Below are 72,089 nucleotides of genomic sequence, written 5' to 3' on the forward strand. Positions count from 1 at the left end.
CCCCCAGTAATGGCTGCAGTGGAAGAAATTATTCTTTCCTGCTTTGTAAATTTTATGTAAGTTGTAATTACTGTATTAAATTGTTTATAAATTCAATGAAATATTTTGTAAAAATTTTAAATCTTATGATTTTTAAGAATAATAATTTTCTAAATCCAGTCCAGAGGTGATCCTTGTCAAAAGTGATAGAAAGCTGTTGCTCTTTGGTGGCTGATGTGAAACAGTTTGATGATTTCACTCTTAGTTCCTGGTGGACTAGCATCAAAACCACCCTCATATTTGATGTAATGGTGGATGCCTCAACAGAGAAGCCAGTGATTAAGTGGCCATTATTAATATTTAGTCTTCAGAACTATAATTCCCTTGGATATTATGGGCGATGAAGGGGAAGAGATGGGATGCAGAGGATAGAAACTGTCTTATTACAGAGGGTATTGTTATTACAGAAAGTAAAGGAACTGATTGTGTTCTCACTTATCTTGGTGTAATTCAGAAGTGACTCCACTGACTTACACACTGGTGTAAGTGAAATTAGCACCATTCCCATTTCAGAGATTCAGAGATTTTTAAGGCTGGAAGGGACAATTATGATCATCTAGTCTGATCTCCTGTATATCACAGTCCATAGAACTTCCCCAAAATGATTCTTAGTGCATAGCTTTTAGAAAAACATCCTATTTTGATTTTTAAAATGTCAGTGAGTAACCATTGTTAATTATTCTCACCATTAAAAACTTACTCCTTATTTCCAGTCTGAATTGGTCCACCTTCAACTTCCAGCTATTGGATTCTATTATACCTTTCTCTGCTAGATTGATGAGCCCATTATTAAATATTTGTTCCCCATGTAGGTACTTATAGACTGTAATCAAGTCACCCATTAATCGTCTCTTTGTTAAGTGAAATAGAGTGAGCTCCTTGAGTCTATCACTACAGTAATTGCAATCCTTCAGTCATTCTTGTGACTCTTTTCTGAACCCTTTCCAATTTATCAACATCATTCTTAAATTGTGGACACCAGAACTGGACACAGTAGTCTAGCACTGGTTGGACCAGTGCCACATACAGAGGCGAAATAATCTCTCTACTCCTACTTGAAATTCCCCTGTTTATGCATCCCAGGATCGCATTAGCTCTTTTGGCCATACTATCACACAGAGCTGATGTTCAACTGATTATGCACCACGATCCCCAAATCTTTTTCAGAGTCACTGCTTCTCAGAATAGAGTCCCCATCCTGTACCCATGGGCTACATTCTTTGTTCCTAGATGTATCCATTTATATTAGCTGTATTGAAATGCATGTTGTTTGCTTGCAATCCAGTTTACCAAGCGATCCAAATTGCTCTGTATCAGTCATCTGTCCTCTCCATTATTTCACCACTCCCCCAATTTTTGTGTCATCTGCAAACTTTATCACTGATGATTTTTATGTTTTTGTCCGAAAATGTTAAATGGCACAGGACCAAGAACCAATCCCTGTGGTATCTCACCGAAACATATCTGCTCAATGACGATTCCTTGTTTACAGTTATAGTTTGAGACATAATAGATAGCCAGTTTTTAATCCATGTAAAATGTGGCATGTTAATTTTATATCATTTTAGTTTTTTAATCAAAATGCGGTTTGGTACCAAGTCAAATGCCTTAGAGAAGTCTAAATATAGTATGTCAACACTGTAACCTTTATCAACCAATCTTATAATCTCGTCAAAAAATATATCAAGTTAGTTTGGCAGGATCTGTTTTCCATAAACAATGTAAATTAACATTGAATTACATTACCCTCATTTAGTTCTTTATTAATTGAGTCTCATATCAGTCACTCCATTATCTTGCTCAGGATGAATGTCAGGCTGAGAGGCCTATAATTACCCAGGTCAGCTCGTTTACCCTTTTAGCTTTCTTCCACTCTTCTGGAACTTCCCATTGCTCCAGTTCTTATTAAAAAGCAACATTAATGGTCAAGTGAGCTCCTCAGCCATCTCTTTTAAGACTCCTGAATGCAAGTTATCTGGACCTGGTGATTTAAAAATGTCTAACTTCAGTAACTTCTGTTTAAGATCCTCCAGAGATACTAGTGGAATGGAAAGAGTATTATCACCATATGATGAGACTATATCATCTGTTTTTTCCCCAAATGCAGAGCAGAAATTTATTGAACACTTCTGCCGTTCCTGCATTATTATTGATAATTCTACTATTTCCATTTAGTAAGGGATGAATACCATTGTCAGGATTCTTTTTGATCCTAATATATTAAAAAACCTCCTTATTTTCCTTAACACTTCTGGCCATTGAGTTCGCCTGGTGTTCCTTGGCTTCCCTTATCAATTTACTATAATTAATAACTTCTGATTTAATTACTATCAGCTTCTCCTTTCTTCCATTTGTTATATATATGCTTTTTGTTTTTTACACCTGCCTTCTCTTTCCTTCTAAACCAGGTCAGTTTTTTAACCAGCACAACCTTCTTCCTTGATTCTGGAATTGTGGATTTTTGGGCTTCTAGTAAAGTGTTCTTAAACATTTCCCAATTATCATTCAAATTTTTCTGATTAAATTCTTCTTCCCAGCTGATTTAGCTCATAATTGTTTTCAGCTTTGTTCAGTTGGCCCTATTAAAGCCAATTAGATATATATATATAAATATATCTATTACTGGTCTGGATTTTATTCTGCTTGCACATTATAAATGTGATCGAGTCATGATCTCTTGTATGTAAGTGTGACATCCCCGAGGGTACAATCTGCACTGTTGAACTGCTGTGTCCCTTTAACACTCCAGCCCAGGGTGCCTTTTACATTGCTTCGCTAGTGAAAAGCAGACCTCTTTCCAGGCTCTGATCACTCACAGCCATCATGTAAAGTCAGTCCCAGCTAAGTTACATGAATGCTGTCCCAGCCACTCATGAACTACATATAGAGTGACCCCAGCAAATTCTTATGCCCAGCCATTCAGCCCAAAAATGTACATCTTGTACTGTCCAGCACACCACTGAACAATGCAAGCTCATTAATAGTCCATCATTTCATCAAAGGAAATGATTATGCACCAGCCTTTTAACCTGAGTAGTGATTCCTCAAACACTTCAATCAAACACACTAGTTTAGATAAAACAATAGAACAAGTTTATTAATTAGAGAGAGAAATTAAGTGATTAAAGTGTTAAGGCATAAAAGTTAGAGTTGGTTACAAAGGAAATAAAACGATAAAACCGTAATTTAATTCCTAAACTTTACCAAGCTAAATAAGATTTGAACTCAAAAAGGTTTCTCTCACCCAAAAATCTTCAGCTGTCCATACTAACTGGAAAGCCTTTCAGCTAAGACCACTCCCCCTGGTTCAAAGATGCCCCTATTGTCTTTCAAGCGATCTTGCTGCCATGAGTAGAGATGGGGGAGGAGAGGTGGCCAGAGGCCTTTTTTTCTCCCTTTTTCTATTCTGACCCTTTGTACTGGAAAAGTCTTTGCTGGGTCATGGAGTCAGTAGTTCCATTGCGTATGTGCACTACCAGCCGCCCTTCAGGTGAATTGTAAATACTTCGTTTATAACACCCTGATTAAATTGTTAATGGCCTTTTATCACCCAGCTGATGTGCCAGTGTGCCTTTGTCTTTGAGAAAATGGTCTGAGGGCATTACCCAGAACTACAGCATATTTCAGTAACAATCATAAGTAAAACCTCATAGCTCCACATGGTGTTAATAGACGCTTTTTAACAGGACAATGATGTTCAGTGGATTATGCATTTTACATGATACCTCACAAGGCATAGTTTTGCACAAAATATATCAAAATCATATAACGGGGTAAACATGGGGTGCAGGGTGTCACAGTAAGCTACCATGATTTTAGTAGAAATTTTGTGTCCAGAAGAATCTTTTGACTAGATATAATGCAAATGAAAACTTTGAGAAACTGCTAAAATCAAATCGTTTCTAGTCAGACTTCCCAGTAATAACCAAATAAACAAATACCCCAAATAACTGGTAAGGTGAAAGGTAGATGTTTGCACCTTTTATAGCAGGGATCGGCAGCCTTTGGCACGCGTCCCATCAGGGAAAGCCGTTGGCAGGCCAGGACAGTTTGTTTACCTGCAGCGTCCAAAGGTTTGGCCGATCGCAGCTCCCACTGGCCACGGTTCACCGTTCCAGGCTAATGGGAGTTGCGGGAAGTGGCATGGACCGAGGGATGTGCTGGCCACTGCTTCCTGCAGCCCCATTGGCCTGGAACGGTGAACCGCAGCCAGTGGGAGCTGCGATCGGCCAAACCCACGGATGCTGCAGGTAAACAAACTGGCCCGCCAGCAGATTTCCCTGACGGACTGCGTGCCAAAGGTTGCCGATCCCTGCTTTATAGTTTTATGCTTCATCCAATAACTGTGAAGAAAGCAGGAATATAATATTCTTGCACACATTGTATGCTACCTTTTAAATTATCTGGAACAGGCTATTACTTAATTGTATCTTTGTTATAATCTTGGTAGAACTGTGAGGGACCCAAGTGAATAATATGTTTGACATTTGAATATAAGCAGGCAAATTGTTTATAGGATAATATGCTTTATGCTTTCCTTTTTTTCCTTTGACAGTTGTTGAATGAATATGTTTGTGGCTGCTACTAATTGTTGACTTGCTGGAGTGACACATATGTGCCAACTCCCTTCCTCCTTGATTGTAGACAATAATTAAGAGGTTTGACTTGGTGCCAACTATTACAGTATTTTTCCCTTGTCTTCAGCCTTTTTACCCTAGTTATACATTTGTGGGAATTATAACAACGTGCCTCTTTTGGTAATTATATTTGTTCTAGCACAAGAATGTTAGTTGTTTGGGACAGTAACTTTAACCTTTTGTGTGTCCAGCATTTTAATCCAAATGGATCAAAAACTTTTACCTAATAAATGTACTTGTTATAGAATGACTGTTTCCAACACCATAGTTAGTGTTGAGACATCCTTTCCATGTTAAGGATAATTTTGGCAGTCTTTGTACCCCAATAAAAGTCCTTTCGGCTTCAAATTTTGCATGTTTGTTCTATGACCATCTGACAATATTTTGACTAAATTTGACATTCTTCAGAAAAGTCATTTTTGAGAGATAGGACATAGAAAAAATAAGTGATAATCATGTTCATGTTTGAAATTCTAATACTTTTTTGCCAACTCCTAGCTACAAAACAATTTGTCTGAGAGTCTTCAAATAAAATGTATTTGAAAGATCTTGGCAAGATGTAGAACAATGCCTGGGATGTAGAAAAGCAAATTTAATAAGTCATTCATTTTCAGTTTGGGAGCATAAGAATAGTCTATTTAATTTGAGAAATTATTAAGAGGGCTCCAATCAGCGTTAGGAAATTTGCCTGATTCCTTATAATATTTGCCAATCCTTTGTCTTAGATATAGTGTCCCTCCTAAAATCCATATGAGAGCTAGGTTGGGGCAGGTGAGCATGGGATACTGGATAGCCCTAAGGAGTCAGATAATACAGAAATTTCGGTCATGCTGGAGGAAGGAATCATCCTGGAGCTCCTAACTCCAAAGGAGCAAGTGCTCTGAGACTTAGTGACTATTCTTCCATTGAGGTTCAGTCACATGTATTCTCCTTCTGTGAGCCATTTAAGGTCTGCAGGTGTGGGTCTAACCTCCAGGAGTCCCCTGCTCCATGGAAGAAAGACTTCGCTTCTGCAAACCTCCTAAAGTTCTCAGAAATGGGATGGCCTCCAGTGGACTTTCTGTTGTCTGCAGGAGTGTAGCAATCCTACTATAGACTTACAAAAGTTTTCAGGACGCAGGGCTTTGGAGCTGTGCTCTGGCTCTGCTCCAGCTCCGGGCAAAAACCTGCAGCTCCACTGCTCCGGAGCTGCTCCGCGCTCCAGCTCCGGGCTCCGCTCCAAAGCCCTGCAGGAATGGGGATCCCTCTGAAGGCTTTCTGCTCACTTTAGGAGCTCCACAGTATGCTGGAACTGGGGAATAGCCTTTGGCCCCTGTCCTCACTTTGATCAGTTTCCTGACTTCAATGACTGCTGCTCCAGCCTCTTCTTGGCTCTCCTCCTCCTCCTCCTCCTCTTTCCCCTTTGATCCAATACCATAGCAGTGAGCATGTGTAGGCTTACTGGAGCCCTAGGCATAACTAACAGTGTGAAGCAAAGGCTGTGAACCAGAGTAGGCCTGTTTTTGGCAAAATAACAAGACACTAGGTATTGGCTAACCAAATAAGCACATTCCTGACCAGAGAGGACGGTACAAGAACACCCAGAGTTCCCAAGTAACTAAGTAAACACATTCTTAAGACATGGTACAGGAGCACAGCGACCTCTTGTAAGATAAGGATGGGATGACAGGATAATGGATAAGGATGTTTTATTTGAACTAGCAGAGATGCAAGGTGTAGGATTGGTAACTAATCAGATAAGGAGTGTAACTTGTTTGTATCGATGTATAAAAGGAGACGTCTTACAAAGGACACTGTTGGCCAGCATAGGGGACAGCATCCTGGTGTGTTGACTGAGCTGGTACTGTTGTCGCAGGCAAACATGTGTTAGTTAGGGTTACCATATTTCAACAATCAAAAAAGAGGACGGGAGGAGCCCCGCCCTAACCCGGCCCCCGTCCTGCCCTAGCCCCGCCCCTGCCCCTTCCACTCCCTCCCACTTCCCGCCCCTTCAGAACTCCCAACCCTCCCCCCCACTCCTTGTCCCCTGACTGCCCCCTCCTGGGACCCCTGCCCCTAACTGCCCCCCAGGACTTCTCCCCCCCCACCTAAGCCTCCCTGCTCCTTGTCCCCTGACTGCCCCGTCCTGAGACCTTCCCCACATCCTAACTGGCCTCCTAGGACCCTACCCCCTACCTGTCCCCTGACTGCCCCAACCCTTATCCACACCCCCACCCCCAGACAGCCCCCCCCGAACTCCTGACCCATCTAAACCCCTCTGCTCCCTGTCTCCTGACTGCTCCGATCCCTCTCCCCACCCCAGCCCCCTGCCCCCTGACAGCCCCCCCCAGAACTCCCAAACACCCCCCCCCTTGTCCCCTGACTGCCCCCTCCTGGGACCCCTGCTCCTAACTGCCCTCCAGAACCCCACCCCCCTACCTAAGCCTCCCTGTGCCTTGTCCCCTAACTGCCCCCTCCTGAGACCCCCCACCTGTACTCTGACTGCCCAAAACCTTACACCCCCAACCCCCAGACAGCCCCCTCCTGAACTCCTGACCCATCCAACCCTCCCCCTGCTCCCTGTCTCTTGACTACCCCCCCCCGAACCTCCCTGCCGCTTCTCTGGCCCCCATACCGTGCTGCAGAGCGGCGCGCTCGACAGCGGGGGAGGAGAACAGGGTCAGAGCTCCAGACTGCCCGAGGCGAACGGCCGGCCAGCGATCTGCGAATGCAGGGAGGGAGGGGGAGGGAGAGAGAGGAGGGGAGTGGTGTCAAGTTGCAGAGGAGAGGAGGGGGAAGTGGAGGAAGGGCTCAGGCTGCCGGAGCCCCGTGCGAGTGGCTCAATCCAGCCGGCTGCCCTGTAAGCCGCGCACGCTCTGCATGGGGGGAAATCCGGACATTGACAAATTCCCCCCGGACGCTATTTTTAACTCAAAAAAGCCGGACATGTCCGGGGGAATCCGGACGAATGGTAACCCTATGTTAGTGTACCTGTAGCTCGTATAGGGCACGAATACTGTGCTTTGTCGACAATAAACCTGGCCGAGTGCCTTTGCCATTGAACTGATCCCGTGGCCTTTCTTCTGAATAACATTGAGGTCTGCTGAATTACCATGCTGCACTGTCTGCTAGTGCAGCTGACATCAGTGCTCCAAGAACAGTAACAGTGCTGCAGCAGCAACAATATTCCTTAGCACTTAACAACAGCATGAAGCTCCTAAGGTATGCTGAAGGAATTTAGGAATTTGACAGTATTGGAGAAGGTATGGAAAGACTCTGACCCTCTTTCAACCACTACTTCCCAAGTCCCTGGATGGCCATCACATTTGTGCCAACCTCCACTGTTCAGCCCCCCACTCTTGCGGTTTCTCCTGCTACCCATCACATTTGATCAAATCCTAAAGCATTTTGGGACTACAGTTTCCCCGAGTGCTCATTGCTTATAGAGGGGAATGCTGAGTCAATAGATCTGTTAGTGCAGGGATCGGCAACCTTTGGCATGCGGCCCACTAGGGTAAGCACCCTCGTGGGCCGGGCCGGTTTGTTTACCTGCTGCGTCCGCAGGTTTGGCCGATTGCGTCTCCCACTGGCCGCAGTTCGCCACTCCAGGCCAATGGGGGCTGCAGGAAGCAGTGGCCAGCACATCCCTTGTCCCGTGCCGCTTCCCGCAGCCCCCATTGGCCTGGAGCGGCAAACTGCAGCCAATGGGAGCTGCGATTGGCTGAACCTGCAGATGCAGCAGGTAAACAAACCGGCCCGGCCCGCCAGGGTCCTTACCCTAGTGGGTCATGTGCCAAAGGTTGCCGATCCCTGTGTTAGTGCAAGAGCCTTTGGTTTTGCTGGGTCAGAGAAGACTGTAGGATTACATTAAAATCAGGCTGACTGCTGATTTATTGGGATGGATAGTCACCCTGATTTTCTGACCAGCCTTCTGAGAATGAGGTCTATGGTGATTGCCCCTAGGACATTTCTAACTGAGCCTCACTGCTTTTGAGACAGTCACCTCTGATATTATAAGAATTCTGTTGATTCACCTATGTTTATATTTAAATAAGGGGAGAAACTGCAGAAAATAACATGAGCTGATTTGGTTACTTAGCAACTGGACTAAATCCAGACCCCAAGGGATTGATGAAGACATCACAAAGACGTGTGATGCTTATAGTTGGTGAGAAACAAGGAAGTGATGGAGCAGCAAGAAAACAGGAAACAGCAGCAGAGAGTCCATGGCAGTTATAAAGACAGATATCTTAGGGTTTCCTAGAAAAGTTGGAAAAGGATTGCTAATTCAGGAAGTTTTCACTATTCCAAGGAATTGAAGATTTGCTGGCACAGGTGTTTATTTTTTTCAGGAAAAATCTCAAACTAGTACAAGAACAAAGCTTGGACAAAAGCCTTATTTGTCCTGAAGATTATTTATTGTATTTTTTCCAACCTATCACACCAGCTCCTCAGAACTTTTCTTCACTGCTGGCATCAACTTTTCCAAACACTTCCCATCAGCATCATCTACCCAGGGTCATCTTGCCACTGTTTCGTCATTGTCAGAACATGCTATATTACCATTCTGCCAAAATTACGATAGCATAATATTTCTGGGTCACACAGATTAAGAAAACAATAAGGGTGACAACGGCCCTTTAAGAGAAGAGGCTAGTGTACCTGTGACTGGTCAGCTGACTGCCAACTGGGCTTCAAAGGGACATATGGGCCTTAGAGGGGAGAGATTGGAACTGCCAGAGATCAGGAGTCATAGAGTTTAAGACCAAAAGGGATCACTAGATCATCCAGTCTGACCTCCTCTCACAGGCCACCAACACCACCCAGCACCCGCACACTAAATCTGACACCAAAATGAGACCAAAATATTACAACCCACAGGAGACTAAACTGTTACATGCCACAGGCAGAGAATAGGAGGTGCCTGCATCCTTGATAATGGCAAGGAAATGATTAAGTGAGATGTATACAGATAATCCTGGTAAGTAACATGCACTCACACATTTCAGAGGAAGGTGAAAAGCTCACAAGGTCACTGCCAATCTGACCTTTGGGGAAAATCCTTCCCAATCTCACATACAGTAATCAGCTAAACCCTGAGCATGTGAGCAAGTACCAGCCAGCCAAGCACCTGAGAGAAGAAATGCTCAGTGCCACCTCAGAGCCCTGGCCCACCTTGCCCAGTGTCCCATTTCCAGCCATGGCCATCCTGATGCTTCAGAGAAAGGAGATAAAAAAACCTGCCCAGAATATATGGGGTGAGGGGAGAGAATCCCTTCCTGATCCCAGTAGTTGGCTGGCTGAAACCCTGAAGCATGAGCTTTAGGAACATAAGGTGAGCTAATTCTCCTTGACTTTTAGCAATTCTCACTTTATTCCTATATTTCCTAATCTCCACAATGCAGCTTTCTTTGCTGACTGACCCCTTTTTCCCATTCCAAACAGGCTCTCTGCCTACTCCTAATAACCTCTTGGGGGTGCTTATTCATCCAGCTGGGTCTGGAGCCTTTCCCTACAAATTTTTTTCCCATGCTTGAGAAGCAAATTTCATATAGTTTTTGTATAGCTGATTTGAAGAAATTCAAAACTTCCTGCACATTTAAGTCCTTGAGGTCTTCAGTCCAGCTGGCTTCTTTATCTAAGTCCTTTAATATCCCAAACTCTGCCCTTTTGAAATGAAAAGGAGTCTGTAGGAGGGCTCTGAAGGAAGCTGTAGGTGGTTCTGGGGAGAGGTTGAAGACCAAAGAGCAGCAAAGGGAGTTACCTGCTGATTTCTAAGATGGAGAGGGCTGAAGGAAGGGGATCAGCAGAGGGGATTACCTGCTGATGCTCCATTCTGGTGCCAGAGGGGTAGAGAGGTCTGAGGACCAGCGGGAGTGAGAGATGCTCCCCTGGTGAAGATGAACTCACAGATGAGAGACTGTGGAGAGTACCTATTGGAAAGAGCGAGTTTGCAGTCCAGCTGGAAGGGCTGGAGTGGCTGTTCTTTAAAAAGGACAGGAGAGGACTGAAGAAGAGTCTAGGTGTGGTGGAAGATGCAGGAGTGTGGTTATGCTATGTTCATGGACTAGAGCACTGGTGGGCAACCTGTGGCCCATGGGCTGCATGCGGCCCATCAGAGTAATCTGCTGGCGGGCCGCCAGACAGTTTGTTTACATTTGCACGGCCGCCAGCAGCTCCCAGTGGCCGCAGTTCGCTGTTTCCGGCCAACGGGAGCTGCGAGAAGTGGCAGCCAGCAAATCCCTGCAGCCTTTGCTGCTTCCTACAGTTCCCATTGACCGGGAACAGTGAACCGCGGCCATTGGGAGCTGCGGGCGGCCGTGCAAATGTAAACAAACTGTCTAGCAGCCCGCGTGCCTCAGGTTGCCCACCACTGGACCAGAGGATGTGGAGTTTTAAGGACGATATACTCTGGGTGTGAGAAATGGACTATGTTTGGAACTTTTATTATGGATTATTTGAACTATATTTTGGTAATAAACTGGCTCCAAAGAGGGGTATTATTAAGACAAGAAAGCCTGTGTGTAGGTCCTGAGGAAACTGAGGCAGACATGCACCTGTTCTGTCTCTGAAGGGTGCTCAGGGCAGAGCTGCCCCATGATACTCTGCCAGGATTGTCAGCAATGTCCTCTATCCCTTCTTGGGTAAGACCCTTGATGCACCTTTTCTCTATATAATTCAGAGGAAAAGTCATATGTTAACATTTCAAAATGAAATAATGAGCAAAGAAACAATATACAACTATGTTGATTATCCTAGTCAGTTTCAACTTTCCTCTTTCTAAATGTTTATGGTCAAGTTTTTCTTTGCTAATTGAAATATTCTGCGGATTCACACACACATAACTAAAACTTTGCCTAGCCTAAAGTTTGTCCCCATATCTAATATGTCCCAAGAAATCCAAGTTTACCCATAATGCATTGGTCAAATATTGTCACCACTCTGTCCATAGATTTTCTGTTGAATTCAGTTAGAGTTCTATGAAAGAAGCAGCAACAAAACAGGGCACTTAAATGGTGAAAAAAGGAGTTTTCCATAAATTTCTAATCTCTGAAAATATCTGTGCTGCAATTCTAAGAGTTGTAAACGGAGAGGGAAATGGGGTATCCAGGGAATTCTAAACTTTATATAAAATTTTTGCAAAAAAATTTTCTAGGATAAAAGAATTACTTAAAGAAAAGAGAAACTGCTGTCTAAGAGGAAAATAAGTAACAGCAAACATACCAAAGAAAGCAACATCTCAGAAAATTAGAGCTTTGTAGGCTTTTTTGTTTGTTTTTGGTTTTAAATCCTAATAAACATTTTGTCCTGAGGGACACTAAGAGTTATCAAAAGATGCAAGTATTTTTGGTAATGATGCATAAACAAAAGTATTGTAGGTAGGATTTAGTATAAAAGGAGGTTTATTAGAAATAACTTATGGCTGGATGTTGACTTGTCCTGGTGGGAAAAATTAGAGGTAAGTATTGGGCAAAGATTTTTGAGAACTGATGATTGTTCTGAGAGTAAATTGGCAACAATTTGCAAGGGAAATAGTAGTAAAGGTGAAGCAGAGTGAGTCCAGTAATGCATTAGAAACCCTGGTTCTTCCCTGAGAGGCAGGGCTTAAATTCAGCCAGAGCTGTCCGGAGTGGAGCTCTGATAAATATTTTCAACCCCACTGGAAAATAATCTATGAGAATTTAAGCCATGCTGAGAGGAATATTGATAGTAAAACACTGGAGAAAATGTTAAGTACAGTGAGTATTTATCTGGAGAGACATATTAAAATGAAAGTACTGGGAAATTAACAGAAATTGCACTGGTTGACAAAAGGCAGGATGCATGGTAACACTGGTTAATACAAAGTAGAAAAAAATGGGATGTGAGAAAAGATTTAGAGCAGAAATTTTAAACTTTTCAAATTAATGTCTGTACTGATGCTGTAATGAAATAACTGTGTTTTAAGAGCAGTAATACATTCTTCTAGAAAATTGCTATGCTGGGTGGATTGTGGCTGGATTCAGTGGAGAAATCAATGGGAGTCAAGTTACTAAGAGAACCAGATTCATGGTTTTGGCGCTTATGAAGCATAGCGGGAGCTTCCCTGGTGACCTACATAAAGTACAATATTGTCTTCTCTCAAGATACCAATAAAGAGTCTTAGAGCTACAGTATCTGATTGGATTTGACTACTTCCTCCAGATTTTTACACATTTGATTCTAAAAATTCATCCTGTGAACCAATAAATCTATTTTATGGTCAAAGACTTAAAATGTGTTTCTAAAGCATTAACAGCTGGTAAAATTGTGTCAAATGTTGCTTTAGATTACAAGATGGAGGGGTGGAATGATAAGAGGCCAATTTATCAGCAGTGGGAACACCATTTAAAGCTGCTTGGCAAGAGGGGAATGTGATTGTGATGGGAGAATGAGGGCAGTGTTCAATTTTATCCCATTACTTTTGGGCATTGCAGGGTCTGAAACTACAGATTTTCTCTTTGGGACGCTGGGAAATTGTTTCTTCCTTTTTGGAGGTGATGTTAATGAGGAAGCAGGGTTAAAAGCTTTCCCTTTCTGTAATTTGTCTGTTTAAATATTATGATTTCCTGAGGGGTCTTTACTGAAATAAATTATATCAGTTTTGGCAGCAGCAGGGCCTACATTGGACAATAGATTTTAGTGGTGTGGTGAGTGTTCCTATATTGTGTCAGGCTGTGCTTAAAATATAATATTTTATCTTCTCTCTCTCCCGCTCCTTTCCTATCTGACATCTCTCTGTCTTTAAAGAGACAATTAAAAACAAAAAAGTAGTATGTAACAAAGACAGTGCACTATAATTAAGATTTCCTTGAATCACTTCAACTTCCTACAGTCATACACTTTTAATTCCTGTGTTCCAGCCCCTGCAAGAGGTACTATTTTAATTTATTTCCATTCATACTGTATTATTTTCTATATCTAGCCATAATTAAAGTATCTAACCATATCACGTTTATCTCCTATCTAGCAATCTCTCTTCTAAAATAATCATTGCTTAATGGAATACTGTAAAACCAAACTGGATAAGTATTGTTATGAGTGATGCTATCAAGGTCTCAAAGGTTGTAACCATATCTGTTACAATAGAATCATTCTCTGGATAAACAGGATCAGACAGGAAGCAAATTGACCCCTATGGAAAAATACATTTGTAACTGTAATCAGGGGCTGAATGAGCTCTTCCCTGACATCTGTTGGTAAACTGTGGGAAAAGACCACAGGAGCAGACCATATTTACCTAGGCGATCAACTGATAGACCTGCTTTGTTAAAGTGATCAATTTTGGCTGATTTGGGTTAAAATTCAATTTAGTTGTGGATGTAGGGGTAATGAAATGTTATCCTTATTGTATGACTAAGGGCAATAGAGCTTCATGCTTAATATGCTCTAACTTGAGGAGGTAATTTTAAATGTAACCTCACTCACTAAGCGTGTGGTAGTCATGCAAATCCAATTGAAAGTCAGAGAGAGAGATGTTCCCAGTGCTTAATTTGTAATGAAAGAGGTGCTGGGACTCAAGCACTTAGGTACCAGAGCTCAACCAATTTTTTTTTACATTCATAACTGATGCAGCAAGCCCAGAGGTGCTGGGGCTATGAACTGCCAAGCCTAGAGGTGCTGGGGGTCAGCTCTGGCATAAATTAAGCACTGGGTGTTCCTACCTGGCAGTGTAAACTCAGTTTGAGTACCATCCTTGCCCCATTTGTCTACACTCCCCTTCCAGTCTTTAAAGAAAGAGCTGATCAGAGTCAATTTAGACTTCTGGCTTCTGCTCAGGTATAACTGGAGGTGAAATCACTGATGAACAAGTCTAGGGGGCTGAACCTTAGGGCTTGTCTACACTTACATTTTATAGTGCTCTAACTTGCTGGCTCAGAGCTAATCCCCTTGTGGAGATGGAATACCAGGAGTGCTGGGAGAGCTCTCTCCCACCCCTCACGCGCTACCACATGCACACTTCAAAGCGCTGCCGCAGGAGCGCTCCTGCGGCAGCGCTTTGAAGTTTCCAGTGTAGACATACCCTTAGACTTGGTGTTGGGAGTGTTGCAGTGAAAGACATCGCAGAGGCTGCAGTAGCAGTGAGGTTACCCACTACCTGCTGAAATCACCTAAGAGCTAGGCTAAGTGGTGGAACCTCAGAATATGGCATTGTAATAGGCAGCATGAGCAGTAGAGGCATTGCTTGACACTCCCCCACCCTGTAAATGTGCTCTTGAATTCTGGGATTTTGCTGACCTTAGACAACAAAGCATGAGTGGGATGCTGCAGAGGGAAAAGGGAAGTGGTGTGTTAAGGGGACATTCACACACAAGATGGGAAACTGAGGCAAAGGATACTGCCCCAGATAATGTGGGGCAGGTGTTTTACTTATTGTTACTTTATTATTGTTTACTTACTTTTGAGTTATTGTTTAGTGTTTTCCCAAATTAACACAGTGTTTCCTTCTGTAACAGGGTTCAGAACCCACCCCTCTTCCTGGGGCTCGCTTGCTGCCCCAATAAGGCTCAGAGAGGCTTCAGGGTTGTGCAACACCCATGTCTTTATTTACCTACAGTTATCCCACCACTAGTGTCTTAACTATTTACAAGCTTTACAGGATTATTCACCCTCTTTTACAGGCAGAGTCAGCCTTCAACTAGGAGGCAGTTAGTTAGTTCATTCCCTCACTTCTTTCTGGTGCCCTCCCTCCCAGCCTTTATAGCCCTTGGCTTGTCAGGCCAGCAGGTGTTGCCAACCCTCAGGCCGGCATCAGGCCTTTTCCAGTCCCAATCTGCTTCCCTTGATTGGAGCTGACTGGGAAGGGGCTAATTAGGTGCTTTTGCACCAGCACCCCCGCTACATCTTCTATTTTTAGTAAGTGCTTGCAAGTGCGGAATTATTGCCTCTTAGAGGCACTCTGGGGTGGTGTTTAGTTTTCCAAGATTTCTGGGTGGGGGTTTGAGGCAGTTTTGTTTTGGATTGTTAAGAGGCCTGAATTTGGCCCTTGTTGCTGCCAATGCTACATAGCAGGAGGGATACATGATTATGAGCCTTTTACTGTTTTCACTTCCACTGATGTAGCTCCACTGACTTCAGTGGAGTTATTCCTGACTTACATCAGATCTGTGGGAATAGAATCAGGTACTATGGCTTATCCCTAAGGTTTATGACAACAAATTCACAGATTTTCGATGATGACTTGTTCTAGTTAGGGTTGGGTGGAAAGTCCTGTTTGTAATCTGTTAATTAAAATATGTTTACTAACCCATGTCAAAACATCATCCGTTTTCCCAGTCTAGACATGGGGTCAATTACAGCAATACAGCCCCACTGATGTTAATGAAATGTAGCCCTAGTTCTCTAAGTGTTCCCCTTCAAATGTCCTTTAATGTAAGTAAACAATGGGCATGGAGCAAGAAAGAGGAAGGGAAGGGAGAGAAACTGTATAATAAAAGCCTGATCCAATGCCCATTTAAGTCAATTAGAGTCTTTCCATTGACTTCAGGGGATTTTGGATTAGATCCTAAATGAATTAATCTATTTTCTTATTATTTCATCTCCCTCTTCAATCTTACACCCAAATGATTGATCAGAATTGGTAAATTTTCTACCATTCTTTATAAATGAGAAATTTTGGATGTGCAATTTAATGGATACAGGTGGTATGTGGAGACATGCATTTTACCTCTCCTCTTTCTTGGCTATAATTTCTTTAGTTCTTGGTAGTTTCTTTTGTTCTTTTTGCAGTTCTGTCACTATAAATGTGGGTAATACCTTTGATGGAAATTAGTGGTAGAGTTAGGTTTTTGATGTTCAGACCTTTGGAGTACTCTAATGCATTTTATATTATGCTGCTGAATGTATGTACTACATGGGCTCCAGACTTATGCTGCTGATCATTTTTATTTTATTGGAAAGGTAACAAATCATTTGTTTGGCAGAGCAGTTTGTAGCCTGAGGGGATCTGGGCCTAATTCAAGAGGAAAGACTAAACTTCTTCTTTTGCAAAGAGGCCCCTGCTAGACAGGGTTCTAGGTGAGATCACGACTCCCCTTCATATCTCTGTCACTAAGAGCTCCTCATACAAAGTTTTAAAATCTCTTGCTGTCCGAACCTCTTCATCAAGCCTTTTTTTATACTCTTGATGCCAGGGGTGACTTTACAGCTGGTCTTGTGAACCCTTTGGTAGTTGGACTCTCTTCAGCTGAGTTAGTGACCTACACTCAGAGTGTCTTAAGTTTCTGAACTTGTTGCAGATAACAGAAGTCTCTGCCCCATTATCTATTGAGGACTGGTCTTACTTAGTTGGGGATTGGTCCTGTTTTGAGCAGGGGGTTGGACTAGATGACCTCCTGAGGTCCCTTCCAACCCTGATATTCTATGAGTAAATACCCTTAGTTATATTTATTACCTTAAAATTTAAAAAAATCAGATTGAGTGACTTTGTGACAACCCCTTATGCAATTGACATTTCAATGGAAAGGGAGCAGTGAGTGCTGGTGCTGTCTTGTAGATATCTCAGTATCTTTCAGATTCGTTTTCATTGCTGCTCTTCAGGATGCATTATTGCTGTTGTATGCAATGACAGACATAGTTTGTCTTCAACCCTCACCATCCAGGAGTCCACTGAACCACTTTGAAGCCTCTTTCCCTCCCATTTTTACTCTCTTTTCTCAGAAGGTGCGGAGTTATGATGGCCTTCCCTCCAATGATGAGATGCAGATTAGCTCATTCCTGAGCTCTTCAACACCGTTAGGGGCACTGGCCAGAGGATTCACTTGCAAATATAAAGAGGTTCTCATTCCCTCTTGAGGCTGAGTGCACTGTCCCTGCAGTCCCTGACAGCTATGGGAGACTAAGTATATCTGATCTTTCCACTCCTATAAACCCAACTATTAGTCTTTAAAATAAATAAAATGTGTTATAATTAACATTGTCAAGTTGTTTTTTAAGGAGTAACTTGTAGTGCTGCAGAAAGAGAGCTGCACTAGTGGAATATCAATCTCACCAGAGATGAGAAAGCACAGAGAGAACAGGCAAGCTGATAGATGCAGTTCCTACAAGCCCTGTGGCTGATAAGCTTTGAAGGTATTAAAGTGAAGAAGCTCAGAATAATTTTAGTCTCTCTTTGAAAGACATGAAGATAAGTGATTCTAATTAGAATGAAATTAAAACCTGAAGGTCAAATAAGATATGAGTTACTGTATGTGAAGCTAATTAGACTGCTCCAAAACCCACTGCAGAAATACAGTAATAACTTATGGTTACTAACCCTATAAACTCTTGCAACTGGAATAGAGTCCCCCTTTGGAAGTGCTGGATCGAGAAAGCATTTCAAGTAATATACATTTAAAAATTGGAATAAAATATACATTTATTATCTTTATTCCCAGCCTCATTCACCATTTAATTACAGTCTCTAAATTCCCATTGCCTATTGAAGAGTGTAGAAAGCTAGCTTTTTTATTATTATTGTGAATCCAATAAAAAAAGTCACCTATAACTCCCTGGGTTTTAGTTGCTTATTCTCTGCTTACTGTGTTAATATGATTGCCACTTTGCATCCAGTACTCTCATAAGAACTACCCCACGCCCACTGAGGCCAGTAGGAGTTTTGCCCTTGATTTCAGTGGAACAAGATCAGGCTCATGGTGTAATAAACTTAATTACACACAGATGGGTTATTTTTGCAGTTCATTGCTGAGTGCCTGGCCCTAAGATACATCTGGGTTGCATCTACACTAGTAAACTTTGTATCTGTAATTCAACACTAGCCCAACAATGGTGGAAGCTGTATAGGGTGACCAGATAGAAAGTGTGAAAAATCAGTTCAGGGGGTCGGGGGTAATAGGAGCCTATATAAGAAAAAATCCCAAATATCAGGACTGTCCCTATAAAATCGGGGCATCAGGTTACCCTAAATCTGTAGGGTTGACAAGACTCAGGTGGTGTTAAAAAGCTTGTTTCACCCTAGGAGCAATGCAGAAACAAGGACAAAATTGTGACTCTGAGTCACAAATAGGTCCTTGGTCTGCCCCTGGGGCCACACACATACATGCTGCACCTAGCTCAGGGCACACTCATCCCTCATGAGTGCAGGGGACTGGACTAGATGACCTCTCGAGGTCTCTCCAGTTCTATGATTCCCATGCTGTAGCCCTAAACAAGGGTCGATAGCAGTTGATCTTGAATATACCTTCTCTCTCCCTCTCAATGGGTAATATTTATAATTTGATTTTTACATGTAGCTTTTAAATATTCAATCACTATCTTATTAAATGGAAATGAAGGCTTAGGAACCTTTAGGGAGACAATCCAGTTGCCTTGGCCCTATACAGTATAATCCCTTTCCCTGGCACACCTTGGTAGAAAGGAAAATGTGCCAGTTAAGTATATCTCATTGTCAAAGGCTCCTAGTGTTAGGAGATAATCACTCTTACTTCATTAATTCCTTTAAATACGGCAATGTGCAAAACATTAAATTATTTTTTAAAACTATTAAAATAAAACTGACTCATTTACAGACATATTAGAACAGAGAAGCAGCATGAAGTGAACAAATTGCCTTCGAGTAGGAAATTTATGCTAGCAAACACCAATAAACAACTGTGAATAGGCATGCAAATAGCATCAGGCATGCTATTTAAACTGACTTAGCGCAGCTGGATATACAGTTCTCCCACTGTCTAGAGCCACTGAAATACATTACATTACATTTTTTGTCTTGTCTCCATCCCAATTAAGTGAGCATACCATTTGTGAAAGTGCTGGTTAAATTCTTAACTCCCAAAGGATGCATAAACACATCTTTACAGGTCTAAGGTGAGGGACAGATGCCACATTTAATAGCTTACCATTCTCTTCTTGTCTTCTCTTTGACAGCTGGAACCCCCTAGCTTTTATATACACACACACACACCTCTCTCTCTCTCTCTCTCTATATATATATATATATGTTATAGCAGGCAGATGATGTCATGTTGATGGCAGATGAGAACATGTCTCCCAGTACAGTCAAACAAACTCACTTGAGCTAGTGTGCTAAAAATAGCTGTGTGGATGTTGTGGGTCTGGTGGTGACTTGGGCAAGCCACTGAGCTCAGACCCAGGGGGTCAGATAGGCTTGGATTCAGGTGGGGAGCCTGAGCCTCTGCTGGAGGTGCAATGTCCACACTGCTATTTTTAGTATGCTAACTTGAGCTAAGCTAGCGTGAGTCCGTCTACCCACCCTAGGAGGCTTGCTCCCAGCTGCAGTGTAGCCATACTCTAGGTTCCATGGTGGATTCTCTTCTTCATCAACCTACCCAGAGAATGGGCAGGCTGCCCCAGACCAGCTTCCCTCACACTCCTTCTCTCACCATATCACCTCTTATACAACCCTTAAGAGGTTGGGGGAGGGGGTTGTACTTTGGGTCAGGATGTGCCACCTTTACTTGAGGTGAGTAATATGAGACTACATGTAGAGTAAGATACCACTCAACTTGATAAAAGATGGCAAGACCTGATCCTCTTGATTTGGCTATTATCTTTAAGGTTAAGGGTCCAATTCTGCAGTCCTGGAACAAGGAAAACCTATATTAAAGTTAACGGGAGTTTTGCATAAGTAACAGCTACAGGATCAAGCCCTAATTGGATTCTGCTGTATGTGATCCATCTTATTTTTAAATCAATATGTTTAACAGAACATATTGACATTTACACTAGAACTTGTCACCATTAACCTCAACCATCATATTAATTCTTCAACTTTGGAAAGGTGCAGCAATTAAATATTGATAATTAGATTCATCACATCTTCTTGATTTACAAACTTAAAAGATATTATGCATTTCAGCAAAATAAAGGAGAAGATTCTCAATGTTAAATTTAAGAAGCCTGTAGTTGTTTTCCTGTATTCGTTTGCATTGAAGAAATAATTTTCTGTTACAAATGCTCCGATTTCTAAAATGTCAACATACACAAGGTACTATTTTTGTATGCTTTGGAATATGTTTATATTTAGATATTCGATCCAATTTAAATAAAATCTGAAGAAGGAAGTTATCTGGATTCGACATACTGGATCGTCTGATTCCAGTCCTTGGATCTGTACAGGCTGTGCATAGCAGAGTGCCTGGAGGATGGGGGACACGGTTAGCCCATCTTTGTGCTTTCTCAATCCATATGGCTGCTGGGGGTTTGTCTGACTCCTGCCATAAGTCGGAGCAGCCTCAGAGCTACTCTAGTTTATGGTGGCAGACAGGTTGTATGCATATGGAGATCACTGGAGTGCAGCAGAACTCTGAACGTGCCCCTTCCCGGGCAACCTTTGGCATGTACCCAGTATGACATGTCCCCTATGCTGGTGGATACCACAAGACTGTGGTTCTGTCTGTTCAGCTCTGTCCCACCCAGGTCTTCCCCAGAGCAGGGGAATTCTCAGCTGCCTGGTTATGGTAGTAGCCACAGCAACCCCCAGCAGCCATATGGATTGAGGAAGTGCAAAGGAAAGCACTAACTCCTGAGAAATTATAAAGGAGGAAGCACTGCCTATGTGAATCCCCAAAAACAAAACAAAACAACATCAATGTTTGTGATGCTTCTGCTGTCTCAGCAGTTAATTAACAAACATTATTCCCAGAACAGTGCTGACATCTGTCAACATCGGGCCAGACCCAGCAGTTCTCACTCAAGCATAAACTCCCATGACAGTCAATGGGCCAATTCCACCGCTGGTGTAACTTGGTGCAATTGTTTTGCCAGCTTACATCAATGATGATATTGTCTCAGTGACTGCTGTAGTTCGGGCAAGAAGTAATTTTGGGCAATCTATGATGTGTGCAGGAGGTCAGAGCAGATGGTCATAATAGTCCGTTCTGGCTTTACAATCTATGACTATATATTACAGCTCCAGAGAGGGGAAGTCAAGATTTGTTAAATAGGACTCAATCAGTATGGGAGGAAATGTTTTTATTTTCATGTTATCTAGAGTTACTGAATTAAAACCAATTTGCGATTATATACATTTCCCAGCAGACAACTATTTAATTTATAGCAATACTGGCTTCTGAATTGATGTTTTAAAAGTTGTATTTAGTATATCCATAATTTCAGCAGGTGGCATAAATTAACACAGCCTTCCCAGATAGGTTGTTAGGAAAATATATCCAACATCAGCAAGATGAAATGAGTCCCAATAACTGGAGGCCTGAATAATGGCAGAAATTGCATCTCTAATCCATCCCAGAGGTGGCAGCAATTCAGGGATTGTAAAACTCTGAAGTCAAAGGATGAAAAAGCATTAGGGAAATGCAACATTCATTCATCAATTCAGCACTGGCGAGTCTAGAGACTCCTGCTCCTTTAATGAAGTCACCTTTTAGTAGCATCAGCACAAATGTTTCGGAAGATTTAGACAAACATTTGCGCTGATGTTGCTAAAAGGTGACTTCAATGACAAAACTCCCATTGACTTTAATGAGGCTAGAATTTCACCTTTAGTGCACACACAACTGTAAAAATCTCATTAGCATTAATGGGAGGTATCCACAGCCTGTGTCAAGGCCAAGAGAGAACAGATCCACTAAAAGAGAACTAGAGGGACTAAAAACAGGAATACATGGGGTGCTTAGTTTTACAATAAATAGAAAATATTACTTAAGTACGTTGCTTGGTTTTGACACTAGATGGCAACAGCATACGCTGGAAATAATCATTTACTAAACCTGAAAAAATAAACATGCTGTAAAGAAGTGAACTGAGTAGAAAATCAGCCAGTTTTGCAAAATCGTTTCTGCATGAAATTAGAACAAATTAAAATAAGGCTTAAGTACCATATGTTTCAGCAATCAGCTTAGAGATCCTAAAGAGATTCTGAGATCTGCCAGTCATATGTTTGAACTGTTTATACTTCCTTTAGGTGAAAATATGCCCTCATTTACTCCCATTAAACAATCTTTATTGGGGTTTTGTTGGTTCAAGTAAAGGCAGAATTTAGCCCTTAAATGTTGGAATATTATGGAACCAGATATAGGGTCTAATGATCAGCTGCTTGTGTACCTAAAATTCCTATAGAAGTCAGTGGATGAACCAGTGTCAGGCTCTTAAAAGCATGTTAATGCATAGAATAACGGCAAATAATGTTTTATAGCTTAGTAATCAAATGATAATAATCTACAACAGGGGATAGCAGATATCTATTGTACGTTTCATTTACAAAACTACTTATCTAGATATTCAGGACTAAAAATATCTGTGAAGAATTTAGTAACAGGCCAGATTGTTCCATTTAGGAAGAGTCTTTGGTCGGGGAGGCTAGATAGAGGCTGTACACTCATTGCTAAGGCTTGGATTTTGCCACGGATATTTTTAGTAAAGAAAAATTCATGGAAGCCCGTGACCTGTCCCTGACTTTTACTAAAAATATCCATGACAAAATGGGGTGCTCAGCTGCGGGATCCCCACACCGCCCCGCAGTGGCTAGGCAGCTGCGGGGGCTGCTCAGAGCTCTGGAGGCCCCCACTGCCTACAGCAGCTCAAAGCTCCAGTGTGCCCCTGCCACCCATGGTGGCCTGGAGCTGTGAGGGACCCCTGCTTCCTGCGGCAGCTGGGAGCTCTGGGAGGTTGTGGAGGGACCCTGCAGCTCCCGGCTGCCGTGGGCTGAAGTCACGGAGGTCACTGGAAGTCAAGGATCCTCTGTGAAAAAATCGTAGCCTTACTCATTGCCTCATCCCTTTGGGGGTACAGCTCACATCCTCAGTCACAGCTGGTCACCCCCACACTAGCCATGCATAGGGATAAGAAGGAGTGAAGCCAGGGGCACTGCCAGCTCCTTTCCCTTCCCTGACTCATTAGGAGCACTATGCAATCCCAGAGAGAGGGACTGGAAATCTCTGTGTCTCTACCCAGCTCCTGGAGCATAGTGGGGAGAAGGATCCTTACATACTCCTCCTCCCTACTGTTCACCTGTGTAAGGCAGAATCTGGCCCTTAAGGGTATAAGTGTACCCTCATTTGCATATGCATGACTCCCACTTATGTCAGTGGGAGACTCGAGTGCAGGGCTGGATTGGGGCCCTGTGCATTATGGAAACTCCAATTTGGCCCGGTCACCCTTCCCCTATCATGATGGAGGGGTGGCTGCGCCAAGCCTGAGTGGCACTGCAACCCTGCTCTAGCTCTGCTCCGGCTGCTGCCACTCCCTGCCCCATACAGATTCCTGAATGCCTGTTTCACCCCACATATATCCCAACAACCCTCCACCAGCCCCCACTTATCCTGACAGCCGTCTCACACATTCCAGAAGCTCTAACATATGTCCTATTCACAGCAGCCCCCACCGGCCACAGCCCCCAACATCTGCCACTGACCCCCAACATCCCAGTCACCAATTCCCCCCAGAAACCTCCATTCCCACCACAACCCCCACAACTCACCCACCTCCCCGCAAATCCCCCACTCGCCCCTCCCCACAATGTTTCCCATTCCTCCCATAGTCCACCACCAACTCTTCCCTAGGCTCTCACGCGCTGCCTCTGATACCTTTCTGGCTGCTCACTGGTGCCCCCATCCCCCAGCTCAGCACTTTTTTCCTGATCTGGTCTAGGGCAGCTCCCCCCAATCTCAGCCACCCAGTGGCTCTGTTCACTCCCATCACCTTCCCCACACTCACACAGCATAGGCCAAATTTGAATGAGTGGCTTTGCCAGATTGCAACACCACTCACTCAAATTTGGCCTGGTTGCCCCTCATCATGATGAAGTGGTGGCCAGGCCAAACCTGAGTGGTGCTGTGATCCTGAACGCCACATCACAACGACACTCACTCAAATTTGGCGTGGCCATCCCTCCATCACTGGGGGCAGTCAAGCCAAGTCTGAGTGAGTGGCATTGTGATCTGGCTTGCAGGGTTGCAGCACCGTTCATGTTTGGCCTTGTGCCAAGTGCACTGAGTTCTGCTCGAGTTTTGACACTAGGTAGTTTTGTGATGTTACTTTGGTATGAGCTTGTTTTCTTAACTCACTGGGAAATCTGGGTCTGTGAGGAATGCAAGGCTGGGCTCCCTTGAGAATAACCAATGTGTGGGAGTAACCTTCCAAGTCCACACACAGAGAAAATATTTTCTATAAATCTCATTTATTTTGTGCATTATTGTGATGGGAAATGGCCATGTTTGCTAAAAAAACAACTGATGAGTGAACACATTAACATACATTAGACATTTTTATTTGGGACTCATCTGTGCTTGTGTTTTTATGAGAGACTGTATTTTCAAGATAGGGAGATCAAATTTTTCATATTTAAATGGACCATTTCATTCTTTTGATGCAAACACCATATGGTAGAACGCACTGTGAATATAATTCTACATAGCCACAATACTTATTTAGTAATTCTATAAAAGGAAAAACGTCTAGTCTATAAAAGCTTAGAGACACACAAATATATGTATATATCAAGAGAATCTTTTTGTACCTCAGGAGTCCAATAATAATAATACTTAGCATTTATATAGTACTTTTCATTTTCAAAATGCTTGTCTAATTCTCACCTCCCTGTTGTGAAGCAGGTAAAGTACTGTCATCTTAATTGCATCCAAGAAACCGAGGCAATGAGATTAAGTGTCTTGCCCAACTTGACAGAGGGCAAGTGTCAGAGCCAGAATTACAACTCAGGAGCACCTTGCTACAGTTACTGTGCTCAGACCACAAGATCATATCTCTTTCATATAGAAAAGACTACAAGCACCACTGTCATGCAGACATATCTGGGGTGAAACACAACAACAGTATTAGGAGAAGAGGCGAAGGATACTGTATCCAATTAGAACAATAAAGCAAGTATTAGGTAGGCAGATTATAATTACTAAAACGGAACGAGGACATGTCTGGGTGAGCAAGAGTGTCTGAACCTGGCTCTAAGTAATTAATCTTCACAACATGGCTGTGCTATGGGCAAATACATATTTCTATCCTTATTGTACGGATGAGGACTCTGAGGCAGAGAGGTTAGGTGAGCTGCTCAAGGCAACAGATCATTTGTAACAAAGCCCAGATTAGAAGGCAGGAATTGCTGACACTCAGTCCTGTGCTTTAATACCTCTATCTGGGGTAACAAGCCTATGAGCCATCTTAAAAGCCAACAATAGTGCTTTATGAGGCTCAGCATTGCAAATGCTAGTGGTACTGGTGAGAGGGGACTTATTGAAAAATATACAGTAATAACAATTCTTAGCACTTGTATTGCATTTTTCCATATTCAAAACTCTTTAAAATCCAAATCTAACTGAAGATGTGTGTTCACAACCCCATTTTCCTCGGGGCTGTCCATGGGTCTGCTTTTATCCAAAAAATCTTCTTACTATTGTTGCTTTGCAAAAAGTAGCTTCCCAAGGCTATATAACTGTCTCTGAAGGCATGTCAGCATGCTGAAGCCTCCTCTCTTCCCCCCTTCCCTAAAATTTATTTGCATTAGGCTTCTCAGTGGCAGAAGTGCATGAGAGTAAAAGCAATCTTAATGCGGGTTGTCATTTTTTAGTCCATGTCTCTATTTGGTTCTGCTTGACTGATAATAGCAGCTTTTCTCAGTGCTCCTCCAGATGTGAACAATTTGATTCTCCCTGGATGGTGAATAATGTGCATGGGTCTGGGTATGGGAGGAATCCTGCCCACTTGCCCCCCCCCTCTGCCAGCTGACCCACTGGAGCAGAAGGCTCAGGATAAGGCTGAAATGGTACATTTCACTGCTTGGAGAAGGAAGGAGAATTTGGGGAGTCTGGACAGGGTGGAATGGATCTCCAGGCATCTATGGAGGGGAAGGTGCACCAGCTATGGGGCTACTTCAGCCTTTAGGACCTGATTCAGTAAAGCAGTTATGCACATGCTTAACTTCAAGCATGTTAAAGTCCCACTGATATCAATGGGACTTAAACACATGCTTAAGTGCTTTGCTGAATCGGAACCTTAGGCTACAGTAACAATGTGGGAGGACTTCATCTCCCTGCAAACTTCTCCAGTGCACAACATACTCACCTAGGCTCTGGGCTTTGATGATTTAGACTCTAATGTTTATGGTGAAAGGAGAGGAGAACGTATTGGCACTATCTCAGCAAATGCCTCAGGTTGAAGGTCAGCCACTTTTGCGTCTTGAGATTTTAGAGGTACTGAGGGAGCTCTGGTTTGTGACCTGCAGGTTGGAGCCACATCCTACGTGGCTGGCACAGGACTGCACTGGCTCCTTATCTGCTTGCAAGGGTTGACTGACCCATAAAGCCCTGTATGGTTTGAATTCTGATTACCTTTTCCCCAATGTGCCACCACTGGAATTGAGGCCAGCTGGGTTGCCTAGATTAACTGTCCCTGGATTTGAACATCTGAGGGTGGAGTCAAAGAGCATGATTATTTTCTGACTTACACCGGTGTAAATCAGGAGCCACTTCACTGAAGTGGGAGAGGGGAGTCAGGTCCAAAATGTTCCCAGGGTAGGTCCCTGGACTCTCAAATTCACTTTCCTAGCTGGACTGACAGGGTCCTTGTTCGCTGATCTTCAGTGGATACACTGACTTAGTCCCCAAATAGATAGTTTTTATGTCCCTCTGTTCTACACCACTCCTGATGCAGCCCTAGCATCGGAGGCATGTCAGGGGCGTGGAGCAGCTTATCAGGGATGTGGCTGGAGCATACTGTGCTCTGGTAATCCCCAACTGGTAGATGGCCCCTTAGGGGCCATAGTCAGATGGCATAGATTGGCTTGATATCAGGACAGGGGTCAGAGCTGGCATAGAACTGACTCCAGGATCAGGGAGCCATAATCTACTTCCTTGCATCCCCCCCCCCACCCTTCCCCAAACTTGTGTCTGGACGACTTTGCTCACTTGTAAATGACTACATAACTGCAAGGCACTGGAGAATCAGGCCTACTGTAGCTATCATAGTTTATTTTGAATATTTGCTTGAATAATATAAAGCAAACTACCTGCAGAGATAAATACCTTCACACATTGTACATGACCACATTCACAGTTAAGCTTCAAGCAAAACAAGAAGCTCTATATTGAATACAATAACATGAGTGTTAGACATTTTGGAGGCCTATATGTCTGACAAGTGTGGCACTGCCATCTTTCGTCTGGAAACAAGAAAGTGTTTTCGGTATTGTTAGTAAGTTATAACTTGACTATCAGACATGAGCTCATGCAAACATTTAACTAGAAAATCTGCACAGGCCTGTTTCCATAAAAACAAATACTAGAGCTTATTAGCTTTAACTCTTTAGATAATCATTCAATTTTTAAAGTCACAATATGCACCCTTAATATTTCATCAGAATTATATTGTGCACCCTATGACCGCTTGACCATTATTCAACAGAGATGTACATACACGTATCTAGCAACCTATATAAGTAGTCCAGTTGAAGCTAACACCAGTCAATGGCTGACATATGCATTTATAATGAACATGTGTTCTTGACATTTGAAAAGATATCCTGAGGCTTCTTACATATTCAGCAGAGCAATCAATTTTTGTTTGTATAGACGCTAGGATAAATTATATTTCCAATGCAAACATGTGCCTGCAGTAATTGGTGTTAGGCAGTACCCTCTAGTGATTAGGGAGGGAACTAGATGAGCAAGGATGTGGATTCTAGTCCTAAATCTGCCACTGACTCACTGTTTGACCTTAGTCAAGTTGCTTAAATGCTCTCTTAGTTGTATAATTCTCAGATTTGCTAAGCATCATGAGATGCTCAAGCATTTTGAATGTATTGGTATAATACACTGTAAATGCCAAGTATTTGACATCTTTTAGCCAGCATCTATAAAGATTACATTTCTAATTCAGAATAAAACAATAGAACAAAACTTTATGACTAATACAAGGTATCACTGTATCTTCTTCACTGGCTTTGTAACTACTGCATATCACCTGAAACTGTGATCTTATTAAATTTAAACAGCCAAGTGGTTTGGACCTAGTCAGTATTTGGAGGAGAAGCCATGGGGTGCTATAAAAAGAGATGGTGGTGATTCAGTGACCCTGTTTCTGCTCTTACTTACACTGCTGTAAAAATCAATGTGACTCCACAGCTGATTTACACAGGTGTAAGAGGAGAAGCAAGCTCTGAAGGTGGAACTCTTCCTTCTGAATTAGGATAAGTCTATACTGGAGCTGGAGGTGTAATTCCAAATGCAGGTAGACATACTAGCACTACCTAGCATGCTAAAAATAGAAGTGTAGCTGTGGCAGTGTGAGTGGCAGGATTGGCTAGCTGCCTTGAATACCATCCCACCTATGATGGAGTCCCTAGGGTGCAATCTGGAGTGTGGGACCGCTGAGCCCTCCAAACCCACCAACCTGGGTTGCCTCTCACACTGTGATGTCAAGATACAAACCTCTGACAGGCACTGTACTTACCACCGATGTCCACAGACAGGGACACACCCTACTGTGTTACACGAATGATCTCCCAGCCACTCATGAACCTTCAATACAGAAGCTCCAGCCAATTCCCCCAGCACCCCAGCCTTATACCCCAGAACAGTACCGTCTTGCACTGGTCAGAAGCCTGGCCAGTGTAAGTTCATTACCTACTTCTCCATTCTGACAAAAGGGTAGTGGCCGTGCAACAGCCCTTGTTAGTCTGAGCTTCAACCAAAACACACCATTTTAGGTAACATATAAAACAGATTTATTAACTACAGAAAGATAGATTTTAAGTGATTATAAGTGGTAGGCATAAAGGTCAGAGATAGCTATCTTAAGAAAATAAAAAGTAAACACACTTTCTAAATCCTAAATTTTTAATCTAAGCAAGAGCTGAATCGAACAGGTATTGAGAATTTTTAAGTGAGTAACCCAGAATATTTATACTATAACAACTATTTACTTAACACCCCCAATAAAAGACCTGCCTGCTTAACAGGGAAGAAGCTTAGTACATCTAGTTCACTTACATGAGTCAGTTGGTGTGGCCCACTATCCTCACACAACAGTTATAACCTAGGATCGGCTTTTCCTTTGCTTTGCACCTTTGGTGGCCATTCGCAACTGTGCAATGTGAGTGCAACACTCTAACAAATAATCTAACAAGATTATTTCTGTCAATTTTGCATTCATTTTGAAAAGTGTAAATGCCAGATTCTGATGTCATACACTAGTGTGACTCCAATGAAGTCAACGGAGTTACTCTAGATTGACCTAAATGACTACACAAGGTGCAAAGCAATGTAGAATTGGACGCTGGAAACTCTTGGAAACTGTGTTCTCTTATCCATTTCTGGTGTAGCCAAGTTAGTCATTTAGCAGCCATTACCGAGGAGTGTAAAATGATGAGAAGGACACAGGCAAGGAGATGTATGCTCAGGTATAGAGCTTACACATTAGCTATACCACTGCAGCTGAACAGTTGTTGAAAAAAGGTATGAAATTTCCAAGGGAAGATGCATCGTATAGATGTGAACTATTGTTTGAGAGCAACAGAAGCTTGATATTTCATAAAATTTGTGGACAGACACAGATATGCTGAATGTGTTCCTGATCACATCTTGATCAGTTTAGAAATTATGAACTGTCCCTATTAAAAATGAAAGCTGAAGTGAAGAATTCAGTGACAGTTGGAATAATAATTTCAAGTTCCAAATTTCAGTCACTAAGAATATTCAATATAATTTTTTTATTTCAAAGGATTTAACTTCTTTCTCCTCCCACTGAACAAGTGTAGGCTGTATTCACATATTTACATCCTATAGACAATTCATTTGAAAGAGAAAGAGAAGATGTAAAATCTGCAAATGATCTTCAGGTTGCATGGCCCCAGGTTTTCTAATATCTAGCTGACCTACAGTACAGAGCAGTTTTCCAAAGGCAAGCAATGGTATTTTTTAAAAACACATCCTTAATTCAGTGCTCTGTGCAAAAACAGTTCCTCCCGCCCACATATTAGAATACAGGGCTCTCAGAAAGTGTGTCCATCCTAGGGCCTGAACCAAATCCCATTGAAGTCAATGGGAGTCTTTATACTGACTTCAATGGCCTATGGATCAGGCCCATAATCTGCAAATGAGTACAGTTGGGTAGGGCTATTAATTTGGCTAATTTGGCAATCTCTGGCTATCTAAAAGAGAGGTGTTTGCTTTCCAGAACTGGGAACAACTTCCTTAGCTGTGGAATCCAAGAGTTTCAGGCCTTTGTGGACTAGCAGCTGGGGTGAAAGTAATATTAAATTCTTATTGATAAGAAAGGACGGAAGGGGCGGGACTGGGGGTCAGCGTACCCCAGCCAGCCCATCCGTGCTGTCTGGCCCGGGTCTCCAGCCACTGCCATGGTAGCAGTGGTGGTGGCCGGGAGCCCCGGGCTCTTTTAAATCGCTGGCCCTGGGATAGCTGCCCCTTTTGTCCCCCCCCCGTCGGTGGCCCTGCCGGTAGGGTCCCTACTGGCAGGGCCGCCAACGGGGGACAGAAATGTCAAAGTGCTGCTGCAGCAGCACTTTAAGGAGGGTCCTTTGCCGCGGCAGCGCTTTAATGTAGGCTGGATATGGGCTGGTACCGGCTTCTTACCGGTACGCCGTACTGGCCTATACTGGTGCACTTTCACCCCTGACTAGCAGCTCAAGAGGCTGCTTTTTGCAGACTTGGCTCCTTTGTTTTAGGTCCACAGAGGTGATACGAAATTTTGGCCTGAGACTGCAGTGAGAAATTATTATTTTAACTTTTCAGTTAAAATTCAGGTACTTTTCATGGCATCCATTGTCAGTAAAATTATGTTCTAAGAAGCACATTTATGTGAAACATGACTCACTTCTTTTAAGTAGAAAAGTTGGCAAAACTAATAGAGAACTTGTCTTCTAGTAACATTCATTTTGCAAATTACATTCAATTACTGCCAAACTTTGTGTCATCTCAGTTGATTATGAAGGTCCATTAGAAACGTGTCTTTTGGTTTATCAGGACTTTAAGGGCTTACTTTCCCAGCGATACGAGGGTGATGTATGAAGGTAACTCCCTTTAGTACTAATTGAAATTAAGGGCCCAATGCTGTGAGGTGCTAGGCCATTAGATTTCATTCGGAACTGAATGTGTTTAGCACATCACAAAATTTGTCTCATATGCATAAATTCCTCATGTATCCAGAGGAGCACACCCTTTAGAATATATTTATCAATGTTTTTAAATGAGAGAACCATTTTTGAAGTATTTTTATAAATCATACCTGGCTGTATTCCTTAGTGCAGGTTTTTAAATGACCTCTGTACATTGTATTAAGAAAAATGGTAGTGGACAATATTATCTTTCTTTATTGCAAATCTTTCAGGGCTTCAATCTGTGGTTTTTCCTTTAGCATTCAGATGATGGAGTGTTCAGAAAAAGTACTGAAGATAAGACGCGTTCACGAAAGAAAACCCACTGGAGTACTGAGTATTTTTTCCAGCCTGCTCTTGTATGGTTCCATCGCAGTCTAGGGATAGGGATTATTATGGAGATCATCACTCCTATCCAAGTAAGAATGCGGTGGCATTGGCTGTGTGGGAAGTTTCTATGAACTCTGCAGAAGGCAGAGGTGGCCCAACTGAAGTCACATGTGATGCCTACCTAATCACTGTTAGCATTTTTTTTCTTTTTTGACTTTTATAGCCCTGTTTTATTTCCCTACTCTTGATTTTTGTATTTTGAAGTTTTTTTCATCTTTATTGTACCACTTGTGCATTCGCTAATAATAATAATGGGAGAACTGGGCCACTGCTATTGCAGCATGTGCATGCACATGGAGATGAATACATGCATATGTAATATGCCTAATTAAGATGAACTAGAGATGTCCAGATAATAATTAGAATACATTTATTTGGTTCTGGTAGCATTCATGTGCTTTCCAAACATTCAGGAAGGGGCGGTCCCTGCGAGCTCACAATGTAAGGATAAACAGGCAAGTAGAGAAAGGGTATGGAGAAAAGGAACAAGAACAGGCAATGTAAATACTAGACAAATCAGTCACTGTAACCAACACAGCAGAAGTGGATTTAAATATGAACTAGGTAGAGGCCTTGCAGATGAGCTCAGGGATGTCATACCATGCATAAGGACTGTGTGGGTGAAAGGTAGAGAGGTAGTTATATGAGAAGTTGGAAAAAAGAGGGATGAAGCTAGGAACACTGGTGGAGCAGAGGGGAGACACAAAATTCTACAAGGGCAGATAAGCAGAGGGGGCAATATTATTTAAAGCTTTTAAAGCTGTGACAAGAAGCCTAAATATCATGCAATAGCTGATGGGGAACCAGTGGGGGGATTCAGAGAGGAAAGTGACATGGTTGAATCGATAGACAAGGAAGATGACTCTAGTGGCTCCATTTTGTTTGGAATGGTGGGGGGCAATATATGGAGTGTTTGGGCTGGGGAGATGGAAAGCAAAGGATGGATCTTGGAAATGCCAAGGAAGACAAAGCACTGGGATTTGGACTTGGCCAAATGTGAGATGAGGAAATGGGAGTAGTGAACTTCCCCTCTCTGCAGAGATTGTGAGTCAGAATGATAGAGATGAAGGTGGTGGCATTAGAAGATAGAAATACCTAGTGAAATGATGAAAGTAAATTAAGATAGCTGCAGTATCGAGAAGCCAACAAGCCCAATAGTATGTAAAATGGAACATTTTAGTGTTAAGTGAAAATGAAGAGAAAAAATGCAATAGACCTTAGGGAAAAGTCAAAGGACGCACAAACAGGTAATTGTCTTATACAAAATACTGTGAGGAACTATCACTACAAGTAGAATTACATGAGCTGTGGTGCTATGTTTATCAATTAGTCATTATGTCTAATTTTATCAATTCCTTCTGTCCTTTTGGAAACATAGAAAGAAAGGTAATAATAATAAGTCAGCAGAAAGGACCTATAACTAGGTGGGAAATGAAAATTTTATAGTTTTCCTATTTGTTGAGTAAAGTCTGTGAATAAAGAACATTTAGTTTACTTCTTGGGCATTGCTAACAAAGATTGATAGGGGAACTACTGGTAAAACACCTGTCAGGAATTGTCTAGGTATATTTGGTCCTGCCTCAGTATAGTGGGATGGACTATATTACCTCATATCTATGACTCTAAAATACCAGAAGAGGCCTTAAGAATTTTCTTTCCTCAGTGACTGTATATTTGACTCCCTGGCAATAATTTCATAGGTAAGTTGGAAGTATTACTTTACTTTCATGGCTAGAATTCTTGGAATGTTGGGCCACATATAAACACAATATTAGAGGCCTAAGACATTTTCATTTCTTAGTATGCCTAGGGAAGGAACACTGTTTACATTATTATTTTTATACTACCTGCAAAAAGGAATGCAGAATGGCAGCAGCAGTAACAAAGATGGTCTCATGCAAAACCCCCACAATGCATTGCTCTCAGAAAGAGGCAGCAGTTTCAAGGGTTGTATTAGACTTGGGGTAGGAAACAGTGTTTCCATCATTACACAGTTTTTACAAATGGCACAGATCTGTTGCCCTTACATAAAAACTGAACTGAAAATTCTACAAAAGGACCAAGCCCTCAAGGCAGCAAAAGGCAGACACTGATACAAGTCTGGTGATTCTGATAATTGTATTGTGCCATCTCATGAATAGGGTGACATTGAAACTGATGCTGGAAAAGCCATGGGACTGGATTCAGAGTTGTGGCTAGTATTGGCTGGGTGCAGCTAAGGAGGGGGATTGCAAAGGAGACAGCTGTAGCTCTCTGACTGGGAACAATTCTGTGCCTACTTTGCATATACTTTAGAGCAGTATCAGGGCTACTTTTAAATTATGCCAGATGGTAACAGCTCCCAAAGGTCTGTCCATTGGCCAGGCATCACTGGAGCACAGTAGTGCTTTGGCCAGCCTCCCTCCTGCTCCCAACACACCCTCTAAGCCAGGGGTTGCTATAATGCAAATTGTGGAAACTGTCTACACCACCTCTATGCTATCTGGGGCTAGACCTGATTTTGTGAGATGCACAACACCCTCGACTTTTGTGGAAATCAATGGAAAGTGAATGTGCTGAGAGCTTAAAAGAGTAATCTTCTAATTCTTAACATTGGCACCACAATGTTATTGAAAATGCAGACATAATATGGAAGGGCAGGAAGAATCTCATATTACTAAGGGTTGACACTAGCATTGTGTGGCACATTCATGTTGTATGTATAGAGGATATGGAGAGAGGACCACTCTCCCAACCAGTGTGATACCCTGTACTCAGCATTTCTCTCAAGGTATTGACTGTGAAAATTTGATGCAGCAGTCGTTCACAATTTCCAGGGAAGCCTATTTAATGCTGTTGAAGTTATCCCAAAATAACCCTGTTGTCATGGGTAGACTCTGGTGTTGAGAAGTCTGGGACAGCTGGCCCAATTCATCCTTTGTGTAACTCCACTGAGATAAATTGAAAATGCTAGAATTTTCTTGGAATGTGTGAAGTGTGACCACAATGCACAAGCTGTACTGAAAAAAAAAGTCAGGATGCCAAACAATTATTGCTGTTACAGTGGATAGGTCTAAGCTGCATCTCCCCACTATAGCATGTGGAGGAAAGCTCTAAGAAATTTTAACATATTGTCAAACTTTAATGCTAGGGTTCAGTTGGTTATTAAATGAAAATAAAATTTATTTAATTGAACCATAGTTTAATTTAACGATAGTTAAAGGAACCATAGTTCCTTTCCTCCCTCAGAAAGACATATAATTCACTTTGTGCTGCATTGTGGAAAATGCTCTTCAGATTCACCAATGTTCCTCTTCTCTGAGCATATCTTGATAATTGCAGCCTCTGACCGCATGTCTTTAGACAAGGAATATATTTAATATGTTAATTTTTCAGTTCTTAAAGCTGAAGGGATTTTGTAGACCATTTTTCTTTTCACTCATGTCTAAATTAATTTTAAGGGCTGCTGCTGCTACCTGAAACCTTTTGCTTAATAACTCAGGCATCATTCAGATTACAATTACAACTGACTCAGAATTCGCATCTATCAAGCCATAACTTATACCAAACGTGACCTTTACTTCAAAGGCATTTCAATAGCAAATTGTACACAAGGGGTCAGATCTACAGCTGATTGAAATCCGTATAGCGCAATGAAGGTAATGGAGGAATGCCAAGTTACACTGACTGAGAATCTGTCCCATGATTCCTTTTTCTAATTTTTCCACAGTGAAAGTCTGGAGCTTTTGTATTTCTCAAATGTATAAGGCAACAGATGTATATCTGGTGGGCAGAACATGCTAACACCTTTTCCTTTGATTTGTCCATGAACAATAATATTATCAGGAACTTATATCTTGTTCAAAGTAGGTGCGCATGTGAGATCTTATGCTTCTGCTATTTTGAAAATTGGTCCTTAATGTTCATCACTGTGTGTATAGTTGACTGTAGAATAAAACTGACTCGGTAATGGCCACTACATTTGTTTGCAGACTCACTAAACATACTTCACAGGGATAGAATAGATGTGCTTCACTAGAACTTTTAATACTAAGTGTCAAGCACTTGGAACTCCAGTGGGAGTTGTCAACACTTGACACCATTCAGGATTTGGCCAATATTAATAGCAACATCTGAGTCATTGTTTTGTCAAGAATTTTAGGACATTTTGAGCATGAAAACGGCTTAGTCCAAAATAGTCTGGATTTCCTGGCCTCTGGGACACACTGCCAACCCCATCTGTCTGAGTATGTGTCTGGGGACGGAGTGTCTTTTGCAGGGTGACCAGTTAGCAAGTGTGAAAAATCGGGATGAGGGTGGGGAGTAATAGGTGTCTATATAAGACAAAGCCCTGAATATCAGGGCTGTCCCTATAAAATCTGGCCACCCTAGTCTTTTGGGGATTTGAGGGGGAAGTTTTTTGTTTTGGTTTGTGATATGTTTTGCTGCTTGATTGTTGCATGTACAGAATGTACGGGGAATAGGTTGCTATTTTGGTTCTATAATGGGTTTTGTCATGTATTTTGATGGCAAGGGATAAGCTCTCTTTTTGGTGTGTCTATTTAAATCTCAGTTAATAAATAAACGAAACATAAATCCATGTGAAACCTAAATCCATTTTGTGATAGTTTGCTCTTTCAGAGAGCAATCATTCCATTGTGTGCAACAGTCAGCCACCAATATGAGAAGACATGCACATGACACTGGACTTTGCTGCCATCACTGGGCCAGATCCCGAGACATGTTGAGTGTCTGTAAACTCCCAACACAGGGCAGCAGCTAGGGCCAAGATTCTGGCCCTTCATTGAGAGTTTGCAATTGATCAGAACTTCTCAGCTGTTAGGTCCCAAACCTACAAACGTGCTTATCTTTAAGTATATGAATAGCCTATGGTGAAAGATTGTAGAGTTTGCAGGATTGGGGCCTTATTGATAAGGTTCATGCTAATCCTCTGAAGCAGTGAAGGCAGAAATATTATTATGCCCATATATAAATTTATTATATCCCAGTATAGATTTGCAAACTGAGCCCAGAAAGGTTTAGTGACTTGTCTAAGATCACACAGCTGGGAATCAATGCTTGGAACTCTGACATGTCTTTTCTTCTACCCAGTTCCTTGCCGTAAGCTGTAAAAGATCTGTACAACAAAAGCTTAGTATGTGAAAAGGCTCTTGTCTTCACCCTAAGGTATTATGGCATGCTTTAGAACCTAGGATGAAGACAGAAACCAGCCCAAACTGCAAGCAGAATGATAGAATTTTCTCAGGGCAGAAATAAGATTCAAGAGGACTGCATTTATTTTATTTTATTTACTATTTTAACATGCTAATAGCTAATATGCATGCTAATAAAAGAGAAGAGATCTCACATGGTAATAAAAAAATAAGGTGAACAGTGAATGCAGTTGGGGAGAAGACTTAAAGCATAGCTCACAGCTCATCTGGCAGAGATTTTCTGGGAAATATAAGAGAAATTTTCTCTGCTGTCTAGCCCTCCTTTTACTCACAGCCCTGTCCTACTCAAGACAAAGCCCATCTGGTCAATTTGGGACTGAATAAATGTAAAAACTAATGGTCAGCAATTGGGTTTATGTGGCTCCTCTCTCTAGCACAGTGTTGCTTGAAAAAAATCTTGCAGAAACAGTAAATGCTGTTAATATGTTCTTGGGCTTTTCTCCAAACTTCTTTGAAACCAAGGTCATAACAATAGTTAAGTATCACATTCTCATGACCATCCCATTGGGGCAGCCACTGTTGATAGCCTAGTTATCTCAACCTCATGATTAATGAGAGTTGTGAAGGCTGACAGGAAGATTGTTGGAGGTTGGCTGTAGCTTAATTAACTGTGACATCACCTGGAAAGATTCATAAGCAATGGAATGGTATTTTAAAACCTGTCTCTGGGTTTTGGTCTGACCCATAAATAATTATGTGTTTGCAGGCCAGTAACAAACAGACTATGCATAGACAAGATTACTGCCTTTTGGTAGTTTGTCCTGCAGGATAAACTTACTTCCCTATGATGTTGCGATGAAGTGTCATAACATCACCATGCAATGTGACAATGTTCAAAAAGCGATCCTTGGCAGGATGGCATCACAGCATGATTGTGCTGTGAAACAGTGTCAGAAACTGATGATATCATGCTGACTATAAACATTTTAGGGATAGCTGATCACTCCTGAAATCCTATTTATGGGACTGGGAGTGATCCATTGTGTCAGGGACAGCCCCACAGTGTTCAGAGTGATGGTAACCATGTCTGCTTAGTATGTCTGAGAGAAAAAATAAGATATATAAATGGACAGACAAAATATACTAATTTTTGGAATTATGTTCAGGAATTGTCTCACACCTGAATGGTACAGGACAATAAACTTGTTGATCAACAACAATAAAATGCATCTAATGCAGAAATAGGTTTGACCCACAGAAAATTAACCACAGAACTGCACATGCCAAAACTAACCACCTTTTTGTTCCATGAAGTGTTGCTTTACTCTCAAATAATGAAACGGGGTAAGAAAAGGAGGTACTCCTTAGTTTTCAGTACAACCTTGCTGATTTGGAATGCTTCAGTTAAGACCTTGTAACTCTTCCCCTGTGGATCATAAATAATCCCAGTTTTTGCAGTCTCCCAATCTGTTTTACTCTACCTAGTCTAACCATTTAATTGTTCTTCTCAGACCCTTTTCTAATTCCACAAGCATACTTATGGAGAGATGACCAGTTTTGCAAATCAGGAATGATGCATTTACATTGTCTTATTGTACAAGGATCAAGTTAGAACTATTTAATCAGACAACATTGCACAGAAATGATTCAATCTTGAAAACTAATGCTAAACATGACAAGAATTTAATGACAAGTGTTTAAATAAAAGCTATCAAGAAACAGTCTTTGTACATATCGTTGTCTGATACTTTTTTCTACATGGTATACTTAAAAGAAAAGGAACAATGACATTCCCAGAGAGTAGTTATCAGTGGTTCACAGTCATGCTGGAAGGGCATAATGAGTGGGTTCCTACAGGGATCAGTTCTGGGTCTGGTCCTGTTCAATATCTTCATCAATTATTTAGATAATAGCATAGAGAGTATACTTATAAAGTTTGCAGACGATACCAAGCTGGGAGGGGTAGCAAATGCTTTGGAGGATAGGATTCAAAATGATCAGGACAAACTGGAGAAATGGTCTGAAGTAAATAGAATGAAATTCAAAAAGGACAAATGCAAAGTATTCCATTTAGGAAGGAACAATCAGTTGCACACATACAAAATGGGAAATGACTGACTAGGAAGGATTACTGCGGAAAGGGATCAGGGGGTCATAGTAGACCACAAGCTAAATATGAGTCAACAGTGTAACACTGTTTCAAAAAAAGCAAGCCTCATTTGGGGATGGTTAGCAGGAGTATTGTAAGCAAGACACGAGAAGTAATTCTTCTGCTCTACCCCACCGTGCTGATTAGGCCCCATCTGGAGTATTGTATCCAGTTCTGGGCACCACATTTCAGGAAAGATGTGGATAAATTGGAGAAAATCCAGAGAAGAGCAACAAAAATGATTAAAGGTCTAGGAAATATGGCCTATGAGGGAAGATTGAAAAAATTGGGTTTGTTTAGTCTGGAAAAGAGAAGACTGAGAGGGGATATGATAACAGTTTTCATGTAAATAAAAGGTTATTACAAGGAGGAGGGAGAAAATGGTTCTTCTTAACCTCTGAGGATAGGACAAGAAGCAAAGAGCTTAAATTGTAGCAAGGGAGATTTAGGTTGGACATTAGGAAAAACTTCCTAACTGTCAGGGTGGTTAAGCACTGGAATAAATTGCCTAGGATGGTTGTGGAATCTCCATCATTGGAGATGTTTAAGAGCAGGTTAGACAAACTCCTGTCAGGGGTGGTCTAGATAATACTTAGTGCTGCCATGAGTGAAGGGGACTTCACTAGATGACTTCTCGAGGTCCCTTCCAGTCCTATGATTCTATGATTGATTCTATGATAAAAGAGCATTCCCAGACCTTGATTATTTTCATGTGAAATATTTACAATTTAAACTACAAAACTGAGGTGGTCCTATGCAAAGAAAATGCTGTGTGCTGTATTAAAAGTTTAGCTGGTGAGAGAAAGTGACATTTCTCAAAATGCTGACACACACAAAAGAAGTAATAGCATAGGACTTTAAAAATATACAAGATTTATTTCTTAGCTGCTTATTATTTAGGCCATGCCTTCAGCTGGTGTTAATCAGCATAGCTCCCTTGACCTTGATTGAGCTACATCGATTTATACTAACTCAGGATAATACCACCTCGCTGTTTTCATCAGTAGCTCTTAACGTGCTTTACAAAGGAGGTCAGTATCATTAACCCCACTTTACAGATAGGGAAACAGATGCAGAGGGAGATGAAATGTGTTGCCCAAGATCACCCAGCAAGCCAGTGGCTGAGACAGGAATAGCAGCCAGGTCTCAGTCCATCCATCAGGTCAGACAATGCCTGCCGCTAATAACGTTATCATATATTAATCTATAGCATACCTCTTCTAAGAGCACAGTACTAAAATTAGAACAACTCTCACTTTAATTTTTTTCAAATAAATATTTGATAACTGAAAATAAAATAGCATGTGTCCCAAATACTGTATTTATTAATACAACTTCATTGTGATACTGGACCAAACTAAGCTCTGATTTACACTAGTGTAGATCTGAAATAATTCCAGTGTAGTTAATGGAATTGCTTCAAATGTAACACTGCTGTAATTAAGGGCTTGTCTTCACTATGGGGGTAAATCGACCTAAGTTATGTTACTTCAACTATGTGAATAACATAGGTGGAGTCGACGTAGTTTAGGTCGACTTACCCTGGTGTCTTCACTGCGCTGCGTCGACAGGAGACGCTCTCCAGTCGACTTCCCTTACTCTTCTTGGAGAGCTGAAGTACCTGGGTCGACTGGAGAGCGCTCTGCCGTCAATTTAGCGGGCCTTCACTAGACCTGCTAAATCAATCCCTGCTGCACTGATTGCAGCAGCATTGATCTCCCCATAGTGAAGACCAACCCTAAGGGCCTGATCTAGCTCCTGCTGAAGTGAGTGGGAGTCCTTCCACTGGCTTCAGTGGCATCGGATCAAACTCTAAGAGCAGAATTTGTTTCACAGGCTTTGTACAATATAGTTGTTCTTCAAGGAGGCCTGGTACCATGCCTTTTTCTAACAGGTGCCCATTCAGGAGCCAAGCTGTGGCATTGCCCTACGCAGCTAATCTGGTAGGGATCATGTACAATCTCTCCTTGAGTGGGCCAGTGCACAGGGGAACTGCAGACATGTTGGTGGAGCAGTCCACCTGCTCCCTGAACTCAGGGTCTGCATCTATGTCTTTGTGCAGGGGATCTTTTCAGCCTCCTGGCCCTGTCTTGTCCACTCTCTTTGCACCCATTTAATGGGGACCCTCTTAGTCTGGTCCTAAAGATGGCTGTTTACACATCGGCACATTCAATATATATTATTTAGGCAGGTTTCACACATGGTTTTCCAATTTCTTTTTCGTAGCATGCGAGCAAATATTCAGGCTTGGGAAGTCATGCTGTGTGGTGGTGTTAGCTTTGTTAATGCAAAATTCTAGAGGGAGCTGTCTGAGCAGCAGGAGAGTTTGCTCTCTGCCGTGGTGTCTGATTAGAGTCAATTCTTAAGGCATAGTTACTCCTAGGGAACTAGGCAGTGGTGTGAGGCTGAAATTACCGAAGGAATTTTGACCACCTCTGTTTGACCACTTTTGTTCCATGGAGGGTGTCAAGTATCAGAACCGTGTTAGTCTGAATCTGTAAAAAGCAACAGAGGGTCCTGTGGCACCTTTAAGACTAACAGAAGTATTGGGAACATAAGCTTTCGTGGGTAAGAACATCTGAAGAAGTGAGGTTCTTACCCACGAAAGCTTATGCTCCCAATACTTCTGTTAGTCTTAAAGGTGCCACAGGACCCTTTGTTGCTTTTTCCATGGAGGGTGTAACTGTAAAAAATATTCTATGTTTTATACCCAGGTTCTGTCACTGATTCCTCCTCCACTGGGAAGCTGATTTGTAGGACCCCAGCATCTGCTAGCACTTGCTAGAGGTGCAACAGTATGAATAGATGGCCCAATTTTGAACAATGACTGCCTAAAATTAGATACCTAAACCCACTTCAAGGAACCTTAATCCATATTTAAGTACTGTACCTAGAATAAGTATTTAGGTGCCTAAATACAGATTTAGGCACTGAACTTCAGGTCAAATTGAAATACTGACCACCGTTATGTGATAAGTGTTTAAGTATCTTATTTGGTACATTTTCACACGGTTTAACAGGTTCAGACTTCTCAGTAAATGGTTAAATCATTTGCCCTTAAAATACAGAGAGATCAAAAAAAGCAAATACAGTACTGTGCCTGTATTGCATCTTAAAGATAGGCACATCTGGACGCTTTGTCCCCACCCCGACATGCAGGGCAGTCATTTACAGCTAGGAGGTGAAGATGCTGATGCTGCCAACCCAAGGCAGCCGGAGCCAGCAGTGCAGGAGTGGCACTGGGGTCTGCGCCGGTTTCACTACTCCGCCGCCCCTCGGCCAGGAGAGAGATGCGCTGTTTTCTCTCTCTCTCTCTCTCTCTCTCTCTCTCTCTCACACACACACACACACACACACACACACACGCTTGCAAACTCAGCCGGACCCAGGGAAAGAGGTTGCCTGCAAGGAAGCTGCTGGCACTGAGGAGGGAGCTCAGCTACTGGTGGAGCCCAAACTGTGCTTTGTTCATAATCAGAGGGTAGCCGTGTTAGTCTGTATCTACAAAAACAACAAGGAGTCTGGTGGCACCTTAAAGACTAACAGATTTATTTGGGCATAAGCTTTTGTGGGTAAAAACCTCACTTCTTCAGATGCACTTTGTTCAGAGTTATGGACATTTCAGAGTTATGGAAAACCTCCATTCCTGAGGTGTCTGTAACTCTTAGGGTCTACTGTATATTAATCCAAACAAAATTATGTATTGTTTAAAAGAGCTTGGACCCGTCCAGGTAACTAAAAGCTCATATCCCTGCCCCCAGATCTAAGTTGAAATGACCCTTTTATTGGTTTAAGTCTATATAGAAATGGTTGGACTGATTTCAGCTGTGGGGTGGAAAATGTCTCTGCTACCCTGAAAACCTGTTTAAATTTCAACCTAGGGCTAATTTTAGTGGTTGAGATATGAAACACCGGCGCTGAGTAATATTGCAGACGTCAACGTACCCTTATCTGGGAGCTGCTGCCAGAAGCTGCTGTAATATTACCCATTTTCTAAGTTACTCATTTGAAAAATCTTGTGATGGTATTTGCGTGGGTAGGGAAATGAGAGTCATTACTGTCACAGGAGGGCTAATCAGGAAATCTGTCTTAGTGCTCCCATCGCTGAGAAGAATGGAAAGTGGGGATTTAGTAAATGACAGCAGACCACATCTCTTCTGGGAGCTCCCATTTTAACAGTAATAGCAATTTCCAAGGCTTTGTTTAATATCAAACAGCACCGCTATTTACAATTACTATGAGTGCCTATTTGTTCTGTTGCAGTCAGACTACACTGGGGTAATCAATAGGTGGACCACAGGCCAAATTCGGACTGCCAGATGCTTTTGAACAGACCACAAAAACTTTTTATTTACTTATTATTATAATTATTGTTATTGTGATGTGAAAAATGTTTCTCTGGCATCTGGACCTTGACTATACTTTGACCAAGAAATTTGTACCTTGACAAAAAATAATTGACTACCCCTGGACTACACCCTTCTATCGCAATGCATCAGGAAGCAGGGCTTGCAGCAGAGCCAGTCTTTGGGCAACCTAATGAGCGCAGCTGGCCTATAGTAGGCTGCCTGAGTGACTGCATGGCCTGATTGGTTGGAAGAGTCAGGAGACTGGCTGGCTCTTAAGCCCAGTAGCAGCACTAGTTCAGTGGCTGCTCAAAGTATTTGCCCACTGCTGTGATCACTCCTGTGCTTGCTTATTCCTAGTCCTGCTTCTGCCTTGGCTCACTCCTACTAACCTGGTCCTGACCCTAGGCGCTAATCCCTGACTTCTGACTCTGACCCTGATCCTGGGCTCTGATTCCTGATGACCTTCTCCTGTACTAACCACAAGGGCTGACTTCTGCTCTAATCACTGGGCATGACCGCCCACTTCCCAGTCACTGACACAATGCCCTGGAAGGGTCTTATGTTTCCATACAAAGATAAAAGATTGTACTTCCGATGTCTAAGGCAGCCTTCTTTATTTTACATGAAGGAAGAACAAAACATAAAGTCTCAATGAGAGAGTATAGTGAGTGAGTCTCCTCTTTTACATGCTGATATCATAATGGCTGCTGAACTCAGCACAAAGGAAAAATGCATAGCAATTTAAAGGTGCTACAGTGAGAATAAAAAATCAGTATTGTAGCTACAGAGTTATAGCAGTGGGGGTTAGGAGGAGGGTCATGGTCCAGGAAACTGAGAGTTGGGACTGTTCTCTGTTTGCCCATATTGAATGTTATCAGGTCATGATCACTCATCCCCACAGACTTCCAGTCCAGTGATTAATTCATCTGTATCTGTCATAATGAGGTCCAAAAAAAAAAGTTACCTCATGTTGGATGCAGTGTTGCCAACTCTCATGATTTTTGTCATGAGTCTCATGATAATTATTGTTTTCCTAAAAGCCCCAGCTCCTGGAGTCAAGGGGATATGTGATGATTTCAGCCTTCATTCTTAAAGAAAAATGAAGTTTCTAGCCCCCGTGGCTCTGGAGAAAGCTTCAAAATGTGACCCCCGGTGCATCCTAAAGGCCCCCAAAGCAGAAGGCAAATAAAAGAACATCAAATCTATTACTTTTACATAATCTCATGATTTTAAAGCCAATCTCGTGATTTTTGGGGAGCCTGACTCATGATTTTTGAACATTTGGGGTTGACAATTCTGTGGGTATAAGAAAATTATCACCTGTCATTTTAAAAAATCTAATGGTGTTTTATTACTGGCTGCATAACTCCTCCAATATGTCTCCTAAAGTTAACTGCTCTTGAAAATTGTACCATAGATAACATTGGCTTGAAGCACAATATTTTATATCACTGGAATTCCTGGTATGAGTCTAATAAATTTGTTTAATTGTATTATTTATATGAATTAAAATATTGAGCCTCAGAAAATTAATAAAAAAGTAAGAAAAAAAGAAAATATATCTTTCATAGATGCTGAGGCCAGGAGTGATCACTGTGCTTCAGTTCTTCTTTTAATCCTGTTTCCAAAGCACAGTACATTTTAAAAGTACAGTACAATACGCTTTGACCTCTACATTATCTTTAGATCAGTTGTTGTTCCTAAAACCAAGTGTATTTTTCACCAGACCACAATTTACTGAATTACTCACAGCACTTCCTGAAGCACACATGGATAGCCGTTCTGTCAACATCTGACATACAAGGGCTGACCTGACCCAAACCTGCTTAGCTTGATAAGATCAAAGCATAAAGTGGCCTGCCTGCAGGCCCTGTAACAAAGGCTGTAGGTGGAGGGAGGGGGAGGGTTTGTTGTTTCACACTTTGGCTTTCCATTGTGGTGGAAATTCAAGGTCTATTTACAAACCAGTCCAATTTATGGACTGGGTAAAATGATAAATGATCTCATTGTATCTCATCTGGATATTTGTTTGGGTTTTTTTTTCAATTATTTTATAAGGTTAAGAAAGTGGAAAGTTTATTCATATCAGACAGCAACAGAGAAAACATAAATACATAAAATGAGTGCGTGCTCACCTCAGCAGTCAAAGCTTACATGACCACGTACAATTTTCCCATTTGTTGGTCCCACACAGCACACAAACATGAACAGATCCTTTGATACCTTGTAAATCTACCAGAAGAAAGTTGTTGTGCCCAGGCAGTGTGGTGGTAGCTGTGTCAGTCCCAGGATATTACAGAGACAAGGTGGGTGAGGTGATACCTTTTATTGGACCAACTTCTGTTTATCAGAGAGAAAAAGCTTTCGAGCCACATACACCTGAAGAAAAGCTCGGTGTAGCTCAAAAGCTTGTCTCTCTCACCAATAGAAGTTGGCCAATAAAAGCTATTACCTCCCCCACCTTGTCTCTCTTGTTGTGCCCATGCAGTCATGTTCCAACACTGTTGATTCCAGATGCATTATTATATCCCAAAGATAGATTAATCAGATATATATTAAACAGCAAAAGTGTAGTCATTTTTTAAACACAATGTTGTAGCTTGCCATTTACTTTTTCCGTAGTTCAACAGATAGAGCTAGACACATAGAATGATAATCAATAAAATTTGAACTATGACAACAAAACAAACAAACAAACAACAGAAGGAGGGGGTATGGCAAACATACTTCTAAGTAGCATATGTAAAATACTTGCAGTAGCAAGATTTGGTTTGTTTTTAATAAAATGGGCCAAATTCTTAAATGAGTTACAGCTCTGTTGTGCCACTTAGGTAGTATGAAAGAACTAATCTGGTTGCACATTCCCAAAAGAGAAGTCTCCTGGCATAGGGGAACCCTCTGCTGGGCATAACTGTGGCAGATCTGGACCTCTGGGCTTTGCTCTCCCAAGTGTAGCTGGCTGGCAAGTAGGTGAGATAGACTATGCCAATCCTCGAACAGAATGTTGAGAATCATTAAGAAAGGGATAGATAATAAGACAGAAAATATTATATTGCATCTATATAAATCCATGGTACGCCCACATCTTGAATACTGCGTGCAGATGTGGTTGACCCAACTCAAAAAAGATATATTGGAATTGGAAAAGGTTCAGAAAAGGACAACAAAAATAATTAGGGGTATGGACCAGCTTTCATATGAGGAGCAATTAATAAGACTGGGACTTTTCAGTTTGGAAAAAAGACGACTGAGGGGGTATATGATAGAGGTCTACAAAATCATGACTGGTGTGGAGAAAGTAAAAAAGGAAGTGTTATTTACTCCTTCTCATAACACAAGAACTAGGGGTCAACAAATGAATTTAATAGGCAGCAGGTTTGAAACAAACAAAAGGAAGTATTTTTTCACACAACGCACAATCAACCAGTGGAACTCCTTGCCAGAGGATGTTGTGAAAGTCAATACTATAATAGGGCTCAAAAAAGAACTAGATAAGTTAATGGAGGATAGGTGAACCAATGGCTATTATCCAGGATGGGCAGGGATGGTGTCCCTAGCCTCCGTTTGCCAGAAGCTGGGAATGGGTGACAGGGGATGGATTACTTGATGATTACCTGTTCTGTTCATTCCCCCTGGGACACCTGGCATTGACCACCATCGGAAGTCAGGATACTGGGCTAGATGGGCCTTTGGTCTGACCCAGTATGGCCATTCTTATTACTTTATTTTCTAAAACAATGTTTCTCAAAGACTGGCGCTGGTTCCTGAGATCACCCTCACACAGTTTTGGAAGGCAGCAAGCTAGTCCCTGGTATCCAAAGGCTGAGAAACTCTGCTCTAAAAGACTCTGTGTCAGTGGCACAATTTAGAGTGCCTGGCAGCAGCTGTAAATGGGATCAGGGCTGAGGTCGGTGGGGAGCAGTTTGTAACACTACACTCTCAGGATATGTCCAGACTACCCGCTGTATTGGTGGGTAGCGATCGATTTATCGGGGATCGATATATCGCACTTGTTAAGACGCAATATATCGATCCCCAAACACGCTCCCTGGCAGTAGCGGAGTCGACGGGGGAGCCGCGGCCGTCGATCCCGCGCCATGAGGACCCAAGGTAAATCGATCTAAGATACAGCTATTGACGTAGCTGAAGTTGTGTATCTTAGATCGATTCCTCCCTCCTCCCCCCCCCCCCCCTCGGCAGTGTAGACCAGCCTTCAGAAGCAAGGAGCTATAGTGAGCTCACCCATTCCTCTCTGCCAGCCGGCTGGCACTCCAGGGCAGGATAGAATCTACCTACATTCATTAGAGTGCTTTATTCAGGATTTCACTTATGTGTTGGAACTTGCCTTTTATCTCAAGTTCATCAATACAGAAAGCAGAGAAAAGCCCATAATACTGTAGTCTGACTTTATATATATCTAGGGTGAATAGCTGTCCCAATATTATAGGGACAGTCCTGATATTTGGGGCTTTGTTTTATATAGGTGCCTATTACCCCCCAACCCGTCCCGATTTTCAGGGATGGCTCTTTGTTTTTTGCCGCCCCAAGCATGGCAGTCAGGCGGCCTTTGGCGGCACGCCTGCGGGCAGTCCGCTGGTCACGTGGATTCGGCGGCATTTCTGTGGGTGATCTACCGGTCCCGCGCCTTCACCGTACCTGCCGCTGAATTGCGTCCGAAGCCGCGGGACCGGCGGACCTCCTGTAGGCATGCCGCCGAAGACTGCCTGTCGGCTGCCCTCAAAGCAACCGGCAGGCCGCCCCCTGTGGCTTGCCGCCCCAGGCATGCGCTTGCTGTGCTGGTGTCTGGAGCCACCCCAGCCAATTTTTCACACTTGCCTTCTGGTCACCCTAGCACTATCCCAGTGACAAACAGGATATCATTACAGCAAACATTTGGAAGGGAGGGCACCTCAGACATTACAGATTCCTCATGCTTTAAGCGGCTTTACGGCTCTTTGCTAAGCTGCTCTTTGCTAAGCAAGTAAAATGAAAAATAGAGCTCAGTGAAATGAAGGAACTCAGAATTATTCATCTCACCTCCTACTGCTTGCACCAGAGAGCATGCAATCTGCTTCTTTTCTACCAGCTGTTCTTTACCAGGAAACATTTTGTGGTTTAGCTGTTAAATATTGCTGCCTTACAAAAGTAATATGAGATCAAAACCCTCCATTTGAGCCAGAAGCACCTTTTCCTGTCTCACTGTGGAAACTTTTTAAATGGTTAGACCCACTCATGGCAATAATAATAATAAAATATCCTGCATTTCTGTATATTCCATCCAAAGATTTCAAGACAAGTTACAAAAAACAGCTACTTAGAGCCAAATCCTACTTGCCTTTCTCAGATAAATATCCTCAGTAAAGGAAATGGAGCTTACACATGGGAATAAAATGAGCAGGATTTGATCAGTAGGCCTCCCGACACCAATGTGAGGTGTACAGATGAGGATGGTGAGGAACAAAGGTTTCAAAGTTAGGTGTTTAGGTTTGGGCACCTAAATCAGTGTCCTTTAGGTGACTGTAGATAAATGGGGATGTTTAGATCAGGGTGCTATACATCACAGCCACAGCCACAAAGTGCCATTAGGGAAATGTGGTCTAGATCAGTGTTTCTCAATGACTAGTCCATGGACCAGCAACAGCTCCTGAGATCTTCCTGATAGAGTTTAGGAAGGCAGCAAGCCAGTCCCCGGTATCAAAAAGGTTGAGAAACACTGGTCTAGATTAAATTAATACAAAGCGGGTGCACAGCAAGTTGAAAGACTATACTCAAAGAGTAGTTATTAAAGGTTCATTGTCCAGCTAGGAGGGTGTATCTAGTAGGGCCCTACAGGAGTCAGTTCTGGGTCTGGTACTATTCAATATTTTCATTAATGACATGGGTACTGGAGTGAAGGGTATGCTTATAAAATTTTATAATGCAGATGTCACCAAGCTGTGTGCAGTTGCAAGCACTTTGGAGGACAGGATTAGAATTCAGAATAACCTTGACAAATTAGAGAATTCCTCTGAAATCAACAAGGTGAAATTAAAAAAAGATAAAGTCAAAGTACTACATTTAGGAAAGAAAAATCAAATGCACAATTACAAAATGGGGAATAGCTGGCTACGTGGTAGTACTGCTGGAAAGGGTCTGGGGGTTATAGTCGATCACAAATTGAATATGAGTCAACAACAAGATGCAGTCGTGAAAAGGCTAATATCATTCTGAGGTGTATTAACAAGAGTGTCATATTTAAGACATGGATGATTATTGTCCCACTCTACTCAGCACTAGTCAGGCCTAGTTTAATCTTTAGAAAAGAAGACTGAGGAAGGACCTGATAACAGTCTTCAAATATGTTAAGGGTTGTTATAAAGAAGATGGTGATCAGTTGTTCTCCCGGTCCACTGAAGGTAGGACAAGAAGTAATGGGCTTAATCTATAGCAAGAGAGATTTAGGTTAAATGTTAGGGAAAACTTTCTAACTATAAGGGTAGTTAAGTTCTGGAATAGGCTTCCAAGAAAGGTTATGGAATCCTGATCATTGGAGATTTTTAAGAACAGATTGAAAAAAATACCTGTCATGGATGGTCTAGGTTTACTTAGTCCTGCCTCAGCGCAGCGGTCTGGACGTGATGGCCTCTTGAGGTCCTTTCCAGGCCTATATTTCTATGATTAGGGGACTATAATCCAAGTAAACACATGTAGTGAAAACTAGAACACCACAGGTTACCCACTTTCTCTCCAAGTTTTACACCATACCATTTTTTTCTTGTTATGCCAGGCCCAGACAAGCTGCAAAGCAACAGAAAGTCCTGAGAAGGCAGCAGAAGGGAGTAGGACCTAACCTAAAGCCTATTACATAAATGGAAAGACTCCCATTGACTTTGGTGGTGTTTGGATCAGGGCCTAGGTCCAAATCCTGCACTCCTTGTTGTTGCTGTTGTTGTTTTCAGAGGAAACGTCTACTGAGGTCAAAGGTAGTTTTGCTTGTGAAAGGACTCAAGGATCAGGTTCTAGGCAAGTACTTGGAAAAGGTCTGTGTGAATACTTCTGTTTCCAGGTGCACTATGAAAAGTCAAATTCAGAAGGGGAGGTGCCCACTTCAGGAAGGCACTATGAAGTTCAAAGGGGTGTTTGATTTTTGCTTGAAGCTAAATAGAAGGTAACATATCAAGTGTCAGATAAATTTCCCTTCACTGATCAAGTGTTTTATTAACTGCCTGTTTTCATTTTTAAGTGACAGAATATTTATGCTCCCCTTGGCAAGATCAAGCAGGTTTGTACATGGATATATGAAGATACATTTTGTCCTGGCACAATGACTGATAAAAACCCACACAGAATGACGTAGAAGTGAAAAAATGTATAATTAGATATTTTTTTTCCTCATTGGTCCCTCTTCCACAGCTTTGAAGAAGAGCTAAAAAGCTTGAAATATTTTTTGTCTAATGTTAAGGTTTTTCAAATATTTTCATGCATTCTGGGTCAGATGCTGCCCTGTTGGAGGAAAATGGTTTCTCACAGGAACATTCTGACATTTCTCTGTGTACTAGAGACTAAATTCTGTCCTGAGATAAGTCCCTGACAACTCTCATTGATTTCTTTGGGTGGAATGTGGCACCATTAATGGAGGAGAAATTCCACTAGATTATGTCCTTGTACAAACTGGACCTTACTAGGTGGGCTGTGAAAGGTTTGCACTTTTAGTTAGCACTTCAGTTATTGTCCAACCATTAGGTCGTTTTTACAGCCTCTGAGTTTAATGATGCTGGAAATGGAGTCAGATCCCCAGGCAATGTAGATCAACATAGTTTCTTTTGCTTCAGTGGAACTACTGTATGATTATTTATATCAGCTGAGCATTTGGTCCACTGTTATTAACTGATAAACTGGAAGCACCCTCAAATGTTAATTTAAACCCAGATTTGGTAAAGCACTTAAGCACGTGCTAACAGAGAGTACATAGAATCATAGAATCGTAGGACTGGATTCTGGAAGGGACCTCGAGAGGTCTTCTAGTCTAGTCCTCTGCATTCATGGAAGGACTAAGTATTGTGACAAAGTTCCTCCTCTTCCTTGGTGGGTCCTGCGCTTATTGCCGGATTTGCTCACCTCAGAGATTCATGGCAACCCTCAGTTTGGCCACTTTTGCTAATAGCTCAAACCTGCCATTCACTCAGCTAACCTCATCACTGGCCAGTATGGGGACAAGGAAAGAAAACAATCCCCGCAGTCTCTGCTGATCCACCTAGTGGATCGGAGGACAGGCCAAGGACCTTCCCCTCTGGTGGGTCCCACAGTCAGGTCAATTCCTCCTGTATCCAACAGGGAGTTGGGGGAATGGGGGAAACCCGGTTCCACCCTCTACTCCAGGTTCCTGCCCAGGGTCCAGTGGATCACAGCCATCTACAATGTTTAGTGTAACACCTGTGTGACAACTACAACTCCCTGGGCTACTTCCCCATTGCCTCCTCCCAACACTTTCTTTATCCTCACCATAGGACATTCCTTCTGATGCCAGATAGCATTTGTACTCCTCAGTCCTCCAGCAGCACGCCTCTCACTCTCAGCTCCATTCACGCCCCTCACTGTCTAGGGTGAGGTCCTTTTTAAAACCAGCAGTCCTGATTAGCCTGCCTGTCTTAATGGATTCTAGCAGCTTCTTAATTGGCTCCAGGTGTTCTAATTAGCCTACCTGCCTTAACTGGTTCCAGCAAGTTTCTGATTGTTCTGGAACCGCCACTGTTACCTTACCCAGGAAAAGGGACCTGCTTAATCTGAGGCTAATATATCTGCCTTCGATCACTCTCCTGTAGCCATCTGGCCCAACCCTGTCACACTATTATCTAGACTATTTCTGACAGGTGTTTGTCTAACCTGCTCTTAAACATCTCCAGTGTTGGAGATTCCACAACCTCCCTCGGCAATTTATTCCAGTGTTTAACCACCCTGACAATTAGGAAGTTTTTCCTAATGTCCAACCTAAACCACCCTTGCTGCAATTAAAACCAATTGCTTCTTGTCCTATCATCAGAGGTTAAGGAGAATAATGTTTCTCCTTCCTCTTTGTAACAACCTTTTATGTACTTGAAAACTATTATCATGTCCCCTCTTAGTTTTCTCTTCTCCAGACTAAACAAACCCAATTTTTTCAATCTTCCCTCATGGGTCACGTTTTCTAGACCTTTAATAATTTTTGTTGCTCTTCTCTGGACTTTCTCCAGTTTGTCTACATCTTTCCTGAAATGTGGCACCCAGAACTGGATACAATACTCCAGTTAGGATTGCCAACTTTCTAATTTGCACAAAAAAACCTGTGACCCACCCTTCCCCTCCCCGAGACTCTTCCCTTCTCTAAGGCTCGGGGTGTGGGCTCTGGGGTGAGGCTGGAGATGAGGAGTTTGGGGTGTAAGAGGGAGCTCCAGGCTGGGGCCAAGGGGTTCAGGGTGCGGGAGGGGACTCTGGGCTGGGGCAGGGGATTGGGGTGTGGGAGGGGGTGAGGGCTCTGGCTGGGGGTGCAGACTCTGGGGTGGGGCTGGGGATGAGGAGTTTGGGGCATAGGAGGGAGCTCCAGGCTGGGGCCAAGGGGTTTGAAGTGTAGGTGTGGGCTCAGGGCTGGGGTAGGGGGTTGGGTTGTGGGAGGGGGTTTTGGGTGCAGGTTCCGGGCAGGAGTTTGGGTGCAGGAGGGGGCTCAGTGCTGGTGGAGGTTGGGGTGCAGGCTCTTGGAGGGAGTTAGGGTGTGGGAAGGGGTTCCGACCTGGGGCAGGGGTTTTGGGGTGCGGGCTCCGGTCAGGTGGCACTTACCTCAGGTGGCTCCTGGTCAGCGGCGCAGTAGGAAGCCTGCCTACCCTGGCTCCACGCTGCTCCCAGAAGTGCCCAGCATGTCCGGTCCCTAGGCAGAGGTGCGGCCAGGAGGCTCTGTGCAGCCAATGGGAGCTGCAGAGCCAGCACTTGAAGCGGGGTCAGCACGTGGAGCTTCTGCATGAATCAGGCAGATAATTAATAATTAATATTACATCAGATAAGTAATATGTAAGTTGTAATTTACAATGAATTATTCAATTGGCTGTAGAGGTCACAGCAGGATTGGATGAGACAGACTGAAGTTTTTGAGAAATCAGAGTGAAGTGATTATATGCCAGCTGTGATTTGAATGAAGCAGTCAGGCAATTTATTAGCATTGTCAAGGAAAGGGACATGTATGCTTGATTTTATTATGGAAAGCTCCAGCAATGGGGAAAAGTAATGACCAGGAGAGAGCAAAATGAGGGACAAAGTTCAGCCATGAAACGTCAAAGGTTTGGAATGATTTATCTGCAGGTGGTCATAATACCCAGATCTGATGCCAACTCTTCAAGTTTTGAGTTTAGTGCAGCTTATTGCTCATGCTGAAATCTTCCACATTCCTATTACATTTCTGCATGGTGTGTTTTGTGCAGCCTGCAAATCAGAGTGGAGTTGAACTGCACTCTGTGAACCAGAAAACTCACTTACTCTCACAGAATGTTTCTCTATATGGATGGTGCTTTAAAAAACATTCCACTGAACTGTGCTTCTGCTTGAACATATTAAATTCAATGTGAGGATTTCATACAAATAAGAAGACAGTATAATGGAATGACTGAAGGCACTCAGCACCTCCCAGGAGATACTCAGCACCTAACAGAATTGGGCTCTTCAGGAGGTGGCTTCTTGCACATTAGATATGAAAAGGTGAAATCATTAACACTTCTAGACATAATCTGAGGTATTTGTTAGTTGTTCTTCTGATACAAACTATTAAAGCAAAGAGTGCACCTTTTCAAGACCTTTTGAAGAGCAGATTCAAGCCAGAAGGTAAATGTTCCCATTTTGATGATGTGAGTAAGTTTATCATGTGAGATTAAATATCCCCCTATTCTTTCTGAATGAGTGGGTCTGATCATCTCTCATGCACAGTGGTTTTATACCAGCACCACTGACTTCAATAGAGATACTCCCCATTTGCACTGCATTCAGAGAAGAATCATTATATTTATCACAATGTACTACAACATATATAGCCATGGAGTAACAAAAATCAGGGATTTGTGCTCAATGAGATATGTGACGGGTTCGGTCACAGAGATCCTCTTGGGACTGTCACTTGATGTGCTGAAATTACCCCTGAGCCCGTTTTCCCTGCCAGCTTGGGACTCCAGAACCCTTCTGTGTTGAGTCAGACACGCAAACCTGCTACAACACAGACACAGGGTCTGGACCATGCCCCCAAAGCTGCAGACTTTAACTAAAAACAACTCAGCAGGTTACTTATTTCCAGCACTCAGACACCCAGCTCGCAATGGGATCCAAACCCCAAATAAATCCGTTTTACTCTGTATAAAGCTTATGCAGGGTAAATTCGTAAATTGTTTGCCCACTACAACACTGATAGAGAGATATGCACAGCTATTTGCTCCCCCAGATATTAATCACTTACTCTAGATTTATTAATAAACAAAAGTGATTTTATTAAGTATAAAAAGTAGGATTTAAGTGATTTCAAGTAATAACAGCCAGAACAAAGTAAGTCACAAAGCAAAATAAAACAAAATATGCCGGTCTAAGCCTAATACATTAAGAAACTGATTACAGGTAATATTTCACCCTCAAGAATGTTCCAACAAGGTTCTTTCACAGACAAGATTCCTTCCTAGCCTAGGCCCAATCCTTTCCCCTGGTACAGGCTTTGTTACCATCTCAGGTGGTAAGCAGGGGTTTTCTCATGACTGGCTGCCCCTGTTGTCCTGCTCCACCCCATTTTATAGCTTTGGCACAAGGCCAGAATCTTTTGTCTGTGCTTTTCCCCACTCCCACCTCATCAATGGAAAAGTACAAGAATTAAGATGGATTCCAGCATCATGTGACATGGTCACATGTCAATGTAAGACCTTTAGCCTCCATTCTCCCTGTGTTGGCCCACACATACACAGGAAGGTTTGCAGGTAAATAAACCATTTACAACCAATTGTCTGGGTCAATGAGAGCCATCAAGATTCTAAACCACCATTAATGGCCCACACTTTGCATAATTACAATAGGACCTCAGAGTTATACTTCATATTTCTAGCTTCAGATACAAGAATGATGCATGCATACTGTCATAAATATAAAGGGAAGGGTAACAACCTTTATGTATGCAGTAATATAAAATCCCTCCTGGCCAGAGGTACAGAATCACTTACCTGTAAGGAGTTAATCAGTTCCATTAACCAGGTTGGCACCTGACCAGAAGGACCAATGGGGAAAGAAGATACTTTCAAACCTACGGGGGGTGGAGGGTAGTTTCTTGGTGCTCTTTTTGTTGGTTCCCTCTCGGGACAAAGAGAGAGACCAAGCAGGTAACCCAGCTCCTAACAAGATCCTGAAATGATACATCTAAAATTATAGAAATTGTAAGTAATAGCAAGGAAATGCGTTAGATTATCTTTTGTTTTAGCTTGTGAATTTTCCCTGTGCTAAGAGGTAATTTTATTTCTGTTTTGTAACTGGGAAGCAGAGTCAGAGGGGAATCCTCTGTGTTTTAAATCTTTTTATTTACCCTGTAAAGTTATCTTCCATCCTGATTTTGCAGGTGTGATTCTTTTACTTTTTTTAAATAAAATTCTTCTTTTAAGAACGTGATTGATTTTCAGTGTCTTAAAAACCAGGGATTTGGTCTGTGCTCACTTTGTTAACCTATTAGTTGGTATATTATTCTCAAGCCCCCCCAGGGAAGGAGGTGAAGGAGCTTGGGGGGATATTTTGGGGAGGGACAGGGCGCCAAGTGGCCCCTCCCTGAATGTTTGTTTAAATCACTTGGTGGTGGCAGCAATACCGTCCAAGGACAAGGAAAGGAATTTGTGCCTTGGGGAAGTTTTTAACCTAAGCTGGTGAAATATAAGCTTAGGGGGTCTTTCATGCGGGTCCCCACATCTGTACCCCAGAGTTCAGAGTGGGGTGGGAACCCTGACACATACAAATACAAGGAATATATCCAGTAGGTTATAACCTTTGTTATGATACCTTACAAGAGACCTTTTGAATAAAGCATATTCCTGTTACATCATATTCACACTCATAAGCATATTTCCATAAAACATAGGGAGTGCAACGTCACAAGATACACCAGAGGAAAGTCAGTCAAGAAGGGTCCTGTAGTCAGTAGGATGATAATTTTGGGTTATATTTTACCCCCCACCCCATTCTTCGTCACTATTACCATACTTGGCACTTAGCTCCCCTGATTTAAATGGCATTTGTGGAGGAAGGTGCTACTCAGTTTGAAGAAAGGTAGCAGAATCTGGCTTCTTAACAGCAGTCTTTTGAAATTATTTGGTTAATAACATGGAAAATGGGAAATGACTGCCTAGGAAGGAATACTGTGGAAAGGGATTTGGAGGTCATAATAGACCACAAGCTAAATATGAGTCAACAATATAATGCAAAAAAAGCGAATTTCATTCTGGGATGTATTAGCAGGACTGTTGTAAGCAAGACACGAGAAATAATTTTTCCACTCTACTCTGATTCGGCCTCAGCTGGAGTACTGTGTCCAGTTCTGAGCACCATATTTCAGGAAGGATGTGGTCAAATTGGAGAGAGTCCAGAGAAGAGCAAAAAAAAAAGATTAAAGATCTAGAAAGCATGACCAGTGAGGGAAGATTGAAAAAATTGGGTTTGTTTAGTCTAGAGAAGGGAAGACTGAGAGGGGACATCATTATAGTTTTCAAGTATGTAAAAGGTTGTTACAAGGAGGAGGAAGAAAAATTATTTTTCTGAACCTGAGGATAGGACAAGAAGCAACGGGCTTAAACTGCAGCAAGGGAGGTTTAGGTTGGACATTAGGAAAAACTTCCTAACTGTCAAGGTGGTTAAGCACTAGAATAAATTGCGTAGGGAGGTTGTGGAATCTCCATCATTGGAGATTTTTAAAAGAAGTTTAGACAAACACCTGTCAGGAATGGTCTAGATAATACTTAGTCCTGCCATTAGTGCAGGGGACTAGACTAGATGACCTCTCGAGGTCCCTTCCAGTTCTATGATTCTGTGGTGCATGCACAAGTCATCAAGTCTCACACAGCCCTGCTCAGCTCTCCACCTCATGGATATTGCGAGGTACTACCTTTTCAAGTACTTCTGCACGTGGTGGACTTCTGTACAGGCTGGAACAGGAAGCAGAAATGCTAAAATACAATAAGACAGGCCATTCTCACAGTACGTTAGTCACTGGATGCTGTTTTGACCCTGACCTCTACCTTTTTAGTTGTGCTCATCACTAGTTACTCAAATATTTATGAAGGGAATCAGTCCCACAGGTACTGGATACTAATCTGACCCTTAAATGAGCAGGTACTCCCATAGCTGGGACTTACCCAAAGTTTGCTGAGCAACTAAACACAATGTTCTGTATTCTCATCAGGCTTCTGAAAGTATCATCAGCAAGTTTTGCTAGGCTGTGTGTTTTCACCACAGGGTGTGCAGGGAATACTGAACAGGGGTGGATCTAAGCTTGGAAAGTTGGAGACTGTGGATATGTGGTCACATTTCTGCCATCTGCTCCCAGCAGCAGCAGCTCCAGGCACCAGTGCTCTAAATGTGTGCCTGGGGCGGCAAGCCGCGGGGGGGGGGCGCCCTGCCGGTCCCTGCGAGGGTGGCAGTCAGGCAGCCTTCAGCGGCTTGCCTGCGGGAGGTCCACCCGTCCTGCGTATTCGGCGGCAATTCGGCAGCAGTTACGCTGAATCCGCAGGACCGGGGACCTCCCGCAGGCATGCCACCAAAGGCAGCTTGCCTGCCGTACTTGGGGCAGCAAAAAAGCTAGAGCCGCCCCTGGATCCCAGAAAGGCTCTGGATGCACTCTGCCATTCCGCTCATTCTCAACCAGCTGCTCCACCTGGGTGTGTTTGGTCTCCATGTTCATGATGGATCCCCTTTGGCCCTTAAACTAAAACGGTCTCCCCCTCTGCAGAGGAGAAGGAACAGAAAACAACAAGGGGATTAACTATTTCCAGGGGACAACAAAAGAAAAAAAAACGGCATGGAGTACGTGTCATAGGTTTAAAGTCAGGACACATAGCAGAAAACCCCAGACAGCACCTACTGCTCCTTGAAGGAGTCCAGGGAGCTAATGGACATCACCCAAAGAACCCACCTAGGAGAGCAAACAGTTCAATAGAAGCTTTTACTGGAGGAAGAGCCACTGATCACAGCTAAGGCGGATGGAGTGACTTCCTGCCTACAAATAGTGGACAGTCGCTTGGGGGATTTCTCCCTTGCCCTTAAGATCAGAAATAGTTCAGGAAGGAACTGTTCCACATGGCAATGTTGCTGCTGCTGTCCTCCCACTTCTCTATCCTTTGTTCTCAGAGTCTAAATAGATGTGAAAAATAAGATATCAGGATGACCTATGTATAAACAAAATGCAGCTGTTGCTCATTATTGTATATAATAAAAGGTATAAATGCTTGCTGTAATTGTTTACCTGTAGAGAGACCTGCCTAGGTGGGGGAAACCCTGTGTCCTAGTGCACTCTCTCCCTCTATGCAATTGCTTGAGAATAAAGTATCTGACTTTGCTGCACCCAACCAGAGAGTGAGAACTGTGTTTTTCTCCGACAGTAGAAAATTCCAATGTTCTGATGTTTGTTTTCATACCAACTTGGGATGAAAAATCAAAATATCAAAATTTTTCATGAAACAGAAGTTCTGAAAAATTTGATTTGGAAATGTTGAAGCATTTAATTTCAGCTCAATTAGACATTAAACTTTTGTCCGCTTCAGAGCTGTGATGACTCATGGGAGTTGCAGTTCAGGTGCCTCATGCCCCTATTCTCTTTTATGGGCCAGGATCCTGGCTGGATTATTTCTCCCATGATGCAGAGGAGACATGTAGCGGGGGAATGTGGGGTCAAGTGGCTCCCCAGATTGGCCTGCCAGGGGGGAAGGAGAGGGGCTCTGTCCTCCTGCTGTGCCTGTCCCCCAGCACACTCGGCCCCTGTCCCTGGCAGCCAGCCCTGGGATGGGAGCAGAGGGAGCAGGATCAGCCACTTCTCCCTAGGGTGACCAGATGTCCTGATTTTATAGGGACAGTCCTGATTTTGGGGGCTTTTTCTTATATAGGCACCTTGTGTGACATCTTCACACTCCCTGTCCTGATTTTTCACACTTGCTGTCTTGTCACTCTACTTCTCACACCGGCTGCTCTGTGCAGGCGCAGCAGCTGCCTGCGAGAGCCTGGCTGGGGAGGTGGTGGCAGGCCGCCCCTCACCTGGGCCCGGCTGCTGGGACGGGCTGAACGAGCTGGAATTCCTTCTCTCTTCTGGCACATTTCTGGCTCGCTCGGCCTCTGTCTCCAGCAGCCAAGCCCACCTCCCGAACTGGGCTCTCTTTCAGGCAGCCACCATGCTACACAGAGCAGCAACCTGGAGCAGCCAGCTTGAGCCACGCGAGAAGCAGCTCCGTCCCACTCCCCACCCAGACCCAGCTGCCAGGGAGAGTGGCCAAACGTGCTGGGGGGAGGCACAGTGGGAGAATGACAGAGCCCCCCCTCCCAGGTAATATGGGGCAGAGAGAGCGCGGTGGTTCCGGGCTGGGTGCAGGGCAGGGGTGTGTGTTGCTGGGCAAAGGAGACATGTGGGGCGGTCATGTGTCCTCCCCTGTACATTGTGCTCCCCCAGTATGGGGAGGCATTAGTCATTTATGTATGATGTGTCATAATAATGCAATTCCTATGATGCACCATGGTGGTTCAATCAGAGAGGAGAACATATAGCATCATAAGAACATAAGAATGGCTATACTGGATCAGATCAAAGGGTTCATCTAGCCCAGGATCCTGTCTTCCAATACCCGGTGCCCCAGAGGGAATGAACAGAACTGGTAATCATCAGGTGATCCATCCCACGTCGCCCATTCCCAGATTCTGTCAAACAGAGGTTAGGGACACCATACCTGCCCATCCTGGCTAATAGCTATTGATGGACCTATCCTCCATCATGGGAGATATAGTTTGGCTGGGGATCCCAGCCCATAATGGAGAATGAAGGTCTGGGGCACCCAAAATACAACTCCAATGAGGCACCTCAGCAGCTCAGGTAGACACAAATTAATGTTGAACTGACCACAACAAAATGTTTCGATTCATCTTGGCGAACCAAAATGTTTCAATTTGGGACCACCAGATCTGTAATTAAACATTTTGTTTCAATTTTTCTGACAGAAATTAATTTTATTTGTGCAGAACCCGCTTTTTCCATAAAAATAAAAAAACACTTCAGTGGAAAATTCCTGACCAGCTCTAGTCATAAGTGAGCATAATAATGAGTGCTCCAGCAAAAAAGTTCATGCACCCACTTATTTGCTAACAAGCTCTTTTGCACTAGGGCTTGTCTATACGAACACTTACTGTACACCAAGCTGGGATGTCAATGTACTGTTTGTGTGGACCTTCCTGCCACACACTAAATGTTCCCTAGTGCACTTTCATCTACTACCATTTCAAAAGTGGGTAGATCAAAACTCACTAGGGAACATTTAGTATGTGACATCTTCACATGGGCACATAGTGCATGAAAGGCTAGCATGGGGTAGCTTGCCTTATAGTAAGTGTTCATATAGATAAGCCCTTAAGTACCCATTTACAAAGGCAAATGCCTATTTGTATGTCCAAATGTGGATGTTTGTAGACATATCTAGTGTCAACACTTTTGAATTTGAGACCCTAAAGAGCTAATAACACTTGTCTACAATTTTTGAGAAGTCATCTGCTTCAGAGATAAAATGTGCTATTTATTATGCATTTTGATGTGCTAAATTCAAATATGACAATTAAAACAACTGATTGTCTACTGTTTCTAAGATATTTAAGTTTTTACATTTTATGTCTATGTATATTGTGTAGATAGTAGAGTTTTAATCATAAATTGTAAACATAGGTCTTTTCATGTGTTTATGGTTGCTTTACATGATAATAGTTCACCTGTCCTGTTTATGTAACACTTTAAATATCAGCAAAAGGGTTATCTAAATAAAATTTATTATGAAACAAAAGGCAAAAAATTATTCTGTACATAGTTTAGTCCTATGCAGTGTCTACTCGGCGCTTCTTGGCTTGTCTCTTCTATTCATTAAATGGAGCATCTCTTGTCACTGTCCAGCATCTCTTGTCACTGTCTGCAAGCATTAATGGGCTCCATTTGCCCTGATAGCATTTCTCCATTGTTGCAATGTCCTGGTGAAATCACTCGCCGTGCTTGTTGCTCACTGCTCCGCAGTTCGGTGGAAAAAAGTCTAGACGAGAGTGCAAAAAATGTATCTTTAGTGACATGTTGCGACCAAGGCTTTTGTATGCCTTGAGGAGGTTTTCCACCAACAACCTGTAGTTGTCTGCCTTGTTGTTTCCGAGAAAATTTATTGCCATTAACTGGAAGGCTTTCCATGCCGTCTTTTCCTTGCCACGCAGTCCATGGTCAAATGCATCATCTCGAAGAAGTTCACGAATCTGAGGACCAACAAAGACACCTTCCTTTATCTTAACTTCACTTAACCTTGGAAATTTTCCATGGAGGTACTTGAAAGCTGCTTGTGTTTTGGCCTTGACAAAGTTCTTCATCAGACCCAGCTTGATGTGTAAGGGTGGTAACAAAATCTTCTTTGATTCAACAAGTGGTGGATGCTGAACACTTTTCCTCCCAGGCTCCAATGACTGTCGGAGTGGCCAATCTTTCTTGATGTAGTGGGAATCTCTTGCATTCGCAGAGAAAACAGCAGTACTTTGTGTATCCAGTCTGCAGACCAAGCAAGAGAGCAACAACCTTCAAATCGCCACAGAGCTGCCACTAATGTTGGTCATAGTTTATGCACCTCAAAAGTTGTTTCATGTTGTCATAGGTTTCCTTCATATGGACTGCATGACCAACTGGAATTGATGGCAAAACATTGCCATTATGCAGTAAAACAGCTTTAAGACTCGTCTTCGATGAATCAATGAACAGTCTCCACTCATCTGGATTGTGAACAATGTTGAGGGCTACCATCATACCATCGATGTTGTTGCAGGCTACAAGATCACCTTCCATGAAGAAGAATGGGACAAGATCCTTTTGACGGTCAGGGAACATGGAAACCCTAACATCACCTGCCAGGAGATTCCACTGCTGTAGTCGGGAGCCCAACAGCTCTGCCTTACTCTTGGGTAGTTCCAAATCCCTGACAAGGTCATTCAGTTCACCTTGTGTTATGAGGTGTGGTTCAGAGGAGGAGGATGGGAGAAAATGTGGGTCCTGTGACATTGATGGTTCAGGACCAGAAGTTTCATCCTCTTCCTCGTCTGACTCAAGTGAGAATGATTCTGGTGCATCAGGAACTGGCAGTCCTTCTCCATGGGGTACTGGGCGTACAGCTGATGGAATGTTTGGATAATGCACAGTCCACTTTTTCTTCTTTGACACACCTTTCCCAACTGGAGGCACCATGCAGAAGTAACAATTGCTGGTATGATCTGTTGGCTCTCTCCAAATCATTGGCACTGCAAAAGGCATAGATTTCATTTTCCTGTTCAACCACTGGCGAAGATTTGTTGCACAAGTGTTGCAGCATATGTGTGGGGCCCACCTCTTGTCCTGATCTCCAATTTTGCAGCCAAAATAAAGGTGATAGGCTTTCTTAACCATAGTGGTTATACTGCACTTTTGTGATGCAAAAGTCACTTCACCACAAACATAGCAGAAGTTATCTGCACTGTTCAGACAAGTACGAGGCATCTCTGCTCACTTTGTTAAACAGAAATGTGTCCCTTTGCAAAATCAAACACTGACAAATAAGAGAGCACAACACTGTATGATTTCTAGAGCTGATATAGGGCAATTTGTTCAGCAGAGTGATGTAAGCTTCCTTATGATTACATCATCCATGACTTCTAGGAATAACATGATGCAATTCAGATCATGTATGACGCAATACCAGCTTCAGATTGCATCATTTATTGTTTTGCCTAAAAAGCAAGTACTGTCCAAACCCAGTCATAGATTTATTCATAGATCCAGTCAAAGATGTATTTTAGTCATTTCTGGTTTAAATTGAGATCCCTTCCCTTTATAACTCACTTATCCTCCACCATTCCTAAGTCAAGGGTCGAATATACTGACCCAATAGCATATCTTGAAAACTAGAGCCAATCAACAATTTTAAGCATCATTTTCATTCTCAGTGACCCAGAATTATTAAAGTTTGACTACATTTATTTCAGAAGCATTTTGGCTGTAGAGCAGTGTAACCAGTGTCTGTCCTTTCTTAGTTCTAAGCCAGTATTGCTGACTGCAGATTCATCTGAGTGTCCTCAGTGCATTCGTTCTATTTTTAAATAAAGGTCAGAAAATTTTGAAAAATGTTGTGTGTCTATATGTTTTGTATTGATGATTTTCAAAGAATGTATGTTGTATAACTACAACAACCAGCCTGACAAATTAGTGGTGTCCAAACTCTCATACCAAAATGAGAAGTACAAAGTTAATGATCCTTTGACAAACAGTTATTTATAACTGCTGTTCAAAACCCTTTTATATATATTTAGGTTGTTTGGAAGTTAATGTAACAAATTCAGTTTGATAATTCAGTTAATAGAAAATATAAGGAAATGCAAAGAATGTGAACTGTCAAAAAATGTTGTAGAATTCATGTTGTCTAGTAATTGTCATCGGATTTCAGTCCTCTAAGCAGCTTTTCCTCATCTTTACTCGATAGGGATTTTTTTAATTTCTCCAAGCATTTGATGTAGTTATGTCCAGCCATGATATCAGCTTGGATGGTTTTGATTTCAAGCTTACCTTTCATTTCATGAAGCAGAATTCATGAAATATATTGGGATGTTGAATTACAACATGGAATGCCTTAGATGCTGGAAACAATAGGATTTGGAGGCCAGAAGAGTACGGCAACTGCAATTCCCTGTGCAGTTCATTTAATTTTATCCACTGGGAAATCCTGAAAATGTGAACTTGCCTCGAAAAACGAAATGCATATCATAGCACAGAAATAGGATTTTCAAAATCAGCTGATTGAAAAGAACCACACTGCAACTGAACTATCAAAAACACTGTAGCCTTAGGCTAAAGAAGACACTAGAAATGGTTATCTTGCAAATCAAACTATTTTAGTAAATATGTAATTGACTTTCTGTAAAGCGAGAGGAGAGGCTTTTTGAGTTGACCTGACACGGAGGTCCTTACTTAGCTTCCAATCTGTCCTTCTTACTCTGACAATTTGGAAATATGGATCTGGATGGGAGTGTTGATCTGAATTCTTCAGAAAGTAGGTGCATTTAGGCAAAGAACCAGATCCCTGCATCTGGCTGAGCCGCACTCAATGCAAGACTTGTGATGTGTGGTGGGGAAAGGTGGCTTTACGCCAGCGTAGGGGCTGTCATGAATTATGCTGGCTAGAGCAATCCCCTACAAGATTTGCACGTAGAAAAGTTTGTGTGTGTATGCAAATTTGAGGTGCACACAGTTTATGGTACACTTAGTTAAACAGTCAAAAAGTGGGCAAGTAAATTCAGAGGCTGAAGCTGAAAATTTTGGTTCTAGATGGCTCTCTCACTTTCACCTAACTTCAGAATTTGTTAACCTTGCTTCAATTTCAAGGTTCTCTCTCTTCCTTGGTACCAAACCTCTCTATTCTATTCCCTCTTAGCTGCCCTTAATACCATCCCAATATTTTAGGCTTCAAGTTCTGATATTTTATCTGTCTTTCATTCTTTTACTCCTGTCTTCTGTGTCTTTTGCAGTTATCGTCAACACTTCTCAATACACTTCTCAAACTGTATCCATAACCACTCCCTGTCCTGCTTCTGCTCTCTCACCCAAACACCATTGTTTTCCTTTTTCTATATTGGCTCGCATATACCTTTTCTTTCTTTTGTATTCCAAAGCAGGATGAAGTACTGCCTGTAAAATCGTTCAACGTTCTGATACTTTCACAGTATTTCCTCTGGTTTTCTAATTTTTTAAATCCAAAAATATAAGGAACACCTCACTCATAAAATCTTTTTAAGTTCCAGTGAAACAGAAAAATACCTGCCCCAATTCCTCATAGTTTCTGCCCTGTTTTCAATAGGCACCTGTGTCCACGAGCATGCATCTGTCCAGGTTGCATGCCAAAGAAAACATCTAGATCAGGACTGAGCGAATGGTTTAACAGATGTTATTAAGTCTGTCTCAACATTGTGGTTTAATGTTTAGCACTTAGCTTAACACATAACAGTGTAATTTAATTTGATCATGATGCTCCCCCAGAAGAGCTTGTGCTGTAGTAACACAATTTAAGAGTTTGGATATCAAGAGAGGCCTGGTTACAGAGGCAGTATATGTTCACATCTAATAATCTATGATGCATAAAAAATACACCCACCTTTCATCAATGAATTATTTTTCTCCATCTGCATTGTTCATAATTGACATGACCATTGTTCATGGCCTCACAGAAAATTTGTGGCAGATTACCCTGATCTCCTGACTTCCGGGCCGGCATTTTAGTTACATGATCATGCTTCCTCTCCCAGAGATTAAAATACAATGGAAATCAACTTCAGTCAGTGGTCAGACTTTTCTTATAAATCTTTTTTTCAATTACAACAAGAGTTCAGTGTTTGCAACTGCAAACTTGTAGCTATGGTCAGACAGCACATAACTCAGACTTACTGTGAAATATGCTCAGCCATCACCTCCACAGTAATTTCTTTTCTTTCAGGATATTATTCCTTTTTTTTTAAATCTGAAGAACTGATGTATACTTAGTTTGACTAGGAGTATCTACAGACATTTTTCATGGGTTTCATGTAGGAGATCTGTCTTAAAGCTTTAAGATAACCCATTGCTCACACATGCTTTGCACAAGTATGTTGCTTCTTGTTCACTAGAATATTACCTACCTGCTTAATGAGGTTGTCTCCAAGTCTTCCATGACTGGAATGTCTACTGGCTGCAAAGTTGTAAGAAAGTCCCTGAAAAAGTCAGGGTTGTTTAAGTCCTAAAGAAGCCAAGCCAATAAAAGAGCCATTCTTAGCTCTAGTACCTGTATTCAGTTGCATGTGAAGATATATTTATAGTCAATAACCCATATCATTGATACAGTATGTACATTAGTAATGGTGAAGGATGCAATAGATTAAGAAATGACAATGCATGACTAAATAATAATTGCAGAAATAAGTTTTCATTACTTGATTTTTTCCTCTTTTTTCTTAGTAGTTTGGGTTATATTCTATTTTTGAACTATTATTGAGTGTTACTGTTAAATTATATGTGTTACTGTAATATAACATCAGGTTCTAGAGCTGTGCATAGTGATACAAAACTCTTCGGCTGACTCAGATGAATGGCAGGTGCTAAGAACCTGCACAGAGATGAAGAGTTATCTCTGTTGATTCACCATAGCAGACAGACCTGGGATATTCTCTGAGCTCCAATCCAGAAGTATAAACGAGTTTAGGACAGAGGGAACCAAGGACAGGAAAAAGGTGATTCAGCAGAGAAAAAGACCTCAGGAGCAGCCTACCCCGAGCAGACTTACAAAGAGATTTATGGCTGGTTGCTGTTAAAATTAACAATAATCAAACCCCAGGCAGCAGTTTAGTTTGGACCAGCTCTTTGTAGGTGTATTGTGCTGAGAGTGAGGTGGGAATGTTGCCTTCTTACAATTATTGAAATATATTTAACATTTTTCAGTTAAGATAATGGCCTAAATTCATAAGTGAAATACATTGGTGGAGGGGAGGGATAGCTCAGTGGTTTGAGCATTGGCCTGCTAAACCCAGGGTTGTGAGCTCAATCCTTGAGGGATCTGGGGCAAAAATCTGTCTGAGGATTGGTCCTGTTTTGAGCAGGGGGTTGGACTAGATGACCTCCTGAGGTCCCTTCCAACCCTGATATTTTATGATTAGTGGCATGTTGATGAATCAGAGTAAGACAGTATAAATGAGTAACTTACACACTGAGGCTGTAGCATAATAAGCAATGATTAGGAAGGTGTCAAATGGAGTAAAATATATCAGGCCTCCATCTTATATCCTCCCAGACGTGTCATTTGCTTTTCCCGTCCTTCCACCATCTTTAATTATACCAGCTTACTTAGGCTAGTATAATTATACATATGCTCATTTTTGCCGATTTACTGATTTTTAATTTATACTATATGCTGCCATTTACATCATCTCTGAATTTGGCCCAGTAATTAAAAAATGTACAGTGTCAAATATCTATATCCGTATCTATATTTTATATTTATATGTGTGTGTATACAGAGAAAGAGAGAGAATATTATATTCTTAAAAGCAAAAATACATGTCTTTCCAACCATCTGGCTCGTTGAGAAATTCGGGCTGTTATTCTATTCAATTTTCCTTGGTCATTTCTTCTAATTGCTGGTTTTTTATTTGAAGAAGAGAAAATAGTTTTGTTCAGCGGCATACTGTCCTGATACTGCAAAAGGAATGCAGAAAAATTAACTGTTTAGGTACAGTGCACTCCATTCTGTTTAAAGTAATTAATAGCTGTCTTATCTTGGAAGCAGTAATTATTGATCATCTTTTTTTCGTGTACGGCTGGAAGTATCAGTATGCAGCTGCAGATGTGGAAAACTTTGCCAGGTATTCTTATCAGCCTCAACTCAGTTTCAGCTCTGCAAAGCTTACAAGACTTTATTTTACTGAAGACTCATTCTGCTGACCTTCAGAACCATGAAGGTTATAGACTTCAAAAGGCTGGTATGAGAGTTTCACTGAACTGGAAATATGGACATTTTCAGCCTTGTTCATTATAATACACAATTTTAAAGTTTAGTTGCTAGCATAAATATAGAAGAAATTAGTATAACAATTCCAAGGTTATAAGAAATAATTTTCTGTAGCTATCCAGAGATGTTATGCTATTTTACCTTGTACTGTGAAGTGTGTGCTGCCACTTTGTTAGCTAAAGACACATTCTTTTAATGATGAGAAAAGCCTTGAGTTTTCATGAAGAATGAATCTAATCCTCCTTTGACTATACAAGCTTTTCTCATGGGATCATTCAGCAGACAGATCAGAAACACCTGGTTTGGAAAGGAAACTGAAAATAGACAGCTGGGCTTGTCACAGTTTAAAATAAACAATACTTTCAAACTAGTCTGTACATTTAAAAACATTTACCCCTTTATACATGATATATCATCTTCTGCTGGAAGATCATTAGGTTTAAAATATAATTCTTTCCCCCTGCATCATATGCTTCTTAACTTATAAGTCTGATTGCCAGGGCTACACAAACCTGCTTATATTGTTCATAGGCTTATTGTTGCTCTTTTGTGACTAGAAATTAAAGAAGCAGTTTTCTTTTCCTTTAAGTGAAATTTAGCATTTTTGAAAGGTGCTGAAGCATGAAGTCCTCTGACCCTCTGAACAGAAATGGCAGAGGCAACAATAATACATGCACACCCTCACATCGCTCCATCAGTGTTCAACTCTGAACCACCTCTGTAAACTGTACTTCATTCTTCAAGGCCAATTCAAACCTCGAGCCCCCTCAGGTAAGGGTACCAACAAGGGTGCCAACTTTTATTATATAAATACTTATCCATAAGAAATTGGACAAATGCTTTCAGTTCACAAAGAGAATCAAACACTCATCAGATGGTAATGGCTAATCGTCACTGGTGAGCTGGGCTGGATTTGAATCAAGGACCTTAAAATGGAAAAGCCTGTTTCCCTTTGTTACTATTTATTATTTACTTATGGTAGCACCCACTATGTACTCAGCATTTTCCACACACTCAAGGGGGATGGTCCCTATTCTGAGGAGCTCATATGGAAGAGAGAAGGATGATCTAGGTCCATTGCGGGGTGGTTGGGGCTATTATTATCTCCTCCCTTTGGCTCCCTCCTGGGAATTTCTCACACTTCCTCTGAAAAATTGGTAGTATCATCCCTGCTTCTCTCTGTTAACATCTCTCTCCCCCTGCAACTCTTATTTCACTTTGTAAACTCTTTTAGGATAAAGATTTTTTAGAAAGGACCCTATAGAATGATTTCTTTGACCCTCATGAAGCAGTTTAACTTTGCAGAGGGTGGAAGGTGAGAGCAGCATTTTTGCTGCACTGCTGATAGTGTGGGCCATTTAACTTTATGAAAATAGTGTATGTACCATTCCTGGAGAATGAAGTAACCATTTCAACTGACTTTTCATAAAATCATAGAAATGTAGGGAGGGAAGGGACCTCAAGAAGTCATCAAGTCCAGGCCTCTGTGCTGAGGCAGGATCAAAACTAGACCATCCCTGACAGGTATTTGTTCAATCTGTTCTTAAAAATCTCCAATAATCAGGATTCCACAGCCTCTCTTTGAAGCCTATTCCAGAACATAACTATCCTTATAGTTAGAAAGTTTTTCCTAACATCTAACCTAAATCTCCTTTACTGCAGATTAAGCTCATTAGTTCTTGTCCTATGCTCATCAGACATAGTGAGCAATTGATCACTGTTCTCTTTATAACAATCCTTAACATATTTGAAGATTGTTATCACTCTTCTTTTCCCAAGACTACTCATACCCAGTTGTCAAGGCTACATTCCCACTCTGGCACTTCGAGTACAGAAGGTGGGGGCCCGCAAGAATTCTAAAAATGAATACTGGCCACTCCAGGCTTGTATTAAACTCCCAAGATTACAGCTTTTCTCTGATCATGGCTTGTTAAATGCTGCCACCACCCAAATGCAAAAAAAAAAAAAAACCCTTGGACTCAGGAAGGAGCACTTGGGAATTCCTCCCTGTGGTGTACTCTCAAGCCCTTTCATCCCCCCAGGAAGAGCTGAGAAAGAAAACAAAGGAAATTAGCGGTTGCCACCAGCTAATTAAACAGCATATACACAAACCTCTTAGGACACCAAAAATCTAATCCTTTTCTTAAAAAAGGTAAATTTTATTAAAAACAAAAAGGAAGAAAATACATTTGGAACTTAGGCTTTTGCTAGATTTTAAAAGAGCAATTCCAAAAATTAAGCATCCAAAATAGCTTCTTGGGGTTCAGCTTAAAGGTTACAAGCAAACAAAAGCATCTGGGGTTAGCACAGAGGAGATCCACAAGCCAAAATAAAGAAATAACCTGATCCTAAACCTAACCTACCCCAATGAGTCCTGCTAGGTATGGAAAATAATTTTTTATACCTGGTTCAAACCTTACACAGCATTGCTGCTCCATGTCCCTGCGGCCCAGAGAGACCAAAAGACAAAGGGAAAGTTTCTTTCCCCATTTTATAAAGTTCTGGCCTTCCCATTGGCTCTTTTCGTCAGGTGCCTACTTTTTTCCCCTTTACCTGGGGGACTTTTTAACCTTTTACAGGTAAAGCAAGTGGAGAACAGCTACCAAGCGGGATTTTAAGCTAACTGGCTGGGTGGGTGTCTATCAAAGGGAGCTACCCTCCTTTATTTATCACACCAGTTTTTTGACCTTTCCTCATAGGTCAGGTTTCTTAAACCTTTGATCATTTTAGTTGCTTTCCTCTGGACTCACTCCAATTTGTTCACATCTTTCCTGAAGTGTGGCTCCCAGAATTGGTCACAGTACTTCATCTGAGGCCTCACCCGTGCTGAGTAGCGTGGGACAATTACCTCCCATTTCTTACATATGATACTCCAGTTAATGCACCTCAAAACGATAGACTTTTTTTGCAACTTCATCACATTGACTCATATTCAATTTGAAATCCACTATAACCCCTGGATTGTTTTCAATAGCACTACCTTCTAGCCAGTTATTCCCCATTTTGTATTTGTTCATTTGATTTTTCCTTCTTAAGTGTAGTACTTTGCACTTATCTTTATTGAATTTCATCTTGTTGATTTCAGACTAATTCTCCAATTTTCCCAGGTCATTTTGAATTCTAATCTTGCCCTCCAAAGTACTTACAACCCCTCCCAACTTGATGTCAACCACAAATTTAACTCTCCACTCCAAGACATTAATGAAAATATTGAATAGTATAAGACCCAGGACTGATTCCTACTGGATCTGTCTAGATACACCCTTCCAGTTTGACAGTGAACCACAGATAACTACTCAGTCTTTCAACCAGTTGTGCACCTAATAGTAATTTCACCTAGACCACATTTTCCTAGTTAGCTTATGAGAATGTCATGTGGGACTGTGTCAAAAACGTTACCAAACTCAAGATATATCATGTCTACTGCTTCCCCTTTATCTACTTGGCTGTAACCCTGTCAAAACAGGAAATGAGGTTGGGTTGGCATGACTTATTCTTTATAAATCCATGCTGGTTATTCCTTATAATTTTATTATCTTTTAGGTGCTTACAAATTGTCTGTTTAATCATT

This window comes from Trachemys scripta, chromosome 3, assembly GCF_013100865.1.
Source record: "Trachemys scripta elegans isolate TJP31775 chromosome 3, CAS_Tse_1.0, whole genome shotgun sequence".
NCBI lineage: Eukaryota > Metazoa > Chordata > Testudines > Emydidae > Trachemys > Trachemys scripta.